At 36.6% G+C, this 71724-nt stretch overlaps 2 protein-coding genes across 2 annotated transcripts; both read right to left on the bottom strand.

Annotated features, from left to right (window-relative positions):
• Nucleotides 1-3143: 3143 nt before the first annotated feature.
• Nucleotides 3144-21635, bottom strand: LOC140241152 (traB domain-containing protein-like). The gene is made up of 8 exons (XM_072320914.1): nucleotides 21526-21635; nucleotides 17891-18621; nucleotides 16027-16167; nucleotides 13725-13835; nucleotides 12203-12342; nucleotides 11601-11767; nucleotides 4091-4205; nucleotides 3144-3511 (listed from the first exon to the last, which is right to left on the bottom strand). Exons 1-8 carry the CDS (start codon nucleotides 21569-21571, stop codon nucleotides 3391-3393), a joined length of 1572 nt encoding a protein of 523 aa, XP_072177015.1. The 5' UTR covers nucleotides 21572-21635; the 3' UTR covers nucleotides 3144-3390.
• A 10007-nt stretch (nucleotides 21636-31642) lies between these two features.
• LOC140241142 (ATP-binding cassette sub-family C member 9-like) lies at nucleotides 31643-63988 on the bottom strand. Its single transcript, XM_072320905.1, has 31 exons — nucleotides 63422-63988; nucleotides 60471-60713; nucleotides 59147-59338; nucleotides 57874-58029; nucleotides 52536-52691; nucleotides 52058-52192; nucleotides 50889-51051; nucleotides 50045-50085; nucleotides 49319-49547; nucleotides 48413-48564; nucleotides 47590-47668; nucleotides 46850-46952; nucleotides 46101-46199; nucleotides 45092-45257; nucleotides 44109-44246; nucleotides 43446-43686; nucleotides 42654-42862; nucleotides 41777-41946; nucleotides 40867-40936; nucleotides 40281-40438; nucleotides 39722-39814; nucleotides 38603-38705; nucleotides 37983-38096; nucleotides 37359-37470; nucleotides 36509-36636; nucleotides 36086-36164; nucleotides 35114-35222; nucleotides 34505-34608; nucleotides 32876-33009; nucleotides 32375-32437; nucleotides 31643-31780 (listed from the first exon to the last, which is right to left on the bottom strand). The coding sequence occupies exons 1-31, from the start codon at nucleotides 63986-63988 to the stop codon at nucleotides 31643-31645; spliced, it is 4644 nt and encodes a 1547-aa protein (XP_072177006.1).
• Nucleotides 63989-71724: the final 7736 nt, after the last annotated feature.

The raw sequence follows: 71724 nt of genomic DNA, 5'->3' as shown, positions 1-71724 counted from the left end.
CACAATGAGAAACCTATTTTGAAAAATGTGAAAGAACAGGTAATTCCAAGAGGAATTCACCATTTATTTGATGAAAATTGGTTTTGAAATGGCTGAGATATCCAAAATAGGGTAATCCTAATTAAAGGTGGGACCCACATTTTATTATGATCACTTTGTTTGCCTTTGCTTTTTTTTTTTTTTTTTTTTTTTTTTGGATATCTCAGCCATTCTAAAACCGATTTTCAACAAATAAACTTTGAATTCCTCTGAACATAGTATACTCAATACCATTTCTTGGTATCTCACAAAAAGTTAAAAGCCAAATCCTCATTTCCACCAATACTATATCATCCCATTACACTTGGAAGGAAGAAAAGACACACATATATTTCCACATCAGGTTATATGATTTGAAGTGATCTTTCTTGACATGCATTAGTGTCAACGTTCGAATCTAAATATGTGATGATGTGTGATAAAATGAATATAGGGTTTCTACATGCACTATGGCAAAATGCTATTCCCCCCCCCCCCCATGCCTTTAAACAGAGACCTGCCAACAATAATTATTACATGAAAAATGTATTTTTTTAAAAATGGCCCCTGATACATCATGTTGTGGACAATGACCAACAACACATACATTGTACACGTGCATTTGGATAAGTAACATAAAAGGACAAAAACAAAAATTCATAATCTTGTGTCACATCTCATTACAATTTCAATCATGGCATTGTTATAAATATTGCACATAATGACTGTGCAGCTTCATACACATTGCAGATTACAATTTAGCAGTTTAATATCATGTACAGAATGTTTAATCACCATGCCTTGGAGTTGCTCACTGCAGCTCAATGTAAAATATGTGCGGGCCAAATCTATTAATTTTCACTTCACCGTCAGGTTTCATGGAAAATCGAGATTCAAAAATGCTATCACCTAGCTCAGCTAGCTGCACATGCACACCAAAAACAGATTAAATGGACAAAGGGAGAGCTGCTTAATAGATGGATCTAAATCAAGCAAATCAAGTTAAAATTCATTCACAGAGCCTAAGTCTGTGCACATCACTCAAATGTTCATCTCTTCAATTACAAATTATGTTGCTAACTCTCGAGAGCCAATTGATAAGAGCTATATCGTCGCTGGGGCGACAAAACCTCGTATCTACAAAATGTCAAATGTTCAGGAGAGCCAAAAAACATGGCAGCCAAAGCACTAGAGCGAATGGGAAAGCTTTTCCTTTGACATGTTGTGGTGGCTTCATTTTTGGAGTAAGACAGTTGGGATTTGGACAGGACATCACTTAACCTATTATTTGACCATTAATCCAAAAAAAGTCATTTTCACCAAAAATGCAGATACAAGGTCTTGTCACGCCAGCGACAATATATTTATCTAACTCTATCTAACTACAAATAAATGCCATTTCTCTCAATATCACCCGAATCAAGTATAACTTTGAAAAAAAGAATCTGACATAGAAGCAAATATTCACCTGTTAATCGTGCTCCACAAATCGAGAAGCTGAAACTCTTTGAACTCTATGGAAAGTAGATTTTCTGTCTGTAAGCTTGTTGAAGTAAGACATATAACTGATGTTTAAATTGCATGTCAAAGCACCAGCATTTTTTTTTTTTTAATACTGCTGACTAAAATGATGGCACATCACAGTATAAAATATGACCACCCAGCACAAAACTCACAAAAAGTAGGCCAAAGTAAGTTTCTACTTTTCTACAAAGTTAAAAAGAGTAAGCTCTAAAATTTATAATTGGACCATCATAAGAACCATTCACAAAAAACAAAAACAAAAGAATGATGCAAATAAAAGAGAGTTAGGAGATGCAGTTTCACAGAAAAAGGAGTAAAGAGTGAAGATGGGTCACTCAGGTATATTGTGCAGAGATATCAATGAAAACATGGCATCTGACTGTAAAAAAAAAAAAAAAATGGTCCAGAAAATCGGTAATATCTCAATTTTGTTTATGTTCTAAGCCGCCATCTTTTTGTTAGTAGGCAGAAAAAAAAAAAAAAAAAACTCAAACTGGTGCAATTTGGATCAAAATTTTTCTTGAGAACTGGTGAGATTTGGATCACCTTTTTTTTTTTTTTTTTTAACCTGGGTAAATATGAACAAGAGCATTAAAAGAAAGTGCACTTTGCATCTTGGGTCAAATCATGATCTTTGCACAGTACAGTGCACTCCCGTTATAATGACCATGGTTATAACGAAATTCTCCTTGTAAGAAAGTAAACTTAAGGTTCCAAAATCATCAGCTATACCTGGTTTATCTTTATATGCTTTTACTGTTTGGCTGAAACAAAATTTCGAAATATCGAAAGAAAACAGCTAGTCTGGAGGACTTTGCCAGAACTGAGTGTCCTGCAGGGGGTGGGTACACACAGTCCCCAGGGATATAATTATTTGTTTGTTTCTGACAACAACAACATTCTATAACTTTTCACATTACGTTATCCAACGGCTTTGAACCGAGACAAACTTTGGACGGTGCTCTGATAAACTCATACGTGTTGCATGGTCTACAGGTAGGCTGGCCACACAAAATCCTCCGGGGAGTTTTAGAAATACTCTGAGCTGAGGTTTCCAGGTGTGGGAATAAAGAGATGGTCATGAAGAAAGTATGATGCTACTGCCATCCTCTGAGATGGAGGCAGGAACTGGGGCAGTACATGTCATGTGGCAAAATGTGCACAGAGGAGAAATATACCAACAGGGAAAAAAAAAACATACGAGTTATATCTTTTTAATACTTTAATACTACATTTTCTTGTGACATTTGTGACATTCACTACACCACATACCATTATAAAAATATTTATGATGCTTGTTCATTTTAATATGTTAGTTTCAAATACTTAATAATGCACATGTAAGAAAATAGAAACAATTTCATGTGTACCTTCTTGTGCAATACACAATTCAACATCAGTTTTCAGTTATCATTTATTCATCACTCACAACAGAGCCTACACAAAAGGACTATTTGAAATAACACTTAGGTTTTGCTTCTAGCAGGCACTAGAAATTTGTGACAAAATAGCTATTGGGAATATAATTATGATCACACTTTCTATGTGAATACAGCCGACACTGAGATAGTGTTTTGCAGACTGAGGCTACCTGTGCACTAGATGATATTGTCAATGGTTTCATAACCCTTGAGTCTCTACATAAAGTACCAAATTGTGATATCACAGCCATTCATCGCCATGGAAACTGGTTCTAAACAACCTTACCTGACCCAAGTGTTAATGCATGCACCTGGTTCCAACCCAAGCTATAACAAGAGACCTGTGACATCATCACTTTGATACTCCATTGTATTTGGTGTAGACAATAGTCACCCTACAAGACGACCCGACTCTGGATGCGGCTGGTTACCATAACGACAGGGAGGTCCACTTGGAGAAGCGGTAGCAACCCCAGGCAAGGAGGCTGAACAGAGAGGCCCGGAAACCCCACTTCAAGAGGCGCCCAGCAATCGATGGACCTGGAACACTAGAAGGAGGCACACACACACAGGAAATCATTAATACATGCAGGCATGAATCACAATGACCAAGACAAACTTTATGAATTGGACTATCACTTGCTGCAATGTCATAATCGAGCTATGGGCTGCAATTTCAAATGTCTTTTTCTTCAAAAGAGCCAATTATGTCTAAAGCGCACCACACGGAAGTAGGAAGGTGGCCCCTGTGAACAGGGGGTTTCTTGTAGACCAATGTGAGCTACCTCCTTATAAACCAAAACACAAAGCTTGGGCATGTTTTGTTTTGGTTGGCCTTTATATTTTCCTATTATTTCTTTGCTTGCATGTTTGTTTGTTTGTCATATACATACATATCGTGGAACACTACAACAACAACAACAACAAGAGAGAGAGAAAAAAAATAATGCAAAAACAAGTAAAGGCAACTCCCACAATAATGAAGTCCTCGGGAGTGGTAGTTTTCTTTCATTCAAAATTTTGTTGCAGTCGAACCCAGGGACCTGAATTTTGCTTCATGTATCCAAAATTTAATTATTACCTCATTCATTATAAGAGGAGTGCACTGTACATGAAACTGAACTTACGTGATGATTTCTTTGAGAGCCTCTGCAGTGACTGAAGTCTCCCAGCTATCTACAATGCCTTTGACGTGTCCCATACCAACCACACCCACTACCACTGGAGCTGGATACACAAAACCTGTAGAGACACCAGGTTGGAAGGAAAGGTATTCATATCAGCTAGGCTGTTTGACATGGATCAATGCCTGTATGCTGCACAACTTGTGACTTCTACTACATGACATTACAATCCATATCTATTGACTTAAAACACACACTGGCATACTCTGCTATTCATATTACACAAAAAGGGAAGAATAGTGCCCTCCCCCTTCAGTAATTTCATTCATTTGATTTTATCTTATTCAGTCTTATTTCAACAGTGTATCCCCATCAGTAGGCAGGTACTGTTCTTCCTGGGGGCCTGCACATACAATCATAACAGAAGCCGACAGGGCTGTGCATAGTCATGACAGTTTACAAACAATGACATTTACACAAAGTACAGCATACGTGGACAGGTATAGTTCTTCCACTAAACTTGAATACATACAATCACACAATAACTATACATGGGCAATTCCACGGTATGTAGGACACAGATGCCGAAAATTCAAAATGATATTTGTTTCAAACACCATACATTTTCAGACAATACTTGAGTTGAAGTTTTAAGAATCATTATGTTTTTCAATAAAAGCGGCCATTTTGATTTTCAAAATGGCTGCCAAAATAAGCCTATAACTCAATGGTAAGAAAGAGTGTATTGTCACATAACTTGCTCTCTGTATACCCACTTTACTAGTACTCTAAACAACAATCTTGTACATGTATGCAGTTACCAGACAAATCTCTTACCACATGATAGAAAGAAAAAGCTGGTTGCTTTAAATAATTTTATGAAAACTTTTGATTAATTTGACAATGATGGATGTAACGTCAGTTACCAAAAACAAGGAATTTTTAACTTTATTCATCAAAGAAAGTGAGCTGTATGATGTAACTTAGGATTTCTAATGTATGCCCATATGCCTTCCTTTCGATACCAGAAATAAGGTACTGGAGAGTCAAAATGAACACATCAAAATGTGTAACGTCAGTTACCGAAACGTCATATACCAGTATGTAACGTCAGTTACCATGACAGTAATTATAACTGAGGCAATTTTTTGACTTTAGGCCATTTCAATACATCTGGGAAGTCAAAGGTTATCAAAAAAAGAGCAGCAATCCCTTGATAGGGAATGATGTCATCACCATGATATGTCCATGGATACATTTTTTTTCGTTCATTTTATTTTATTTCATTTATTCATTTATTTATCATAATTATCTTTTTTTTGGGGGGGGGCCTTGAGCTTTTGATTTTCGGTTCAGCACAAGTTTAAGGTTAAATCATCTGGAAGTTTAGGTTTACCACATGCAATATATATGCACTCAAATTACCATACAGTACATTCACAGTCCTACGAGATGATAAAGCTACCAAAGTTTGTAGGCCTAATCAATGATGTGGTTGCATGTTAACCACCTTTTTCTATTAAAAAGCTTGTGTACAGCTGTATACGAACAGTTTTATAATCTTAGTAATGATTACTTTTGCTAGCATTTTTTCTTTTTTTTTTCTGGTAGCTTAGTGAAGTTCCACCTCAAGGCAAATGCGGGAACAGATATATTTCTTCGCTTGCACTTAAATGTGTGGTTTTATAGTTAATATGGCACATCTTGTGTTATGGTACATAAGCAGGCCTGACATAAGGCATGTACTGTCATTACTGTTTAACACTGATGTTGCTCAACGTTTAACACTGATGTTGCTCAAAGTGAGAGGTGATTCTAGGGTAAATTTAAAAAAAACTGTTGATATTTATTGATTACTTTATTTCATTCATGCAGGGACGGTTTTGTAATACATAATAATTATGAACAGGAAGATTCGTTTATAATTGATCTTAAAATTCTTCCGTTGCAAAGTCCTATTTCTTGGTATCTGGGATGTATTTGCAAGCCTTGATATACCGGTGAAAAGGAAAAGAAAGCAATCATATTACTTCAAGCAAGGAATAAATAAATAATGCCCTTTTGAATCAAAAGCATGTTTCTTCTTCACAGAAAAAATATCTAAAGTGTAACACTATTCATCTAAATCATTATGATGATGGAGATCATTTTTTTATTTGTGGCCCTAACAATGCCTTGAAGGAGAAGGAGTAAAATAAAGAAAAGAAGAAGATGTTTTAGATTTCACACATATTTATGAATATTTATATTTGTATGTGTTTTTTTCCCATGACCTGAAAGATATTTTTTTTTCACACACAAAAATATCTGTGTTTGTGTAGTACTGCAGGGCATTATGGGTGGGGCACTCTAGATATAGAACTTTCCTGTTCATTAAAAAAAAAAAACAACAACAACAAAATCCCTTCAGTTATGTCAATATAACTTGGAACTGCTGAATCTAAATGGCTCTGTGTAATCATAACTGTTGAATAAGCATTCAATCTTAAGACAAATATCAAGAAATATCCTCTGGTGCATTTACATATTTTGCTCAACTGTGTTATGGCATGGGGGGGGGGGGAGCTTGCCCTCTAAGGGCCCCACCCCATTTGTGTCTTTAGATTTTTGTTTAATTTGTTGCTAAGTAAATACCTGGGATTGTTACTGGTATACAGCAGCAGTATAATAACCTGTTAAATAAATTAGTTCTCTGTAAACCCATAGCAAAAGTATGTGTAACGTCAGTTACGTAACATCAGTTACTGACATGTTTACTTTAAGTTTCATAAAACACAAAGAAAATGGACTAATGTTTCATTTCATTTGGGTATTTGTAATTGATGAATCAAGGTATGATTCCATATCAAACAAATCACTCTGAAAGGTCAGAATTATAAAATATCACAAAACTATTCCCAATCATGATTTTCCATGTGTAAACCTATGGCAAATATAAGCGTAACGTCAGTTACCGTCATGCCTTCACTAAAATTGGCATGGTGCTAAAATGAAATATCTGAAGTGCACATTATTTTGCACACATGTTCCTAAGAACCTAGGTATATTACCATATTAAACACATAAAGTTTAGAAGTCAGGGACATGAGATATTTCCATTTAAATCTACACCATAATTTCCCATGTCCTTTTTCCGTAACGTCAGTTACCGACACATTTTCACTTGCTGTGTGATAAGAAATGCAGTTTGACAGAAAAGCTTTCCACCTATTTCTCATTCTCATGAACTCATTCATCAATGCTAATTACAGGCCCTGGATGCTTTCATTCACAAAACTACAACATAAACAATTTCATGAAAATCCTTATGCGTAACGTCAGTTACCGTGGAATTGCCCACATGTACAATTTGTGCAATTGACATTTATAAATATAGTTATCAGACAAAGGATAATATCATGGTGGGCCTACATAATTGTATGTATCTAACCAAAAACATTAAAAAAAAATCTTTTGAAAATAAACAATGTCACTCAATGTGATCAATACATACCCAAACTAAGAGAGCCAGCTCAATCGCAACATTTGTGGAAGTTTCATATTGAAAAAATGCCACCACTAATGGCAACGGGCTGCTCAACATTAACCAAAATGGCTCATGGCTCATAACTGGGGATGGAAAGCCATCACCCCCTTCACTTAACCCTAACTAGGCCGGGGGGGGGGGGGGGGGGGGGGGGGGGGGGCCTCCGAGGCCCCCCCTCGACGTTCCGCGCGATGTATCGCTAACGTGAAAAGCTATCGCCGCGACGTTTCATGACTTTTTTCTGTCGAGTCTCCCGCATCTTTTGACCCCAAATTTGCGATGTCCGGGCGCGCGGTTCGAAGTTTCGCATAAATATGTACATGCATGTCAGACCAAAAATTGCTCAAAAACGTGAATTCGTGTACAATTTCAATGGAAACTGTGCTTACAGTCAAGTTTCATAAAAGCATGATTATTTTGGGGTTTTATTGATTAAAATCAATTAATAACATATTTTCTTGTTCGGAACAATGTCGCGGACAAGTTTCACCGAAAAAACAATGAAAAACATAAAGTCGAAAAAACAAAGAAATACATAAGAAATTCAAAAAACAATAAAATACTTAAGAAATTTTTTCGGATAGTTCAATTTTTTTCTCTTATATTTGCTTAGGACACTAAAAAGAATATTTACACAAAAAAATGTGCCCATTTCGAGCTTTATTTAGTGATTTATACCAAATTGTCCGATTTCATGCATCATTATGCATAAATTAGCATAATTTAGCATAAATGACATTTTTTAAAAAATCTAACTTCGTAGTACTTTAGATTACACCATAGGCAATGTGTGTGCCAATTTTCGTCGCGATCGCGCGGTCGACGGCCGAGATCTGGAGGGGGGGCCTGGGAGGCCCCCCCCCCCCCCGGCTCTATGATCTACCTAAATAGCCCGGCCTAGTTAGGGTTAAGTGTACAAGAATCATTTAGAAAGTCAAGCCTTTCCAACTTTCATTGCCTGCATGGGATTGGGATATGCCTGAACATTAAGGTATAGTTAAGCTTTCCAACTTTCATAGCCTGCATGGGATTGGGATATGCCTGAACATTAAGGTATAGTGCACTCTATTTCATGTCACATGCAGACATGACAAGGTGCACAACTAGGTTTTGTCACCTGAATAAACACACATTCACCATTCACACACAAACAAACAACCTACACACATGTACACACAAAGTGGCCACAAAAACATCACAAAATCTGGTACTACATTACAGCAATCTGTAATATCTTATTTAATCTTTTATATCAGTATTACAAATTGAATCATGATTGAATTCTCTTTCACGGTGTCTTTCAGAATCTGTCACCATGCCTTATACACATCTCTCAAAAAGGAACACAATCAAACATACGAGAAAGAAAGCAAACTTGTATCAAGGCATCATATCAAACAAAGAAGTATGTGGTGCAGGTGAGAGGAATGGCATACTAGCACCATTAATCTCAGACTTTCCCAAACACTTTTTAGTGAAGTATAAAAGACAAACAATTTTTTATGCTTTCACGTTTTCTTGTAATCATTTTGTTAAGTCATAAAAAACCAATGTGAGCTGCATGAAATTCAGAATCCACTGCACTGATTGACAACAATTGCAAAGAAACTTTCCTGTGAATGGAAAGTCCCTTGTATTAGAAGGAAAAGTCTCATCCACCACACTAAGTAGCTTACTATATATATGTCCTCTGCGCCACAGAATAGTGCACTAGATCGATGGTGCATTACAAAAGCCGTACTTATTATTGTCATTATTATTATCATTATTATTATCATCATCATCATTAACTTTTTTATCATCATTATTATTATTATCATTACTAGTCAATGTACCCGTGGAGTGTCAGAAATCCTCAATGGGGATTCCTCCAGAAATGGTCAAGGTCACTGGGTCAACAGACGTCAAATGATATCTGTTTTGCGCTACTCCTTGGTCCGATCTTGGCCAAACTTGCTGGAAGCATAAGTAGGCGTACACCAAAGAGATTTTGAGGAGAAAAATCTCTTTGGCGTACAACCTGGGAATCCCATATAAGTAGGCCTACATAGCACCCTCTATCGGGTGTCTGATTATATTTCTGGGGGAATCCCAATATAAGTAGGCCTACATAGCGCCCTCTATTGGGTGTCTGAAGTTATTTGACCTTTGACCCCAGTGACCTTGACCTTTCCAAAAATGAACCCCTCAAGGGTAAATTTCGCGGTCAACCTGCATCCACCCACTAAGTTTGGTGGAGATCGGACCAAGGACCTGGGAGGAGTAGAGGAACAAACAGACAAACGTTGCTCGAATTATAGTATGATTACTCACCTCTACTTCTTACTGTCACTATAGGTTTGCACACCATTGCACATTTGACATAATGACATGAAACAACACAGCTCCAAAGAAGTCACTTGCATGTGCGAGGTTTCAAAGTAGTTGAGAAAAAAAAAAAAATAAGAGACCCGCAGGTCTAGCGCTCACCTGAGTATCGCAAGTTCACCTTTCACGCAGTCATTAATCTAAATTATTCACAGCTCTACTAAAATTTGATCAGGCATTCTAAAACAGAAGATGAAAATGTACAATAAGGGCCAACTTTTTAAGATTCCTTAATTTGGGGGGATGGGGGCCCCCTGGGGCCCTCTGGGTGGGGCATGGTGCCCATTTTTGATAAATTGAGATCCTGACCCCCTAGGGATAATACCTGCCAAGTTTGACGAAAATCCATCTTGAGGTTTTCAGGAAGAAGATGAAAATGTACAATTCAGCTCCCCCCCCCCCTCCGCCCCCAAGAGGGGCACCCCTGAATCTGCTATGAACAAACTTGAAACTACAGTCATTAACTCTTTATGTGCCATGGTGGAAACCCCCGGTGTGCCACGTTATTCCGAGACACGAAGGTTGTGGTCATGCTTTGAGTAAGAATTATGTTTTTCCAATTTGTATGACCTCTACAAATTTCTGTTAAGATGAGCATAATAGTAGGCAAAGTTAAAGAGGAATGCCAAACTTTGTTTCAATATGAATTGTATGACGAATCTATTTTTCAATTCTCTTTCGAATGACCAGTTGCTACATCACTGTAAAGGCATGACTTTTGCACATAAAACCGTGACAGAAACTTAGAATGTACGAGCAAATCTAGTGGGGAACACCACTTGATTGTCAATCACTACATAGAATGCAAGCCGTATATTATGAGAGGAACAAAAGCACGAAAAACGCTTTCATTGTGCCGCGGGATTAGCAGTGATTAGCGATTTATCGATCGGTTTTGGCGGCTTTGTTTGTTGAGCAGAATATGTGAAGTTGGCACGCCGTCGACTGAGCCGGACGTGCGAACGTGGCACATAAAGAGTTAATGTACTCACTCATAGTATTATCGTAGCTCTATAACTTCTGATTTTAGTGAAGATTTTTAAAGATTCCTTCATTTTGGGGGTTTTTAACAATTGAGATGCTAACCCCCTAGGGATGCTACCTGCCAAGTTTGGTGAAAATGGGTCATGAGGTTCTCAAGTATAAGATGAAAAATGTACAATTTAGGCCCCATTAGGACCCCTCCCCCCCCCCCCCCCCCCCCCCCTTGAAACTACAGTCATCAATGTACTAACTCATAGTATTAACTTAGCTCTATCACTTCTGGTTCTAGAGAAGAAGATTTTTACAGATTCCTTAATTTTGGGGGGTTTGGGCCCCCCCTGGGGGCCCCCTGGGTGGGGCATGGTGCCCATTTTTGCAAATTGAGTTCCTAATCCCCTAGGGATGCTACCTGCCAAGTTTGATGAAAATCGGTCTTGGGGTTTTCAAGAACAAGATGAAAATGTAAAAAATTTACGCACGAGGGACGACGCACGACGCACGCCGGACGCCGGACGAAGGGCGATCACAATAGCTCACTTGAGCCTTTGGCTCAGGTGAGCTAAAAAACTCACATAATTTTTTGAGCTACTGAACAAAACTTGCCATCAAAGGGCGCATCAGCTATTGCTTGCTTACCATCATTGCTGGGTGGCTGGGTCTGACTGCATGCCTTGAGAGACTGGGAAAGGTACATATCCCTCTCAAAGACAAAGACCTGGCTGAGGGCGGGGAAGTCCCCTGTCATCTCCCCTAACATCTCCTCCAGGAGGTCCTTCTGCTTAAACTTCTCCACCTCCTCTTTCCTGGATGACAGTTACAGAGAGAGAGAGTGAGGAAGGGTACAAGGATATAATATTTCACGAGTTCAGACGAGCATGTCTATAATTATGACGTTTCAATCACAATAAAGACGAACCAGGGCAATTATTCCCCCGAGGACACTAACCCCCCGTTTCTGTGAGAATATGCATCTTACAATGCTCATTACGTCTCTGTGGAGAAAGTCCAATTTACAGCTGTAGTTGCATTTTGGTAGCAATTTAACTGTGTTGTACAATACTGAACACTGCAAAATCTTCCGCACAACGGGGGAACCCCCAACCCCCCCCCCTCCCACCATACCCAACCCCCAGGGCGTATACCCACTGATAATTCATCTGTCTTTGGCCCACGACAAGCGTGAGTAAATTCCTGGTGAGAACGCTTGGTATCATAAGGTTTGACGCAAACTGGCTTACGTGATGGGCTCTTTGCTGGTGAGGAGGTACCAGGCCAGCCGCAGCTTCTGCCAGGGTGAGAGGGAGGCCATGGCTCTCTTCAGGGTTATCTGGATGGGCCGGTCCCCCAGGTGAATCTTGCAGCCAGGTACTGTGTGGGCCTGTAAGCCACAGAGAGGGGATTAATAGAGCACATACAATTTTCTTTTTTAATTTCAAATTTACAATCTTTTTTTTTTTTTTATTTCTAAATTTCCCATTTCTATTTACCAATTTTCATTTGCCAGATACTGTGTGGGCCTGTGAGCCACAGAGAGGAAAATGATAGACCACATACATATTTTTTTTTCAACATTTCCAAGTAATACATCCAATCTTTATTTACCAATTCTTATCTACCAGGTACTGTGTGGGCCGGTGAGCCACAGAGAGGAGATTAAGACACCATATAAAGAATTTTTTGTTTCAAATTTTCCAAGTAATATATCCAATTTCTATTGATAAAAAGAGAATTTGAAAGAGTGTACAATCAATTTCCACAATTGCCAACAGAAGAGATAATAAAAGACGGTGAATATGCTGACATGTAGTACTTGTAGCTTGTCAGCATACATGTACCTCTGCAACAAAAATCATAATATCAATGCATCTAGAGAATTTAATAATGAGATATATTTCCTTGAGCAAATAGCATTCCCTGACCACCACAAGTGAAAGACAGAAGTTACTCTATATGCTTATTCAAGAATTTAATAATGAGATATATTTCCCTGAGCAAATACAAAATTGTAGCATTCCCTGACTACCACAAGTGAAAGACAGAAGTTACTGTATATGCTTATCCTGTAATTCGGGATTATAACGTTTTAAAAAATTAGATTCAGGACCACAGCAATGAAATTGGAATATGAAATCATCCTGTTCAAATTAAAAATCAATGCCTTCCCACCTTGAAGACCATCTTCCTACACAAAGCATCTGTGTTTAAATAGGGAGACAATATTTTCTATACCATAAACAATATTTTTTTTTTTTTTTTTTTAATCTTGCACATTTCTTGTGAGACTCATAAAAATGAAAACAATGTGAAATATACTGCATGTTATGTACAGGTACTTTCAAAATACAGTATCGACATCATCATATTTATCATATTTCATAGAGATAGCAATGTGTCTACTCATAAAAGCTGAAAACAAAAATGTGATACTGGGAATAAAATCTGATTTGAATTGAAAATTGGATTGAAAAAAAAAAAAAAAAAAAAAAAAAACCTCACTTGAGACTGAAGCATACCAGCACATCTTGTAAGACATCATTAAATTCACATACAGTCAGACATAAGAGGAAAAAGAGTACTTTTTTCTCAGATATGAATCATTCTACAATACTTCTAAACTTACATCCACTGTGAATATACAGTACATGCATCAAGCACACAATACAACAGAATGTCATTACATGCGCAACAGTGCTGAATGCATGGGTGAGGAGGTTAAAGATCATGAAGGGGGGGGGGGGTGAGTTAGAAAACACTCTCTACCTCTCTGACAGCTCTCCTGAATTCTCCGCCAGGCGCCATGCCAAGCTCCTTAGTGAGATGCGCTGACAGGTTGAGCAGCAGGGCTTGCATTACACCACCAATCACTCCATTCTTACAAAGAAAAGTGTATAAATATGCTGTCATTAATACCAACTGAATTTTGGAATATATACAACCTAGAATAACCTATATAGCGAATGGAGCAGTCACTGAGATAGGGGAGGTAACATTTTACACCACCAATTACTACATTCTTACCAAGAATGACACATGAAGAAAGAATGAAAAGTACGAAACCCAAATGCTCATTAATACCAACTGAAACATGGAAGATACAATATAGTGAAGAGCAGTAATAGGGATAGGATATTTGCATTCTTTATTTTTTTCTTTGTAGGGGTCACTTACAATTTGAGACATTCAGGGCAGTTGCCTAAGTTTTTCTACAGTATCTCTATAGACATGTTCCCTTTGGCAATGGTTGAAGATGAATTTAATAATGATCACTTGTTCACGCTGATACAACAAACTGCATACACCATACATTTTGCAATGTTTTTAATTTGGAAAATTTCACAAATTGGGTGTTATTCGGGAATTAACAACATGCAAAATTATAAACTCTTACAGGTATCTCAACATCAATGCCATACGCACACACACATTTCTCTGTTCATTACTGTACTTAAAGATCGCAGATTTAACCAATCGCGAAATTGTCAAAAAGTCCTGATTTTGCAAAAAAAAAAATAGACTTGCTAAATATATGGCATATGCAGTAATATTACATGTATATGCTTGTGCATGGCTTTATAATTCATCTTCTTCTAGTGTTTGTCTTTGTTGTTGTTGTTGTTGTTGCAAAGAGGCTTTTACAATGTATTTCCCACTTAAACAGCAGGATGATGCGGCTTGAATCACTTCTACAGGATGCGAGATCCCATTTGATTTCCTGTCACCCACACAGAGCTACACCAGATTAAATGCTCCTCCGACTACTGTATCACTCCTTTACTGCAGTGTCATGCCATGTCATGTGTTTTCACAGACAGGTACTGAGACATGAAACAATGGTAATTCTAGAATGCTTTTTCTGCTGTGTTTAAGAACAATCAATTACATTACATACAAAAATGACTGATTTTCAAAATGTAGCAGCCATCTTTTGTAAACTTAGTTTTCTAGACTTTATGTTCAATAAAATAATGCCTGGCATCAAACTTTCATGAGGATAGCTGACAGAGTGGTTCCAGAATTCCGTATTTTTATCTGAGTGCTGCACATACTGTAACTGTTGGTCCCTTTTGCACCATACATAGTAAAGGCTCATCTGATCGGGTACAACGTAAATACTATATGTTGTACACCACAGTATGTGGAGTATTACAAATGTAAGTCAACCATAGGACTACAAACTGTGATTAAATGCTACATTACCACAAGTTTTGTTTGAAACTTTTCCACCATTCTAACAGAAAATTACAATGTGAATGCAGACACACAAAGACATTGCTCTGTTGCTCTAGTTGAAATGCATGACACATACTGGTACTACATTGGGTTGTAACTGTATTGTTATCCAGTGCATCTCTTTGTGTCATCAAAAGAATTCTAGAAAACTCCTGAGATAACCATTGATGGTCATGTTTGTTAGTGACATTATTGTCAAAGTTAACAATAATTCTGTGTAAAGGAGATTAATATAATGTGATACCTGTGTGATGCATGCAGCATCAAAAGGATCTCATCTCCATGAAATAATACTCCATTGTTAGAATGCACAGTTGAAATACTCAGAAATATTGAATTACAAAATTAATGTGCACTTACAAATCTCACATTTAAAGAATTGATATCATGAATTATCTTACAGATCCCATGAATCATAGTTCTTGATAACACTTTCTCACAATGACATACCCTTTTCTCAGTATGTGCCACAAGAAATGTGCTCTTAAAAGGAAAACTGTGGAACCATTTAATGATGTGAAATTTGAGTACACGGTAATGTTTGTTAAATGTCTATGAGATGAGGGATGAATGGAAACCACCAAACTCTTGGTGAAAGTGTATGAATTATTTTATGCCATTTAAGAACCTACAAGTTGTATGATCATCTAAAAAATCATTTACCTTGCTCTTATTCCCATATATATATTGTATCTTCAATTATCACAAAACTACAATAATAAGGTTTGAATTATCCATGCCTTTATTTTTCTCTCATGCTTATCTAAACTGAGTAAATAGCAACATAAGTGATGTCATAGACAAACAGAGAAAGCTGTGTCCACAAATTTACCTGTTTAATCGATTGCCTTAGTTTTGCCAGGTTGAAATTCTTGGCTTCGTCGAGCAACGTCTCCTCATCCAACTCAAGAATGCTGAGACGCCCTCTGCACAGTTCCAACATGACAATGTCGGGTTGTACTGCCTGTATTGTCTGATGAATGAAAGTAAAATAGGAGGGGAAATTATGCATTCTTGCATTCAGGTGAGTGTACAGAACATCAACCTGTCTTAGTGACCACCTGCAATAAGTGGCCAAACATGCAAACATCCCCCCAAAAATGTCACACGTAAAGTACATGTATTAATATCTTGCTTACAATGACAGCAGCCATATGTCTAATGGCAGCTAACCGCAATCTAATTTGCCTCCTGTGGGCAATTTTTCAGTGCATACACTAGCAGCTACAGACATCAGGGGCCCGTTTCATAAAACTTGATCAGTGAAAACTGCCACATTTTTGTGACAAATTGCTCTCAGCCAATCAGATGCAACACAGCAAGGATTTCAGTAGCTTGTCACAACTATAACAACTTGTCACTGATAACAAGTTTTATGAAATGGGGCCCTGATCAAGCCTGTTGGCCAGCATACGTAGCAACTAGGAACCACTACTCTTTCTGCTAGAATTTCTATGTCTCACACACAATAATAACCTTGTGTAAAAGCTTGTAGGGTCAACCAATTTTAACTTGCCTAACATTTGGTACAAACCATTATATATATGCATAAAGAGTCTATGTACACTGTACACATTTCAAACAGCAGTACTAGTATCATACAGTACCAGTATCATACACTTGAGGAATAAAATTTTAAAAATTGGCTACCAAACCTGTCAGTATACTGGCCTCAATTGACAGCCATATTTTAAGTGTACAATGTATAAATGTTGTGCTACAAGTCATCCAGATGCAGCTTACATTGTACGTGTACATAGTTTTGAGTTTTGTCCATACATGTATTTGTCAATGTCAAACACAAATCTTATCCAGCATATTTTCAAAATTGTATATGATCACTACTGATGGTCTAGTAGGTGTTGGGGAAGTTTTTCAAAGCTTATCTTATATCTGAATGTAATATTAGTTCTAAGAGATGCTACACTTGCTAGTCCCAAAGCTCCCTACATGTACAATGTAAATCCTAGTCTCAGCCAGTGACACACCTTCCTAACCCCTAAACTCTTTAAAAGACAAACATATTGTATATTAAGGCACCAAATTTTAGGGTAATGACCAGCTTTTGAGCTGTGGAATCAATTGCTTTCATATTTTTAAAATTCTACATTTACAGTAGTTGATGAATCATATAAAACAGTGATCACAAATTTGACCTAAGTCATGGTAGACTACAAATTACTAGCATACACAGTATAAGATTTTTTTTTCCTCCCCCCAAAATTGACTCATACATTGTATGTTTAAGAAGTCACCAGTATGAATCAAAGATCAATCACATACGTCAAAGTGTTCCCATCAACACGGTACTGTAAATTACAGGTTGATTGTAACCTCCCTGCAAAATAAATTCATAACATGAAAAAGTGTGCATATTTTCTTTGCTCTTCTTTCAAATAAAACATCATCATAGCTTGTTAGGCTATAATCCATAGCAAGACATTGTATATAGATTTAGAAAACAAAATCTAATTATTAAACAAATTATGCCACATTTCAGCTTTCAACGACAATTCTTTTTGTTTTTATTTTTTAAGGAATGGAAATACTACGCTGCATTATAGATGCTGATCAATTCAAAGAATGTACAAATGTGTACATGTACACATGTACATCATGCTTTAAATCTGGCTCACAGGCAATGGCATGTGTACCATCCACTACAGTTTGACCATTTATGCCTAGAGTGCACTGACCTTTGCTACATCATTCTGGCTGTTTTCACTGAAGTGCGCTGTGCCAACAATGTATATCTGGGCCCCTGACGGTGTGGTCAGCTTTGTGACTGTCTCTGGAAGATCCTCTGTTTCATGCTCCTGCCTGCACAATGTCCTCATTCTCAGGAGTTCCACTTCATCCATGCTCTCCTCTACATCTGACTCCTGGTTGCTACTGAGGTCGTACTCTCCGTCCGACAACCCTTCCTTGTCCCGGTATCGACCTGCATCTTCATCATCGTCCTCCCTGTCCGTGTTGATGTGGTAACTGCCAAGCTCGCTCTCACTATCGTCGCAGTGGTCCCTGCTCCCAATCTGCTCCAGCAGCTCATTTTGGGCATCATGGTCGCCGCCAGCAACAGGGTCCACATCCCTCGCCCCGTCTTCAGCAGGTCTGCTGTCGGCGTTGGCGATTTGGCGGTATGTGCCCTGCTCCAGCATGGCATTTTCATCCTCCAGGTCGGCAGTGTTTGGCGAGTAGCTGCCGGTATCACTGATGCTGTCTCCCTGGCTCTCCTTATCACTGTTCACCTGGTAACTGCCCTCGTGGGCACCACCTTCCCCATCACTGGCATCCAAATTGTTCACATTATAGTCTACACTCTCCTCTACGCTCTTGGTGGGCACTGTACCACTAGTGTCTGTATCATTTCTGACTGTTACTTCACGGTCGCCATTGATTGAAGGCACATGCACATCATTGATGTTGCCTGGTATGTAGAGATATGACAGTAAAGAAATGAATTAGTAGAAATATTTTAATATTCGACAGTGAGCTGCAACAGCTGATTTTGTCCACTTCAGATGAACACTGTGCTCCTTTGGACATACTGTACACTCTATCTGCCTCTAAATACATGCAATTTCTTACATGCGAACGCCAAAGTGAGCAGGGTTAGAAAGATGGAAAGGAGTACATCGTAATTATTTCAATTTCTTGTACTTAGTGCATTTCCATTGTAACGAACATGGTTATAATGACATTCCAGCTATAAGTAAAAATTCAGACCACAACATTACCCCCTCTGTTTTTTATTGTTTATTCTTCAATTATAATGAAATTGCAATATAACAAAAGAAAACTGCCAGTCCTGAGGGCTTCGTTATAACAGGAGTCCACTTGTATTTAAACAACTTTTTCATCAGGTGGATATGCATGATGACATAAACATGTATCTCTGGACCACAGAATGATTGCTACTCAGCCTTTCACATAGTGTATGTGCCAGTGCTCTTACTTATAACCCAACAAGCTACAATTTGTACTTTACTTGCATCCGATATCTACAATGTAGTCACTCCTCCGTAAACTTGACCTTCACCAAAAAATAGTTCCCAGACCCATTCAAATTCCACACCACTGTCTTAAACACAGTACAGACAAAACTGATGAGTAAATCATGACATAACACATTCAAATATCAAAAAGACAAATGTAAACAGGAGACAGAAGAGCATAAACTATAATCAATCTTCAGTACACCACATAAAAAGTTATAGATTGGGCTGCCTGGATTTTGCATTGAAAGAGTCGAGGAAAAATGATCCTGGATGCTACATATTCTCGCACAGAGATTTTTCCCTGCAAGTCAAAGTTAGTGATATAATCAACACAGCAGATAATACAAATAGATATGTAGGCATCGTCTACATTGTATGTACCCCATACACTGTAGATAAATCTACAGATGTAAAATAGAAACCTTAATTGAATGGATGGGTAGCAATGTCATACGATCATAATGTACATATTTTCTATATCAATGTGTATCGGGAAACTAGGTCAAAAAGTAACCGCAGCAGTCTGCAACAAGATCTTCAGACATTATCATTATGGTCATCCAAGTGGCTCATGAACTTCAACATCAAGAAGTGTGGAGTAATGTCAATCACTCGAAAACGCAACCCCAAAATCTACACATACCATCTTCAAAATGGTGTAATTCCAAGAGCTATGGAGTATAAATCCTTAGGTAACTGTAACACCTGACTAACACTGGAATACACACTGCTAAAACATCAGGTGCAAGGCCAGCAGAAAGCCAAATCAAAAAAGATAAAAACAAAACATGAATTACATGTTTTGTAAGCTGAAATGTAAAAATTTTCGGCTCGCTCGCTACGCTCGCTCGCCAAAGTTTATCAAATAAAAAAAAAAAAAAGAACAAAACGTAATGATGACGCGGAAATATACAAATTTCGGCTCACAAGCTTGTACTAATTTAGAATATTTTTTCAAGTCCTCAGTTTGTTGGTATAAATCGTTATATATAAGGCCGTCACTGTATCTTGATTAGAATTGTAAGATTTAAAAAATGACAAGAATTCCATGTTTTGTAAGCTGAAATACAACAATTTTCGGCTCGCTCGCTACGATCGCCAACCAAAATTCATCAAAATTTATTACATTTAAATACCCTCAAAAGACCCATTTTACAATGTAAGTGCTTGAAAAAGCATATCATGTGGACTTTTTTAAAATCCCTATACCGGGATGGGGTTGAACACTGTTGGTATAAATCGTTATCTAAAAGGCCGTCACTATATCTTCATTAGAACTGTAATTCGAAGATTTAATAGCCAAAAATGACATGAATTCAATGTTTTGTAAGCTGAAATACAAAAATTTTCGGCTCGCTCGCTGCGCTTGCTCACCAAAATTCATCAAAATTTATTACATTTAAATCACCCTCAACAAGGAACCCTATTAATGCTTGAAAAAGCATTTCATGTGGACTTTTTTTTTTAGTCCCTACTGGGACAGGATTGTGATTGAACACTCTTGGTATAATTCGTTATATATAAGGCCGTCACTATACATTGATTAGAATTGTAATTCGAAGATTTAATAACCAAAAATGACAAGAATTCAATGCTTTGTAAGCTGAAATATAAACATTTATTACATTTAAATCACCCTCAAAGGACCCCTTTTAAGTGCTTGAAAAATCTCGGGGTTGGGGTTGAACACTTTTTCAGAAATTAGGGGAGCAATTTTCGCGCTTACCCCGGGCGCCGTTTTGCCCTAGATACGCCACTGCGTGCAAGCACGTCACTAAATAACGTAACCAGGCCAGGTGCATAAAGCCCCGTAGTTACTTGGACCCAGATCTAAAAATTAATTGCCTGTATCAATCAAAACTTCCACAAAAGCTGTGCCTGTAGACACTAAGTTTAATAGTGTTTAGTTATCGGCCCTCCGAGTCATGTCATGTCATGACTCATGGCATGGATGGTTATAACCACACGGACGTAGGCCTACGGGCGGAACGGAGTGCATGAGATCTTATATCCAGCTACAAACCCCTACTACCCGGCCTTGCAAATCATTTGACCTTATCTCACAATACTACCAGACTGGTAGTGGCACCGGTACCATACCATATGGGTCCATAAACTTATTTTTACTGATCACTGCACGCACTGCTGCACTACGAGTGTGCTGCATGCTGTCAAGTATTCACACGTATGACTCCATGACCATGAGTACATCGAAACCTATGTGTGGGGCTTCACGCTGAGTTCCGCCGTAGAATAAAGGAGCAAAATAATATCATTCACTGATAAACGACCATATCTAAAATATTCTTGACAAAACTCAATCTCAGAATTACCCGATGTTTCCAATAAAACAGGTTTTCCACTCGCATCTTCCTCCATTTTCTCTAAATATCTGTAATACTCTCATTCAAGTATCACAGCTGGTCACAGAACACAAGATTTTCCACACGTTACACAGTACACAGGATGCGCCAATCCTTCGTGTGTCGTGCGTGTTGCGTGGTTCAAGTGTACCGGCCGGCGCGTTACGGTGTACTACACGTGTTACATCGGCGAAATTCAAAGATCCGGTTTTAAAGGGATCGTATAGTTTTGGTGGAGACCTAATTTCAGATTTCTAACATTTTTTGGTGAGATAATGAGAAACTTCTTATGAAATGTGAAAGAGCATGTAATTCTGTGAGGAATTCAATGTTTATTTGATGAAAATTGGTTTTGAAATGGCTGAGATATCCAAAAAAGAGTGATTCTAATAAAGTGTGGGACCCACACTTTATTACACTTGCTTTGTTTTACTTTCTTTTTGGATGTTTCAGTCATTCCAAACCCGATTTTCATCAAATAAACTTTGAATTCCTCTTTATATGGTATGCTCTGTACTATATCATAAGTGTTTTCTTGGTATCTCGCAAAAAGTTAAAAGCCCAATTCTCATCTCCACCAATACTGTACCATCCCTTTAAAACCGCAACCGGTTTCCCACTCCGAAGTACATGTACACCACTGACCTCTAGTAGAGGTCAGTGGAACATACTCCGTAATACTACTATGACGCATTTTGTTACTCAAGGTTTTACTACTGAGTCTACAGGTACTCAGTCGTGTAATTGCTCTACTCGTGTGGTCATGATACTAATACTGATACTAATACAAATAGTTATAACTACTACTAGGCCTAATGATGATAATAATCATACTACACTACTACTACTACTAATAAAGAAATATGGTTGCTTACGTAATTTAAAAGCACACACGTTTTCCATAGTCTTGAATTAATCGGTATAATTGTTCTATTTTCTCTTCAATGGACCTTTTTTTATCCCTGCGGATATCATTACTTTTCATCTCTTATCAAAAGTTGAACTTTTCAAAATAAGTTAGGCTACGAAAAATGTCTGAAAAGTTCCAAAGCAAAGCTAACCTTGTACAATCAAGATTCGTTTTGCGAAATTGGAGGCATTTTTGTTTTGATGGGTACATGCATATTCTTATGTAGGCCTCATGGTAGGCACTAATCTAGAGAGAGAGGGAGAGAGAAACATAGACCACATGTGCAGTTTTAGCAATATGAAGGAAATCAACAATTAATGTGAAGATATCAAATACGGTATTTCGCGTGCGTATCAACCTGCTTGAGAGAGGAAGAAAAGACGAAAGAAATTAAATATAGGCCTACATGTGTGTATCTACGCATGCTTATGTCACTATACTCTCGGTTTTTATTTCTTTTCTTCCCTTCCTTCCTCACCTCTCTCTTGTTTTAATTTCTCACCTCAGCCCTTTATTTATTTTGCAGTACTTTTTATCTTATCATTTCCACTCATCTGCATGTAATTTTTTGGGGGGGACCTTGTTTAACAAGATGTGCTTTTTTCAAGGTCCCACACAACATTCCATGTAAACATCAACCTGGCTCAATTTTTGTAATTATACAGAATGTACGTGTTCCCACAAGGGGTTTGTATAACATTTAAATGGTTTGTGAAAATAAATTGAAATTGAAATTGAAATTGAAATATAATGTATATTTTACATTAAAACGTGATTAACAATCTGCTAAATGCCTATTGTCCTTGGTGATCTTTATGGTGCCAATAACTTCCAAAGCTTCTATTATGCAAGAGAAAACAATCATCGCCTTTAGACTCAGACTTCACCCCCTCTATCTCCCTTCCCTCAGAGGTACCCACAATACAAGCTTAGTCTTTTCAGTGGGTACCTTCACTTTTTTTTCGTAGAGTATATAAATACGATTGTACGTCTCTCTTTGTTTTGGGTTTGTTTGTTTTTTGTACTGATCACATCGACATGAACATGATGTTATCTCTGGCTGGTTGTGTATATTTTCACTGGCACGCATGTCAAATTTCACATATTGCTTTGTATATTCTGTTGAAAAAAAAATAGTGAAAATAAGATTTGGATTCCCCATCCCCAAACTCGTCTTCACTTCTGCTCACGAGGCTCATCATGGCAACTGTGCAGAATTAAGTTCTTTCCCTCGGGGAAATGTATTTGATAGCGAATTCGACGACGAAATGCATAACCTTATGTCATCCTGCACCCTCGAAAGTGGAAACTCATCATGCGATTACGATAAGTCTTGTAAAAGGGCAATTCCACGATAAAGTGGACATGACCATCAAATTTTCAAAGTTTCACCATTAAAAGAGCCACACTCACTAGGATTTATGTGTATGAATGAGAATTTGCATTGTAATCATTTTTATGTACATGTTCATTTTCCAGTACATCTTTGAAAAAGAAGAATGATTATGGTACATTTTGTATCACACAAATTGCTTGAATGATTCTTTTTATTGCTACTGAAATTGCTAAGTGGGTTCACCTGGCTTTGTGACCAAAGTTATTAAAATCAAAGTTTCAAATTTGTATGTCATCTTTAAATATACAAATTGGACTTTTAAAGAGTAGTTGTAAACCCTAAAATTCACTCAGAAATATTTAACAAGCTTTCAATGATGATAGAGTGAATTATGTCTCAAAATATAAAGTATATTCTATTGAAAGAGCAGTGTTCCTGACTGTAACGTGTACAAACGTATATGACATGTCACGGCGTTACAGTGCAAAGTTTTTCTTTACTTTGTTGTTTTTGTTCATCTGTTATGATTTCAATAATTTTCTGTTTTATCTGGAAGTGTTATACTGTGATGTCAAACATTCATCATGAATCATCATTTCATTCTACCTAATGGAGAAACACTATGAGCTGAAAGTAAGACAACAGGATTCTCCATAGGTTTTCTACACACATTTCAGAGGTCACGGTGTTACAGTCACGGTGTTACGGTGCACTTATTCAAAAACTATGTCATAGTTTTCCTGTCAATTGATTCTTTAATAAAATTTACTTCATTATTATCATTGAGTCTCTAGTACATCCAATGAACACATCCACTTATCAAAATGTTAATTAACTTCACAGAGTTTTGTCAGTAAACAAAGTGCACAAAAACCCATGTCCATTTTGCGTCACGGTGTTACAGTGGTAATTAATCGCGCATAACTCATTTACCACAGCAGTTTTTCTTCCTTTCTTTTGTTTTCAAAATTGCTTATGACGATATGCATAGATACACAATGAAAAATTTTTCTCAAGTGTTACATTTTTATTATTATTTACATTTGATCAGTGAAATTATACTCAAAAGTGTCACGGTGTTATCGTGGAATTGCCCAAAATCATCATGCATATACATAATTGTTATGTTTATACGATAAGTCTTGCTGCGTAATTGGTTCTGCAATGCCCCGCCGATTCGATTTTTGTCTTGAGTGGAACTATTTGAGCGGGAAACTAGTTCAGAATATATTCCGATACTGACAAAATCCTATAGAACTGTCAGAACGAAACGTATCCCCACTTACTCTTGAAATCAATCCAGCAAATTAGGGAATGTGGACCAATGTGACATGTCGGTTTACCCCCTCATTTTCATGCAAATTATCAGTTTACCTATATTTCTAATTCTGAGAATTTTGAAATATGATTCATTTGTAGATAAAAATAATTGTTATGTCATTTTAGAAAGTGACCTATACCAGTAGCATAATATAGAAAAAAAAAAACACACCAATAGTTCATAAACCAATAGTTCAAAAAGAAGTAGTGTCACCCATGGCCAAAGGGCATTAAGGTTGTAACAGAAAAGCATATAAACAAAGAATTTAAACATTGTGCAATGTGTGTTGTGTGTGAAAAAAAAAAATGGAATCCCAAATTTTACCACAAATTAGAAGAGATGAGGATGTCATCTGCCTACAACTCTCCCGTTTATTTCTACACAATGATAAATTATGTGAGCATGAAAGTTTTGGACGGTAATTCAGCTACAGCAAGAAATTACTAATGACGATTCATTACCACACCATAAATAGATTTATTCGAAGGACACAGCTGACCTTCATCAATTCAATCAACAACTACAGATAAAAGAAAATTTGGTTAATATTGGTGTAGAGGTCAATTAATGGGAGACATGAGGTAATGCCCCATTGCCCATCAGCGCATCTGATTTTCATAGATAATTTATTTTACCAATACAATGTATCTCTTCTTCATGAAAATAAAGATAATTTTAGAATCTCAAAGAAAAGATTTCTTGTTCTATGCGCAATTATTTTACCATTTTGTTTATGATATCCTATTTAGTTTATCCTACCTTCATTCTGGAATGTAGCCTCTCTCATACAAAGTAGTTTTAAAGTGTTTAAAAGTTTGAAGAAAAAAATATAACCGTCTTTTTGTATTCAATGCAGAAATTTCCGAATAAATTCATCTGAATTTGAATTTGAAAAAAGCGACCAAAAGTCTAACTCTTTGTCCTCGCCATCGACCTTTTTGTTACTTTCACACCATGTTATCAACTTTTTTTTTTCTTCTCTTGTTCTTCTCCTTCTTTGCTTCTCATATATTTCTCTCTTCTTTTCTTCATTACTGCGAATTAGTGTTGACATTTTGGGCCAATTAGTTTCTTTCTTAAATGTTCTTAGTGAGATTGTGTAATTTGGTTGTGCAATTTCACTTTTTTACGTACTGAATAAGAAGTCAATTATGACATTGTAATTGTTTTATTATGTTTCGGGGGAGCACACAACACAAGTATTGCTTTTTTAGCATACATCCCATCTCCGACATTTTCATATACTCATAACTTTTTCTTTTCATTTTTCGCATTATCTTGTTAATCCCATGCTTATGAATTTCGTTAATAGTACATTGTAATTCACGTTTGCCAATACATGCACTTAGTTTATGTTAGAAATAATCATATTAACATATTTTTGTTAGGTATGAAAAATAAATGGATAAAAATCATATTATTCACTTTAAAACAATCTGTCTTGGAGTAAATAAAACGAAATATGACAAAGTGATATGATACCATTATGGAGCTGAACGCACTTTAAGCTAATATCTATTCCTTTCTGATGAAGGCTGTGACAAGCCGGATTTGAATAAAGGGAAATGTAGAGGGAGACTTCAGACTCAAACTTGATTTCTTACACACACACGCACACACACCCATACACACACATAATAATGATGATAATAATAATAATAAGCAAGATAACAATAATATTACTATTGATATTAATATTAATAATGATAATACATTACTAATATCATTGTTATCATTATTATTGTTATTATTATTATTATTATTATTATTATTACTATTATTATTATTATTATTATTATTATTATTATTTCCAGCATCATCTTTACTATTTACCATACATCTGTGGATGGCACCTTATAGAGAGACAACAAATGGCTACGATTACTACATTAAGGTTCGTTTCCAACTCTATTTTATCCAGTTCAATCCATCCTTTACCGCTGACAATGCTTACGTGGCTCAGTAGCGCCTACACATCTATCATCTAAAGCCATACTATTATTCAGAGTTTATAATGATGCATAATACACTACATCTTTCATGTCGATGATAGCCTGAGAAATGCCGAGTACCAGAAGAAATTTGACACTGAAGCACAGGATCGAAGGAAATATTTCAGTTTATTTTACAGTGATTGAACATCTTTGGATGTCACTAAAACCAGATATTGTAGTGGAGTGTATTCAGACTAATAGCATTTTCCTCTGACACCAAAGTGTCAGATGACAAACACAGTGACAATCACAGTGACATCATAAGATGCTTGCTACACGCTTACTGTATGTCACAGTTGTGCAGCACGTAAATGGCTGATGTCTATATTGCATTTTTCAATATACAGTGTATTAGCATGGAGCACTCGCAGTGCAAGTCTCCGTTAAGCAGGCCATGGGGTCACTTCATGCTATAGAATAGGACGCAGGCATCCTTTAAAGATATCCGTGATCTGGATCGTGATCCGGATCATGATCTGGATCTCAATAAAACATGTGAGACCTATACCGAAAATCCGTATACATTTCGAGTAAGAGTGTATGTTAACACACAGAAAAACAAACAAACGGCAGCAAAAACATAACCTTCTCGACAGATTGAGTTGAGTTGAGTTGAGTTGAGTTTATTAACAACATACATATGAATATGATAACATGATAACATGAAATTTCACAGTGTAAGATACAATAACATGAAATTTTTATGAGAATACAATGATTTTGTACAAGGTTCTTACAGCTTAGCAAGCATATATTTTACATAATTATATCTACCTTACATAAGAATACATGTGTTATAATACATTTAGTTTCGTTGTGATACACTTATCACTGAAAAGGCAAAGAGAATGAATAAGTATGTAATGTAGACATATATGCATAGACAGAGGTTCTGAAAAAATTAATCGAAAAAAAATAGAAAAAATAATCGAAAAAAAAATAGAAAAACAGAAGATAATGTTGTTAAAGGGGGAACCAAAAGTTAGCACAAGTGCTAGTCGAGAATGGTTCTCCCATCATAGCTACATTTATATTTAAGCTGCTTATTGCAATGTCTACTCTTTTAAAGTAACTGTACTATAGAAGTACATTAAACTGAACACTGAAATTTCTTTTCATCACTAAACTTCTTTTAACAGGTGATTTTTAGGTTTCTTCTAAATGAAGATCTTGTTCTTTCCTCTTGAACATTTTTGGGCAAACTATTCCAAAACTTTGATCCGACAAAAGATATAGAAAATGTACCATGTGTCGTTTTACATTTCGGGAGTCTAAGCATGGAATGATCTTTGCCTCTAGTCCTGTGTGCATGATTCATTGGCTCATAATATTGCGTTACAGAATGTGGTAAATGTCCCTTGTGTAGATCATATACAAAGGTTGACACTGCAAGCTTATGCAGGTCAAAAACATCTAACACTCCTAGACTGGTAAATAATGGCCTAGAACCTGTTCTTAAGGGGGAAAATGTAATTGCTCTCACGGCCATTTTTTGCGCTAAAAATATGCAATTTAAGTGGCTTCTGTAGGTACTTCCCCATACTTCAATTCCATAAAGTATATGTGATTGTACAAAAAATTTATATAAAAGCATGAGAACATGCCTTGGAACAAAGTATCTTAACTTGAAGAGTAAGCCAATTTTGCGCCTAATGCATTTGTTGATACATTTAATCTGATCCTTCCACATCAAGGTCTCATCAATTTGGATACCTACAAAAGATGCTACATTTACTCTTTCTATAACCGTTTCAGAGACTGTTAACACACCTTTAACTGCAATTGGTTGTCTTGGTCCTTTAATAATCATATAATTTGTTTTCTTCAAGTTAATAGTTAATCTATTCACAATACACCATTTCTGTACCTCATTCAATTTTCCATTTACATCATTCATATCAATTTCTTTTGTACCTTTAGGAAATGTATGAAAAATATTTGAATCGTCAGCGAATAGTCTGAACTGAAAATAGTTACATGAGCTAGGTAAGTCATTGATGTATAATAGAAACAGTGTGGGTCCTAGCACTGATCCTTGTGGTACTCCACATGTTATCGTTCTACTACTGGATACTTCATTCTTGTAGCACAATACCTGCGATCGGTTTGAGAGGTAATTTTGGAACCACTGCAACACAATGCCTCTTATGCCATAATATTCTAATTTCGCTGAAAGAATGCGATGATTGATTGTGTCAAACGCCTTTTTGAAATCTATAAATATACCAAGGGTTATTTCACCTTTATCATTTGAATGTATTAATGTATTAACCAAATTGATAACTTTGTACTGTATTTCTTACGAAATCCATACTGGTGTCTGTACAAAATTTTAGTGGACTCTAAAAAGTCCATTAGACGACCATTGACTAATTTCTCAAAAATTTTTGCAATTACTGGCAGAACCGAAATAGGTCTGTAATTACCTGGGTCATCCTTGGAACCTTTCTTGAACAAAGGCGTCACTTTTGCAATCTTAAGTGCATCTGGAAATTGGCCCATTTCCAATGACAAATTAAAGATATATGAACAAGGACGCAGCACCATATATTGTTTCCCCATTATTAATGGGGAAACAATATATGGTGCTGCGTCCTTGTTCAAGCAATCATGTGTACATGCCCTACCTGTGTAATTTGTCTGTGTACACCTGTGTATTGTATACTGTGGCAGGGAGGGCCAAGTGAATGTGTAGATCCCTAAACATGACAGCCGTTTAAACACGTGTTATTAAAAGTACAACCTCTTCAAGATCGACCCAAGGGCCATAAAATGCTTTTATAGGCGATTGTGACGGTGTCGTAGCTATAGCGGATTGTGCATCTCGTTTTCGCTCAAAAGGTCCAGGTTCCTGTTGCGGTACTGTCTTTTGTAATTGAGCTTAATCCATAAGCTTTTTCCACTTTATCCATAGCGTTTTCTGACTTCAAGGGTGTATCAGATGGCCACCCGGTAGGAAACTGAATGGTATAATTTACATTTGCATATATTTAATGGGTTAGTCACTGTGCCGGTTAGTGATTGGCTAAACACAGTCACGTCATGGAGGAACATTGGTTATGTTCGCGTGCCCATAGGAGAACATTTTTGTAATGTTATCCTATATGGGAAAACATTTTCACGTAACAAAATGACAGAAGGACCCGCGCTCAGTGAATTTGGTTCTGCGCGAGCGATCGAGTGCGCTGTGCTGGTGGCTGACGTTGAAGTATTTGACGTATTTGACTAACCCAAAAACACAACAGATGATGACTTTTGTTGTCGGGAACATGTATCAAACGTTCCACCCTCAGGGTTTGAAATGCTATTTCGGGAGGCTATATTAAAGTCCCTCGACTTCGTCTCGGGACTTATAACCTCCCTCAATAGCATTTCAAACCCTTCGGGTGGAACATTCGGTATGTTCCCTCCCCCGCCAGTCATCATCTATATAATGATGTGCACCGCAATGCGGTTAGCTGGGGGTGATGTAGTGTTCCCTATGAGAAGGGGGGGGGGGGTCCGTGCACTGCAAGTGCAGGTTTGATTCAATATAGTGACTGATGTAATCGTTAATATTGTACAAAAGCGCTTCGAGTACAGCTGTATCACGAGAGAACGCTACGTTTATACTTTGATTAAACAATTCTTATCAATATTATCAGCACCATGATATTTACAGAGAATCTATCATTGCAAGGAAGAACGAAGGATGTCGTGAAGAACTTACGAAGTGTAAGGAAGACATTAAAAAATGACTAAAACATATCTGAAGTCAATCTTATCACCAAAACGGCACAGTCTTTTGCTGTATACAGATGCACAAATTTGCAAAGGCAAATTTCTGTGTGCTTGAACTGAACGAATTGAATCAGAAGCGTATTTCTGCTTTCTCGATGAAATGTCAGTCTGATTCTAACTCTTACGAGTACTTGCCACACTAGCTCTAAAACGATCAGCCAACAAGAAGCAGACATTGCTTGTGATGTATAAAAGGTACGTGTATATTGTTAGATGAAAAGAGATGTATATTAATTCATATATTTCAGTATGGCAAGCAACTTTCTCTTTCCTTTCTTCACTTGAGCAAACATCTAGATCCACACAATAGGTTTCCTGTTTACGTCTACATTGGAAACTTACGAAAAAAATGAAATATGCACCATTTATATAGCGTCGAAACGTGGTGCAATTTCCACTGCCTATGGACGCATTACGCATAGCCATGTCTGGAAAATGCATTTACTATTATTGTCTACAGTACAGTACTGTAACTCGTCATTCTCGAGGTAGGCAGCCGGGCTCAGCTGATCATAATAATCATAACTGTAGATTCCACATCACTTCTGTATAATGTTACACTAATATCATTTCGACAAATTACAGGAGAAAGGTTAGCCAGTTAGAAGTAGAAAAAGCCTTCTGGGTATCAGGTAATCCTAATGCGCATGCGTGCCTGTGCATCATAGAAGACTCTATTATTGTAGGGTTGGAACAGCGTCTCGGGAAACAGAATGGTCAATCTTGCTTGCATTGGATGGCTTCATCTACTTTCCCGCCTTCACTAGCGAAGCAAACGTGCTGTCGTCGCGATCGAGAAGCACGGAAGGCGGGTCGAATTCTAGCACCTTTCCGTCACTGAGCGTCAGAATTGTGTCTGACCCCAAAATAGTTCCGACACGATGCTGTGACAAAGGAAAGAAAAATAATCCCAAAGAATGTATTATAAAACATCTATTCAACGTTGAATTACTTGTCAAATCTGTGACAATTATGTGTGTGTGTGTATGTGTGTATGTGTGTGTGCATTTTCCCACTTCATTCTCAGGTGTTAACGGGTATGGAGTCAGACTGAACAGCGAAATCATAATGTGCGTATATCTCATAGAAACACAATCTTAATCTGATTCTTTTCTTTTGGTTGAGATCATGCTAGTTATACTGATGAAGACTGAAACTACACTACTTTCAAAATTACAAGAAGTAATTGAACTTATTTTATTCATATACAAAATACAAATTTGATATGTTGCCTGTGATTAGACACGACTTAATGAAGATGATATTTAGAGTATCACAGCCAAAAGTCGAATTTTCGGGTTGGAATAATTCACAACGTCTATCCTCGACAGCGGGACTTTCTATGCTCTGATTCGATACGCGAGAACCTACAATCAAATTAAGCGTAATTTGAACTCCTCGGCATTAAAGTTAAAGATGATTATACGAAGAAAAGGTAAAGCCCACGTCAAGGTCATCTCTATAATGCAGAAACTTACCGCGATTGTAAGAACGGTTCTATCCGCAAAGACGTCTGACACGACATCTTGTATGATTCGATCCTGTGAAATGAAACATGAGACAATAAATGCACTGACAGCAGTATTATGAAGTATCTAACACAGTCTGATCTAAGTTTAATTGCGTTCACGACCTCAGCGATAGCTGTATGTAACTTTGAGAAGAGACGGAAGCCAGTAGACAGTTAGATACGTGTATGTATACTCATCAGGGAGAACAATAACTTCAAAATATCTCGACAAAAAAAAAGGAGTCTTGAGATGTGTTTAGTATAACAGATATGTATCTTTTCTTCTTCTTTTTTCGGTGAGAATGATTATTCATAGTTATTCATAGTTATTGTTAAAAGCCTCTAAGTTCAGGCTGACAAATTAGAAGCTGCCATCCCATCAAATGCAAGTACATAATCAATCTTTTGAATTGCATTTTTCCGTTCCCTTCCCCCTCTCCCCCCCCCCCCCCTCCTCCGCGACGCTCACCGTTTCGTGATCGATCGATGCCGTCGCTTCATCCATGATGACGATCCGTGAGTTTCGGAGAAAAGCTCGAGCCAGACAGAAAAGCTGCCTCTGACCCACACTGAAATTATCTCCTCCTTCCGTCACCTCATGATCTAAAGTAGGATAAAGCAACAATAACAATTCACGCATAAAAAAAAAAGTGTACTTAAGGTGCTGTGCAATCTGAAATAAGTGTGACAATATTTTTGTGTATACCTGCTCTGCTTTAACGAGTGTGCGCTAAAAGCAAGATGGGACATTCAAATTTGTTTATGATTAGGCCAAATAATTTGATTTGTAAGATTTGTAAGATTTTTGTAAGATTTTATTGACTCTATCGACCCCCTCTCGGGGTATGAGAGTACAAACATATTTACAATATATGAATACAAAAATATAAGTGATAATGTACATGTACGTGTGAAAATAACAGATATAAATAAATATGTTTACAAAAGGCGTAAAGGACGTTGAACTACTCTACCACTACGTGTACAAACATTCACATCTACTTTACTTTCTACAAAAATACTGTCTTTCTTTTGTGGTATTGAGAACTGAAACATAATAATTCTGACAAATTTGGCTAGTTTTTTCAAATGGCAAGCATTAGCTGAATTGAATAATTTGGCCATATGTAATGCACTTGGTCTACTGGCCGTCAAGCTACTTGGTAAATACAATAATCTCTCTTTGTTGAAAAAGGGACAAACAAAAACATAATGAAATTCATCCCCTATATCGTCGGATGAACAAATAGTACAATGCAATTCATCTGTCAGGCTTGCATCAAACCTGCCCTTATTAACGGGTAATCCATTAGATCTACATCTGAATTTACGATACCATAATAACAGGTATACAGATTCAAGGGATTGCCTGACAGATTAGTGAAACTGAAGGGAAATGCTGACGAAATACATCCGAAGTCCTCTTATTCATAGAGTTCTCCCTTCTTATTTCTACTATCTTCCCTTATTTTCCCCTTCAACGTCTTCTTCTTCTTTTTATTATCATTATTGTTATTTTATCATTATTATTATCATCATCATCATCATCATTACTATTATTATGATGATGATGATGATGATGATTACAATTATGATTATGATTTTTTCAAGGACACGATGTGCTTAGTATACTAGCTACTACCAGCACTTGACCAGTGAGTCTGAGGAATACATGGGTCGGCATCTTTCATTCGTATCCGCGGGTGAGAGCGCAATATGAAACATCCTGCTGATTTCACCCATTTCTCCTAAATTTCTCCAATATCGAGAGACATTGGACGTACACAACATGTGGAATATGATTCTATTACTGCCCTCTCCTCTACCTGAGGGGCAAAATATTATGCTTTTAAAATTAATAGATATGTAACGCACAACATGTGCTACAACTGGTCTAATTCGTACTGGAACCGATAATAAGATCTGCGGCAGCACACTGGTGGTAACATTCTACCTTGACCTCGATGTTACCATGGATGTTACACAGAAATCAAAATACAGTAGAAGTGCAACATGTACATGCTGATGCCCTTTCTGTTTTGTCTAATGTAATTGTCATGGGGATTGGATTAATGCTACTTCGGCACTTGATGCTTGCCTAAACCTTCATCCAATTCTGCCACGACATCTTTCAGTTGGGCAATTTCCAGAGCCTTCCACAGTTCGTCATCCCTCTTACTCTTGGTTGGATCCAGATTGAGCCTGCATGGGCAATAAACGATAGGAAAAAAATGGATAAATCTTAAAAGTAATCAAGCAATGAAAGAGAAATTACGTTGTCAGAACAATGGCATGAATGAGGCAAGCAATGTTTGAACCATTATAGTTGCGAGAGTTGATGATGATTATGCAGCTGATAATGAGCGCAGCAAAGGCGACTGCTATTATATACAATTTATTTATTTCTTATAATTCGATAATCGAATTTCGTTCAATTTCATATCTCAAAATTCACGTTCACAGAAACAAAACATACAAAGACAAACTGCATGTTGACTAGCATTAGTCACACACACATGCACACACACACACACACACACACACACACACACACACACACACACACAAACTCGCAGCAGAAGTAGATTTATTTTGAGGATTTCAATCAAGACTTCAGTAAGCTGTAAAAATCTATCCAGGGCAAGTACTGAGCAGGTTTTGCTCGGTGGGTTGGGAATCATATCGAGGCGGCAAGGTAATTTTGAACCTGATTGTGCCCGTAAACATGAAGGCATCCTGGGGTATGATCGACAGGCGCTGACGAAGTGTGATGAGCGGTACGGTGGCGATGTCCAATCCGTCGATGACGATCCGACCTATGCATGGAAATGAGAAAAAAAAACAAAAAAAAAACGAACAGACTATAGTAGAAGATAATGTTTCAGACAACCTGAGGGAGAAAGCAGAAACTAACTTGACAACAACAAAGATGTGAGCTTGTTGCAGCGAACACTTCTGAAGAAGAAAATTGAATGTAGGCCCTAATTCATCATCTCAATCCGACACGTAACCATATTAAAGCCTGTGTGATGGCAATTCTCCAGTGTATATCAGGCCCCTATTAAATAGATCTTTGCCGCTTGTAGAGATCATGAGAAATTACTCGATAAACTTCGATGACAAAGTGAAGATACAAAGGTGGCCTGGTCGATCGCTTTCGTTTCTCAGACGTTAAAGGCGGGAAGAATGTCATTTTATACACTATGAACGGACAAGTTGTTTGACGTCGTTACGAATGCAAGTCCCAGTGAAAAACGAATTAAAGATAGTATCAAAACTTAGATTAAAAACAAACGAAAGTGAGTGATTACACCACGCGTCATAACAGCGTAATGCAATTTGAGCACAGGGGAGCTTGTATGTAGACACTTCTGTTGATCTTTTAAGACACAAAAAGTTTTCCTCCTACCAACCTGACATGTACATGATTGAAGAAAAAAAAATCACCAAGTTTGCTGTCTCACGTCTAAAAACGTTTAAGAGATAGAAGGAAAACTTTGACATTTTTGTATTACGTACGTAATATCAGTATTAACTGACAAGGTTTATATTAAGATACAGAATACTACTTGATATAACATGTCGTAGAAATGGAAGAGCTGGGAAATGAACCCCATTATTGTTGAAATAATATCAAAATGTGTAGGAGAATGAATGAATCAATAGTTGAGAATTATACCTTGAAACGTGTCAATAATCCTGAAAAGGGCAAGAGTGAGGGAAGATTTGCCGCTTCCTGTTCTTCCACAGATACCGAGCTGTTGATGAATACAGATCAAGAACAAATAAGGAAACAACAGCAACAACAGAAAAGACACATTTCATCTTCATGATCTTCAAGACAGCATGCCAGATGATTATGCTTCATGGAGCAAAGTCATTCATTTCAAAACAAAAACAGGGATATAAACACTTACGAAGATCTCGGCGTGCAAACCAATCACTCTACAGCAAACGTGACTTGCGATAAATGCATGCAGTTACCATGACAGCAGCCATGCAACGACCAATCAGCTGTAAGCATTTCGGCTGTCGTTTTTGTATGGTCACTGTAAGCATGCAACTTCCTTTTCCCGGGTAAACGGAGGCTTTTGTCTCGTACCTTCTCCTTTTCTGGGATGTGCAGAGTGACTTCCTGCAGAACGGGATCCAGATCTTTGGCGTAGCGCACGCTGATGTTTTCTAGATTTATGTCTCCTTTATCTGGCCACGATCTGGGAGGCTCGATACCTGATGTGCGATGAAAGAATAAAAGGTAGATTATTAAGTGAAAAAAAAAATGACAAGTGGAATAAATCGATAAACTAATAAAGGAAAAAAGAAATGGAGGATGGATAAAGAAAAACATCTTACATTGTCTTAAGGTTAATCACGCTTATAAGTAGAGAAAGATGGATAATCTAAATAGAGATAAGGAGAGAGAGCGAGATAGACATAGATAAATAGATATAGGCAGACAGTTTTACTGGCTATTCTCTTCAAGTTTGTATCTTCTTTTTATACCTTTATACCCTGACTAATCGATATGTTTGCTCTATAATTATGGTGATGATATTAAGTTTGTGACTTTGCTAATGTACGTCGACATTCGTCATGTCCTACCGCCTGTAAGTCATTTCTATATGATACTGTATATCTAAAGATACGACGTACATCATTAATAGGCCTATGTTTTTTGAGTGTGCTAGTTTGAGAAATGGTGACAACACATTGTTTACCTTAAATAATTCTTTGCATTTACATAGATTGATCGGATTCACGTATGTGAAAGTTTGTAAAGATGTCATAAAATATCAACGGAACCCTGATAGGAAGAGACACGAGAGAGAGAAGGGGGATAGAGTTAGGAAGAACGACGGAGAGACAGAGACATCTGGGAGAAGGGAAAGGAGAGGAGAGGAGAGGAGAAGAGAAGAGAGAGAGGGAGAGAAGAGAGAGAAATGTCCTCTTACCATCGTAGTCTTCAGTAGGTACCTCTGTGTAATACTGCACTCTCTCGACAGCATTCATTTGAAGTTCTAAATCTGCCGCTGCTCGAACGACAAGATTCATATAAAGTGAGATCTGCGAACAGAAACACCAATGGTTAGTTTAGAGCAGAATGGCATAATATTTCAATAAAAAGACCAAACGAAAAAGTACAGATTGGATTTATCAGACCACAACATACCTGAATCACAGATACGTTTTCTTAATGAGAGAGCAAACATCATGAAACCAGCAGCACGTTCAAGATTACCCATTCTTGCGATTTTTTTTTTGATTTTTTTTTAAACCAACGCAAAACATAACAAATCTTTCTCGTTGAATTGCAGATACATTTGTACCTGTATGAGAGCATGAAAAGTATCGGATAATTGAAAGTCATCAAAAAAGGAAAGGCACAATAAACCATAAGGAACGAGACATAATTGGTACATCGACAAACTTGGTGTTGTAGTCTAGATCATAGCACCATAGGCAAGAAATCTGAGCAACGAAGTTATTCACGATGTATACGTGTGTATCATAATTGATGTGGTCCTTATGACAGAGGATAATCTTATGTCAGTGCACATTGTGGCAAATAAGCTTACCTCGAGCGAATAGGAAATGACTAGACCCACATAGCTTGAATCCAGGCCACCGTTGAGGGCAGCAAGCACTGACGCGAGACTCGACAAAAGTACAGCCAGAGCACCCAGGTAATCCTGTCGTTACACAGATTGAGGAGAGTTAGCAAAGCTTTGCTCTATTTTCCTTCTTCTTTTTAATTTTGTGCATTTGACTGATTCAAATATATGATTACAAAATATTCTTTGTTTAATATCTCGCTGTCAGCACATGCCAGTGAATGGAACATGTGCGTCACTGTTCTATCTTGATTTTTGTTTATCATAAATGATTACAAATAAGTGTCCATTGATTCAAAGGATATCGTTATTATTATCCTTATTATCATTATTATTATTATTTTCATTACTACTATTTATTATTTATTTATTTACTTGTTACAATCATTATTATTAACATAAGGATAAGAAGAAAAAGAAGAGGACGAACAGCTGATAAACACACAAAAAAAAAAGACTACAAGGAGAACAAGCTAGAGAGCAAAAGGGTGTTAATACATTATTCATAACTGGAAATAGTTAAGAATTCAAGCTTTTGTGCCAGATATCGTTCTAAACTCTTGTGGCGTGTAAAGACAACTTACCAAGCGTATGGCCACCCATCGCTGGGCAGTAACGAGATAGAGGAAAACTGCGTTATTTTTGAGAATTCGCTCTAGGGCTATGTTGAAGAATCTCTTTTCGTCTCTGCAAATATAAGAAGAAAGAGTTTCAAAGAAATTAATAATGGTGATAATAGCTGAAATGAAATTAAGGATGTAATATTGGAGAAAGCTTGCTTCTCTGTAGCCTGTTGATTTGAATTATTGTGCCAAGGCCCTTTTCTGATAGTTGGGCTTGTTTAGTTTGTCCACGTGCGATACAAGAAATACTTTATTCATCCATATGAACTATTAAGTACCGAAGTGATAATGTCAGAGTCTTTGTTACTTAGTACAGCATAGGTGAGGAACCAAGTGAGCGCGTAAACACTCGGGGGTCATGGCGATGTCATGGCGACATGTTACTTTGGTACTCTACACGGTCGTCACAGTAGAAACTTTAAAATGGCATGGTATGAATTGAGAAGATACTACGTTTTTTTTTTTTATTTATTGTATTAAACCATCAAGTTCTTATTCTGAAATTTCAATTTAATATGTTGATATCACTTTTAACATATGATCATCATATTATTATCATATTATATAATTGTATTGATAATGATAAAATATTACACATTATATCATTATAATACTATTACATCATGAAATAGTTATCGTCTTGTCCTCATTATATTGACAATTCCGAATTTCAATACATTCATTGTAATGAATAAGGATTAGTTGGAACTGGTAAAGATAATTAATTCTGCGCAAAATAGCTTAAAGCTTATGTCATTTTGAGAGAGGAATATAAACTTTGTTCTTGTAAATTTAAGGCTTACTTATAGATTCCAATTCATTGGTTTTTGAAAATTCTGCAACTACAACAAACAATACACTATATGAACAAGAACGAGATCAAGACCGTTAAGTGAGACTGAATTTTGTACTTTGCCCTATGAAAAACTGTAATAAAAGTAGCACAACTCATGCTTAAAAAACAAAAAAACACACAAAAAAACACATCACCAAAATACTGATAAGAAGTCTCTTAGACCATTTGAGTTAAAGTTGATACTAATATTGATTAATGGACAAGAGTAGATTGATTGAACTTACTGAAAAGCCCTGATGGTCGGCAGCCCGCCCAGGGTTTCAGAAAAGTGTGCGAAAATCGGCGATCGAGTCACGCTCTCGTTGCGCTGCAGCTCCCTGCACGTGTAAAGAGGTAAAATGTGTCGTGTATTGATGCGTAGGAACAATTTATGCAAATTGTGGCCTTTTGTTATTTTTTTATATACTGTATTGAAAGCGGAACACAGAAATTGATTGAACTGAACTGAACATGCGTGAATGATTATATACACACATACATACACATGCACACAACATGTGACTGTAAGCAGATGATAATTAAATGTATGCATATAAACCTACATAAAGATTTAATACATTATGTGATTATGTAATTACATATTATTACATACAGTAGATTCATGTGTGACTACTTACATCACGTCTTTAATTATTTGAACAACTGTTTCCTTACGATTTGTGGATTTGTGTATGTATATAAAAGGGAATGCCAAGTCTCAACTCGTTACACTGACGTTATAGAATAGTAAATGGGAATACTGTTTCTGTTACCTTGAAGTAATGATGTAATACACGAGCTTACCTTGAAGTAATGATGTAATACACGAGCAGTAAGGCGAATGCCACGAGGATCGGGACCATGAAACTAACGAACAGGTAGTTGGCGGCGATGATGACCACGAAAGATGACAGGACTTGGGAAGCCAGATTTATAATGGTCCGAATGGTTTGCAGTAACCGCTGTTTCAAATCAATATGACCCATATGGATATCGGTATGAACTGCCTAGTAAATCTGCCACATGTTCTATGCTACTAAGTTTAAAAACATGAACGCTCCAAAATGTTAACACAATATCTGTGTTTCAACAGTTATGGTCGTATGCAGTCCACTTAACACTTACGTCACATTAATCTGGAAATGGAACTGCATTTCTTAGGGGGTGTTGCAAGAAAGTTGCAATTAATATTGCATCTTGCAGTTAATTGCAAGCTCCCTTCTTGCAACTGCAACTTGCGATTGATTGCAAGTTGCAATAGATCTATCTATTGCAAAGTTTGCAATAGATATTTGCAATAGATTGCAACTCGACTTTCTTGCAACACCCCTTAGATTGGTAATTACATGAATTACTTTATTGGTAACTGTGAGCTCTTATTTCTGCTTACTTGATCGATGTACTGTGTGTCTGTTGACAGCCTGTTGAGAATTCGTCCCGTTGGTGTCGTGTCAAAGAAACTGGAGAGAAAAAATACCCAATAGTTTGCAATATTCCCGACAACTATCATGATACTCAGTGATGGCTGGCCGTTAACGCGTCTCATCTCATTTGTACGTACAGTAGGTATTCTATGATTCACGGCGATAATAAAGCATTAAGAGGAGCATGAAGAATACATCCAATGTGAAGTTTAACGTAACCGAATTTATTTCCAAACGATCCATATTTTGTTGATATTCTTCATGACATCACCTGCTAGTTAACATGATTAAGACAGTTTCGCCATCACTCACATTCATTCATAGGAGCATGAACTGATGAACAATACATCAAATCTAAAACTTAGCTTAACCGAAGTTATCTCCAAACAATCCATATTTTCTTGATATTTTTATCTCCCATCGCACCTGCTCATTGAGACGATTAAATTTTTGACATACAATCGTTTTCTTATATAATATATATATATATATTGATCAAAGAAAAAGATAAATATCTGCATACATTCATTCAGACATTACTCAGAGTTTCATGATGTGTCTAACAATCTCGAAAAAGCTATGCAAGACATTTTGTGGGGGGGGGGGGGCATAATCTACAAGCTGTGCTTTTCAGTGGGTCCCCATCTCTATCCTCTGGTTGATTTATCATTACAATGCCTGTTTGTATGAACCCATTCAAAAGTTTAATGTACCCCCTTTTTATTGACTCTTATGTTGAAATACTTTACTTTCACCACTGTACATAATATTATATGTTACTGATTATGTTGCGATAGAGAAAATGCAACGAATTGACAACCGAAAAAAAAATGAATGAATGAAGACAGTAACGTCATTTTGACCCCGTTTCCTCACCGCATAGGTATTGAAATGATGTTGTCCAGCATGCTGATATGCATGTGTTTAGCCGCAAAGAACACGCCACACGTGATGGCCATGACTGAAAACACTCGCATTATAATGTTACCCACTGACAGCGCAGCGTAGATTGAGATGTAGTAATCGGTGTCCTCCAGAGCCTCTTCCTCCTGAATGGAAGAATAAACAAAATGATGTTTTCCCCAAAAATTATGGATTATATTTCAAGTTATTTGATAAAAAAAAAATCACGATAATAATTATCATGGTAAGGTTTGATAAGGATAATTACAATGATTCTTCGTCATTTACATTTGAAGAGTCGTATATTTCATTTCATTTCATTTCATTTATTTCATTCTTTCTTTCTTTTCGGCAAACATAACACCAAATGAATCCGAAGATATAAATGGGCATGTATTCGACTTTACATGGTAGATAATGGTTAACAAATACAAAATTATACAATTATACATGCATATGATATAAAAGAAAAGCATGACACGTGCATGTCTAATTTCGCAGCAGATCTAACATAGATCGGTTTTCGGGGGGGGGGGGTAAGGGTCACTGTCACCCCACTCCAGCATAGATGGGAAGAATCTAGGAAGTATGTAGGCCCTATTATGATCATCTGTAGGTGACCCTATAAATAATTAAGGTGATAGTTTTCGAATCGAACAAAAACGACATCAAATTCGGATGTCAATAACATTCGTTGCATTTGCTTTAATTCAAGAAAAAATGTTCAGGCATGGACAACTAAAAAAAAAAAAGAAGGAATAATCTTGTAAGTGACAAAATACCAGGAATAAAGCGTGGTGAGGCAAATTCAGTATATCGCCTTCACCGTACTGAATGAGGTTACACAAACCTGCGTTTCATTTAAACCCACGCCAACTTCAGACCACTCAGCCAGCCAGAAATTGGTGCCAACTTGCAATGCCGCCCTCATGAGCACGGTGAGAATCATGAGGATGGCGACGCAGTAATTCATAGCTTTGCAGTAGGCTAGGTAGACCTTGTACGAGACTGATCCCCTCTCTCGATCTTCCGTCACGATCAGTCGACCTTTCTCCGTTTCTTTACAGGAGGGAAAAATTGAACAATGTCAGATGTGATACGAAGTAATTCCCATCTCTGTACAGATGACAAGTGCAAATGCAATATGCTTAGGGCCTAATTGTACAACCTTTGTTAATCCTGTCACAGTTAGAAAAGGCAAAGGACAAATAATGATCGTCGTGTGCGATCTTATTTCAGAAAAAAAAAATGTGAAAAAACGGTTGATTCCACAAGATTGGATTAGTATAGTGCAACAGTTCTCGCCTCCTCTTAAAAAAAAAAATACGAATTCTTAACAACTTCATTTCGATTGCCCTATCACACATTCTGTTAATGCTATACATAACATCAATTCTACTATGATAGGAATGATATTGATAATAATGATAACAGTAATAACAATAAATAAAGATAATAATAATAATTATAATAATGATTATTATCATTATTATTATTATTACAATAATAATTACAATAACAGTAGAAATAATAAATAAATGAATAAAGATAGACTGATAAATGGATTGATGAATCAATCAATCAATCAATCAATCGATAAGTAAACCCTCCACCGGCTGTGTTTATGTCACAGGATAGATACCCGAATCGTTAGGTGTTGCCTTCGATGACTTGGACATGGATAACTCGAGGCGAGATATCTGCTTCTTCAGAGATCGTCTCTCCTCCAGCACAGCCTCCGATTCGGCCCCCGACAACTCAGCCTCTGATTCAGTCATGACCTTTATCGCCTTCTGCCAATCGGCGCAGAGCGAGGGATCGGCAGTGGCTATATCATCTGGATCACCCTGGAGCAGTATTTTCCCATCTTTCATCACGATGATCTGGCTTACAACAGATGAATTATCAATGTTTAGTTGATTCGTAGTGATTCGAATTTGTTAATTTGTAAAATGATGTTATATAATATGACACTACATTACAGCGCATCATGTTGTTTATCAGTGTATTACATCGTTTCGTATCATTCATATCGAATCATATCGTATGATTCTATATTTCGTTTCGTATCATATCATATCATATATAATACTATACCATACCATATCATATCATATCATATCATATCATATATCACATCATATCATATCATATCATATCATATCATATCATATCATATCACATCATATCATATCATATCACATCTAAATTATCATGATAATATATCCAGCGATTGATTTCGATATTCCCACAGGCATACAAATGAAATTACAAATAATATTATTAAAGAAATGCATCAACTAGCCTTGTCAGCTTCCGGTAGATATTGTAGCTGGTGAGTGACAAGAATGATCGTCCTCTTCTGCTTCTTGAGGATTTTCAGAATACCATTCTCAAAGAGATGCGCACCTACATGCATATCAAGTGCCGACAGAGGGTCGTCCTAGTACAGCAATAAAAGAAAAGTCTTTAAATTAGTGTCAATTAAGATAAGCGCTTAAAGGCAAGAGTAACGATTTTACTGACCTATACATGATACATGCTGAAGTATCCAAGTTTTCTATAACATTGGTAGTTTGGGCATTATTTTGCATTCCATCCGGTTCATCTTCCTTATTTTGATATTGTACGTTGCTACTTTTCATTTTAATTGCTTCATTCTTCAAATTCATGAAATTCTTCCGTCGAGATGTTTTCATTGCAACTGATTGACAAATTGCCCTACATCGACGTTACGTCGATGTAGGGCAATAATATTTGTCAATCAGTTGCAATGCTTCATTCTTGTGGATAACAAGAACGGTTTTGATTTACAGGGCAGCACCTATTTCTTTCCAACAGGTGCTCATTTTGTTAAGACTCTGCAAATAAAGTCACTAAATGAAATCAAACAAAGAGAACAAACATTTGTAAAGGAGTTTCATCATCATCTGATATGAAAAAAAAAAACTTTGAATGTTAAATGAAACTGTCAGATGTTTTCATAAATGAATGAAATTGTTGGCAACCACAAGTGCAAATCAGATGAGATGGTTATTTCATTTCCGCACAGGAATTCTATAGCTCACTACAAAAGTAAGCAATAGTGAAATAATGTGTTCTAGTTGATGAATATTGTTTGATGAATTATCTCTAAGACTTAATTGAGCATGGACATCGTGCTCCTATTCGGTCGTAGGTTTAAATTGCCTGTATATTGTGACTTATGTGCTCTCGCATCACAAAAACCTATAAATCCAAACAGGGGGTGGGGTGTAAGGAACAACTTTCATTTCTATTTTTACGTACCAGAATGACAATGTCACTCTTTGAATACATGGTCCTAGCCACGCTGACACGCTGCTTCTGTCCTCCGCTCAGGTTAATGCCTTTCTCGCCTATCTCTGTGTGATCTCCTCCGGGGAGCATCGCAATATCAGGTGCAAGTGCGCATGCGTTAATGACCTTGCCGTACCTGTGTTCACGAACGGAGAAAGTCAAATTCAAATTTGAATTATTGTTTCAATAACAATATATCGATGATTTTTCTTATCTATAAATTCAAGTGCATTTTGTGAGGCATAGGCAGGTATAAACAAGACACAAAGATGAATAAAGACCAAACGAAAGAATGAGAATAAAGACTATATTGCATGTATACGTTAGAATGGGAAATTAAAATCTGATTTTAAAAAAAAAAACACGCCACACGATTTTCTTTCAGTTATTCATTTCCATTATGTAGTTCGTAAAAGGGTAAGTGTCCTGTCTAGAAACTGCAAAGACGCTGTATAAAGAAATGGTGGTTAAACATCACCCGTTTTATAAAGTTGTACAAAGCTAGACTACACGTTAGGGTAAACTCATTTCTTTAAACCTCCAATCTATTACAAACTTTTATTTCGCTACAGGAGTAGATACGAATTGTCTTACATTCTGGTTTAAGCAACTAAGGAATTGAATGTGTTCTAACTGAACCTGGGATCGAAAGAAAACGTCATGTCAATTGAACGTGCTTGACAATAACAGATGAATGAATAAATCGTATCGGGGCAATTACGACCCGAGGGCAATTACCCACAGTGATAAGGTTAGAGTAAAGATTAGGGTTAGAGTTAGGTTTCGGGTTTGGAGTTTGGGTTAGGGTTAGGATTAGGTTCAAGATTAGGGTTAGGGTCAGGGGAAGGGTCCGGGGTAATTGCCCTAGACCAGAATAAATATGTAAATAACTAAATAAATATATAAACAAATAAATAAATGATAAAGTGAAGTCATATAGTAGTAAATCAAAATATTTGTTAGTGGTATTTTCAAATACTTTGTTGCGTCAAAGTCCGTCCCAAAAATGATGTTGTCTTTCAACGACGCATTCATGAGCCAAGCCTTTTGCGGCCCATAGGCAACCGCAGCACCCTTCCTGAAAAGGAGAGACAACACAAAGTTGAACAAATTTAACAAATTTCAAGTCAAACTCAACCAAACCCCGTCTCAGACAAAAAAAAAAACCCGACATTAAATTAGTTGAATGTTATCTTTGCAAAGCGTAATTTTAGCTATTCTCTACATCCAGAAAACAAGTCCTTCATGGAACCATCCATGCAAAACAGACGGTAAATTGGAATCGAGTCGAAATGGGTTCGCGCGGTCTACAATGACTTTATGAGGTAATCGCGAAATAGACGTCTACTTCTCATACTTATTAGATAATGACAATGAAAATATTGATATGTCATGTTTCACGGACAGGCTGCTTCCCATGGTCCGACTTGGAATCGGGTCAAACTTGAATCAATATATCATATTATTTTCATAAAGTGTACTAGCGAAACACACCTAGGTAAGAATATATTCGTTCTATGAGAGTTAAAGGCATTATTTACCATTTGCAGATGAAACAAAAGCCCAGCTTTAGTACTTCAAAATAGTTTTAAAATGTGAGTTAGGAATAGAAACAACCGATGTAAGAATTTGAATCAGTAACCTGTTATTGTTGAATATACAAAATAAGAACAACAGTTGTAATAAAACAAAAAAAAATCTAGACTAGAAGTGTTAAAACACGCTCACCTGAGGACAACGCGTCCTCGGATGGTCGTCATTTCACCCATGATGGCCTGAAGAAGGGACGACTTGCCACTCCCCACTGTCCCAACCACAACAGTGAGCTTGCCTGCACGCAAAGTGCACACAGGACGAGTCCCAAGTAATAACAGTTTATATCATAAAATGATATTGGGGACAGTAAGAATGATCATGAGGAAGAGGAAAAAGTCAATACTGGTAATCATGGTTGTTATAATGATAACAGTAATAATGTCATAATGATAGTGATATTGACAATACTGAAAAGAACGAGAAATTAAATGAAGATATTTCTACACGATGACTCCCACAACGGTAATACCCAAGGTAATATTTCCTTCACTTGATGAATGGCGTCGCCTCTCCCTTATCAATGTTTACAGTTTCGATCGAGATCGAGAATAAGAGACAAGATGATATGCATCTTATGTGTTTACAGAAGCGTGTGAAAGCAAGACTTCGAAGAGTTACTCATATCATCAACAAACAATTTTGAATGATAGCCAAGAGAAAAAATACGCAGTGAAAATTTTCATGAATTGTTCCAGTTCATAACGTTAAAGTCCCTTGATCTTCTGAATAGGTATCATGATAAAGTAAAAACAGCCTAATTTCGTCATTAAAAAAGATAGATGTAACCCAAAAGGCTCCGCCATATATGGATTAGCCACATTCACCCACACCATATTCTAGAGGTATATCATTGTATATTGCACTGGTCTTACCAGATGGAATGTCTACGTTGATATCACTGAGGACTGGTGAGGAAGATTTCGGATCCCAAGTAAAATTACCGTCTTGAACCTAACAGGTTCAGATATACAAGAGTCAATGTAACGAATGCAAATATTAGTGAGTTCCTTTTCTTGTTTGATGTATGCTCTATTGAGACAATCATTCATAAACAATATGAGTCCATTATGAATACAAGAATAAAGGAATGTATATCCAGTATTACATGAGTATTCATGCATACATAGGCCCACCCATATGCACTTATACGTGTATACACACATATTCATATACTGTCACAGAATCATCCGAAATGCTTTAAATACACAATATAGTAATGAAGAAAAATATTTTCATTTAGGTTAGGCTCGTAAGTGTATTGCGATCGAAATAGAGCGTTTGATGTCTTCCATAAAACTAGGGTATATGATTCATACTGTAAAAATACAAATAATAAAGTTTATTTCGTTTTTTTATTATTTCGATTATAACTGTTAATACTGAGATTCGGTGTTCAAAAAAGTGTTGGTATTTTTCCCATTTTCTCGGCAATGTATACACATACAAATTCTTGGTAATTGCAATAATTTTCGTCGACTAATTTGGTAAAGTAAGAGTATTTTGATATATTGAATAAGGATTGAACGAAATCATGAGCAAGGACGTTATTGAACTGTCAAAACGTTTTGTCCATCTCAGGGCGATAATAAGCTCACATGGGATATCAGGGTTAACGCTAAAGAGGCAGCATATACAGGGCGCTGCCATTATTCCCATGTACGCCTGTATGTTGGTCATGCAAACATTTTCACTTACTCGTATGGCGACGTTGCGTGGAATGAAGTCAGCGGCTCGATGTTTCGATGTCGACCCGTACGAGCCCCCCTCTTCGTAGCTGCGAACGAGTGGCGATTTGCTCATTGGAATCTCATCATCCGTGTTTCGAGGCGAACGACTCTTAGTGAACTCTTTTCGTCGTCTAAGAACATCATCCTACGAAAATAGTGGGAAATAGAGAACATGTAGCTTTATAGAATGTACGATGAACATACAGAAAACGTTTACAGGAGTGTTTCTCTCACACACACACACACACACACGCACACGAACACACAAACACACGAACAATACACATTATTGCTGTTAAACACTCTAAAAACGCAAATGTTGAATCAACATTTAAAAGGGCCGAGGAGTGACAGCATTTTTGAAGTGTTGCATCCAACTTTTAAGATAACATTTTAAATGTTGAATCTAGCAGGAAAACCAACACTTTGAAAATGTTGTCACTCCTCGGCCCTTTTAAATGCTAATTCAACATTTGTGTTTTTAGAGTGAACATTGTGGACTCCACTGAAGAAATATTGCATTTGTGTGCTCCTTTAACATTATTTCTCAATCTCTCAATAAGTGTGGTTCTTTCGTGTTATAAGGTCATGCAGTAAGTCGAGCTATCGTATACAGAATGCATGTATATATTTTTATATATATTAAGAAACAAACTGGTAATGCATTTTGGCCAATAAAGCATGACTTTATTGGACTCGAATAAACTCATGCTTTATTGGCCAAAATGCATTACCAGTTTGTTTCTTCATTTCTTCGTGGAGCCAATACGTGAAATCTCTACATGTTTGTATATGTATATATAGTTGTTTCATTTACTTTGTATGCCTGCTGTTCCCATCAGTCAACCATATTTCCACCATACCTGATCAACACCATTGACGCCGTTAGACACATTCTCCTCGTCGCCGTCTTTGCTCTCAATCTCCGGACCGCTGAGGAAGAAGCTCAGCCTTTTGGTGCTGACGTGGGCGTTGACGAAGAGGTTGATGACGAAAGGGAGAATGAACATGGGGTCGGTGAGGGCGTTGAGGAGCGAGAGCGCGGAGAAGGCGACGTCGGGGGAGAGAACTTCGCCGGTGATCGCAGTGTAAGTCGAGAAGGCCTGTATTTTAGGTGACAATCAACGAAATTGTTGGAATTTTCTCCAACTCCGCATAATCGAACAAGCAGTTCGTGTTTCAATTGTGATAGTCTGTGAAATAGTTTAACCAGATAATGCTCAAAGGCAGGACTATTGGGTACAATATGACAGGAGCGTTAAGCAAAGTTCCCTGGGAGCTTACAGTAGTATCAAACTTATACTATATATACTGTATATTATTACTAACATTATATGGGTAATCGCTGAACTTGCGAAGTGGTATACATTGCAATGACGAACAGTTTCTCGCCCGCAAGTAGCAGCCAGAGAGATTGACCAAATTGTTTTACTATTGATAAAGACGAAACACGATCTGAAAAGGCTGACTTTACCGTACAACATAAGCCTATGAGACAGTCACCAAGCACATAGATAGGTAATTAAGTAGATGGTTAATTCACAAACCTACGTCTACTTCATTTTCGCTTGTGATCCTTCTTTTGTTGGGTTTTACTTACCAGCAAGTTGGCAACGATTGGGGTTCCTGAATTCACGACGACTGTGTAGTGAGAAAAAACAGAAAATTGCTGACATAATATGAATAGATGAGGTTATAGGTTCTTGATCTATGTATATATCTAAAGGAGATACGAAGGCCAGGGCTCCGGATCTCACTCCTTATGAAGAAAATCCTCTATTCTAATACCGAAATATTAAAGAAAGATTTCTACATTCTGCCTGCCTGGTAAGGACGCAATACAGATGTTGCCCGTTTATGACTGTGTGGACAGAGCTTCGTGACCTTTGAATTTTGAAAAGTAATCTGACGATTATATCACAGTACGTCCAAAAAAAAAATACGATCGGATTTTCGCACTAATAACTTCCAATATGATTAAACTGTCTAAATGCTACTTCAGGGTCATAACAATTTGCAGAAAACCGTATTCGTTTGGGTTAAGTGGTTACAGAGAAATGTGGATCGTTGTAATGCATGTCACGGGTCTGATTTTTACTAAGTTTAGAACTTGGATGCCCTTGTAACTGCATATTATTAATGTGTAAAAACAGTGGACAGAATTTGGAGGAAAGGGATTCCTGGCATGCTCTACAAAACTCCTCATTTCTCTTTCACCACTGAAGCAAATCGGATGGGGCTTGACGTAAGATGTGGGTAATAAGTTCAAGTGTTATACCCTGAAATTGTATTTTGATTGATTTGATATTTTCAAAGTTATCGATGCGGAGGGTCCCGTTGTATTTTTTTTTTTTGGGGGGGGGGGGGTTGGGGCATACGGTATCCTGTTCCTCTAATTCTCCTCTGGCTTTCACTCTAATTATACAAACTCTTCACTCGCTCACAGTTAACGGCAGAGACGAAGTAGACCCAGGTCAGATGGCTAAGCTCCTTGACTCGAATGGTCTTGATGAAGTCGCTGAAGATTCTTTCCCATCCGTACAATTTCAGGACCTTCATTCCTTGCAGCATTTCATTAGACGTCTTCAACCGCTGGTCAGCATTCATCTTCAGGGGAGAGAGAGATTGGAACGAGTCGTAACAAACCTAAACGTTGTTTGTTTTGTTTGTCATACGTCGCTGTACTTGGACTTTGGTTGGGAAATAATAGTAACAATAATAATAATAATAATAATAATAATAATAATAATAATAATGATAACAATAATAATAATAATAATAATAATAATAATAATAATAATAATAATAATAATAATAATAATGATAACAATAATAACAATAATAATAATAATAATAATAATAATAATAATAATAATAATAAGGTCTTATTTACCAAGGGTAGCCTTTTCAGTATTGCCACTGCTCTACCAGAGGGCCCTGCCATTATCATTATCGTAGCGTTCCCAGGTACCCATTTATACACCTGGGTCGACTCGGTAGAGAGGGACATGGTGGGTAAGACATCTTGTCCAAGGACGTAAGCACTGTGCGGGAGTCCAACTTCGGATCCTCCGATCGGGAGTCGGGAGTCATATCCACTTAGAAGTTACCCTTGCTTTGGTTTGTACATCAGAAAGTGACAAATTCACTGTTAGGGTAGATGGTTTAGCCCAATTTTGCTTGGGTATCTATCAGGGTAAGTATATAATAAAATCACTTGTCGTTGAGGATGTGAATGAAAATGAAGATGTAACTCTATGTGCTTCCTTTTGCAAACGGAACATCTGTATAATCACGTCCTTAAAAATGAAACAAATGATAGATGGTACGCATAAATTACGTTATGTAGATGTGTCCGCAGGGCAAACTAAATTTTTGCAAAGTGTAATGTATACATGTCATAAAAGATGCAATACCAGGATGACCGCACAACTTAAATTTTTAACGAGCTGTCGCAGATGTTTTCCATTCTTTCGTTTAAAACATTTCATATTCATACTTAGTTTTTTATTCATTTGGTAATAGCTGTTAAGTGGCTACAAAGTCAATGTGTCTGGGTTCTTTTTTTTTTCTTCTGATATCAAGGTTCACCCTTATAGTTGCATATACCTACCATGACAGACTTCATGTACTTGTTGTAAGTCTTGGCGATGATTATTTGACTTGGAATCACAAAAATGAATATCGAAGCTCCAACGAATGCCGCCTCCCTGAGTTGAATGTACAGCAGCACAAGCGTCAAAGCTATCTGTGTATGGATACAGTCAAACAAAAGGATTTTGGCTGGTCGGTGAGGCACCAGTGTCTCGTAAAATATATATATATATATATATATATATATATATATATACATTATAATATATATATATATATAATATATATGTATGTATATGTATACATATATATATATATATATATATATATATATATATATATACAAATGAAATCAAAAATGAATAAATACTTACAATTTCACATTGTGTTTCTGAATATACTAGGTGTATTATATACTGTATTCAATATGAATCAAACAATACTTTGAAATGCATTGGGATACACTTGAACGAAAATACCAAAACCAAAATACAAACCCTGATGGGAACTGTCCAGAGCTCATTGGCGCGATCAAAGAAAAACTGGACGTTGGCGGCGTCAACCGACATGTGATTGGTCACCTGACCCATGGTCATCATGCCACCTGACATGGCGAACGTGGACAGACGGAGGGACTTTTCGTAAACCATACTCTGTGATAGAAGAAATAGAGTCGAAAAAGCAAAAACAATGCAAAATGAGTACAAGTTTGAAATGCAAACTTTATAAACTGAAAACGCTGAAGATTAAGAACGGGTTAAGAATAATAAAACAGGATAGTTTGGAAAGTCGGTAAGCAAAACACAAACACAAAAAGCACTTTTATAGACTTTATCGTTTACGCTCCAATCATACTAGAAATGTTAAGATTTGGCATGAACTGCTTTAGCTAATAACAATTATGCAAAATTAACTTCGTAGACGACGTCCTTTGGATAGCTCATGACCAGTGCGTTGGTGTCGCCTTGTTTCGAGAAAGGGCTATATGTTTCCCGACATGTTCATAACAGCATGATACGCAGCTCAATACACCATCCTAATATTATGATTAAAGTCTGCTTATCGCCAGTGCCTTATCCTTCTAAATTCCATCTCACTCTGTACGATATAAGAAAATAATGTCTCCAATAAAATACAGTATGGCCTATCTTTACATTCTTGTACTAAATTTGTGAAATCAACATTCACATCCACAGTCTAATGATCAGAAGCATGTCTTGAGGCATCATAAATCAGACAAGTACACGGGTACTCAACATGACAAAAATGAAAGAATCAGTTCATACATGTTGATACACATAATGGCAGAATTCAAGAAGATAACTGTCTATTTATTGTCATTACTTCGTCCTTCTCAATTCTGTACCATTCTTTAAATACATGTATGCCAAAAAATAATACACCAAGTTTTATCAAAAATATTTAAAAATAATACAATAAGCTTTACGAATATTGAAAATAATACAAGTCATTAAAAATAATACAATAAGCTATTTGTACCTTCCTGCACTACATTTGTGAATACGACATTCAACATCACAGCCAAATCAAAATCATTTCTGGACACATGCAAATCAGGACAATCGCTAAAGAACCCCAAAATCAGCGCATTATATGCAAACATAATGACAGAATTCAATGTTATAGCCGTCTGCTTTTCGTCCACGCCTCATCCGTCCCAACTCTGCACCATTCTTTAGAATTTCATTACAATATGTCACAAAAATATACAATAAGCAATCTGCACCTTCCCTGTGCTAAATTTGTAAGATCTACATTCAACACCCCAGTCAAATGATCAAGATTCTTTCGAGCTGCATAAATCAGACAATCGCTCAGCATAACTACGATGAAAGAATCAACGCATATACGCATAATGGCAGAAATCAAAATGATCCTGGTATGAACAGTCGCCGCCTGCGTGACAGGCGAAGATTTCATGAGTTCCTCTTTGTTGGGAGGCCTACAACTCATTAAAATGGGATACACGTAGCATAAAGATTAAAATCCTGCGAATTCATAGTCCAATGTCCTTGTTTACAGAAGTTACATTAATGATCTATCGTAAGTTTTTCTTAAGTCACTGAACTGTAAATACACTAAGCAATTGACTTCCAATAAAAAAGAGGTCATTAATGATTATAATAATAATAATGATAATAATAATAATAATAATAATGATAATAATGATAATAATAACAATAACAATAATGATAGCAACATATGTGACTAACATTGAGCCAAATAAACTCTGTAGAGTGCTCAAATCGCATAAATACTATTATCGCCCCGGTCACTGAATAGTCTTACATTATTTAAAGGACAAGTTCACCTTCATTAACATAAGGATTGAGAGAATGTAGCAATATTAGTAGAACACATCATTGAAAGTTTGAGGAAAATCGGACAATCCGTTCAAAAGTTATGAATTTTTGAAGTTTTTGTGCAGTAACCGCTGGATGACAAGACTGCTGCAGTGTACGATGCCACATGTGTACAACAATATAAGGAAAATATGAAGAGAATTTCACAAAATTTCATCTTTTGAAAAAAGTACACATTCCCTTGACTCGTTACTGACATATGTTATGGGTAATATTATTCCCATTGCCTTTAGAAAGAGGCAAGTCAAGTGCTCTTTTATTACGCGAAAAAATGAAAATATGTTTAATTTTCTTTACATTTTCTTTATACTGTTGTACTCATATGACATCACGAGCCTTAATAGTAGTCTCCTCATCCAGCGGTTCGAACACAGAAGTTTTAAAAATTCATAACTTTTGCATCAATTGTCCAATTTTCCTTGATGTGTTCTACTAATATTGCTGCATTCTCTTAATCCTTATGTTAATGAAGGTGAACTTGTCCTTTAAGATCAGCACTAACAGTGCTCACTTCATATTGCAACTCTTCATCACAGGGCCTGGTATGCAATTATAACGGAAAGTGAAATGAGATAAGTCGCTCCAGTGAAATTCTGCGTGCGTGCGTGTTTGGGTGAGGTGCCTTTTCAGACTCGACTGTCTTAATAAACACAGATGATTGGGAGCAGCAAACCTCAAAACATGACAAATTTTGTGTCACAAAATTATTAACTACCGAAGTGGACGCTTGTGTAGCGTTGCTTAATAATGGTAAGACATACATTATCGTCCACTGTGGTCACTGTCCGTGTTTACTCTGAAACAATGTGCGAAAAATGGGAAAAGATATGGATTACACATCACAATCAACCTGCCAAAATATTTAATTTCTCTCGGAAAGTACGTGCATTTCTTAAATGAAATTTAAGTACGCTTTAAAACCAATCTCAGAATTGCCTCATGTCAGCAATAGCAAGCATAATTTATAATGAGACAGGAATAGTGAGTTTTTAAAGGAATAAGCTATATCATACGAAAGCATGTCACTAGATGCGACGTGAAAACATTAAAGGTATTTGACAAATAAACAAATTGAATGAATCTATACATGTATTCGTTGATGAAGCTATCATCACAATCACATTCGCTACAGTAATGTGCATGCAATGTTCCTTCAGATTTATCGTAGGAATTAAACCAAGATACGATGCTGTAACAAACACATTAATGTTTTTCAAACTTCACGACAATGAATATTCAATAAAATTAACTTGTCATGAAGCAAAGCAAAGAATAAAATATCCTCATGATGATGACGGCCTACATGACGAAAACAAGCATGTTTAACTGCAGAGCACCGCAATATTCTGTATTTTCAGTGGGCTTTTAGACTTTTTCTGTGCTTCAACCTATTTTCCTATTGACGTTCTTTTCCAGAGGGGCCCACATTCTACAAGCGTTTCCTTTTCAATGGTCCTTCCATTTTTTGCACTTTATGTATTGCTTACTTCACTATGATCATTTTCGTTCTCATGAAAATTACTCTAAGATTTCACAATTATTTTATACTCTTTTCGTTTCACATAGTTTTGCTGACCTGTATATTCTCTGTTACCAAAGAAAGTGATGTGTACATGTCTTTGTCAAAAATGACATAAAATTGAATTTGAATTGAATATTAACGATCCCGTAAGAATACTGAGAATGGAAAGATAGATATTGACCGAACAAAATACACGATAAAGGAGGCAGCGTGAATAACAATACTGATTTCAGGACGTACCACTCTATCTGTTTTCCTTAAACCCTTGAAATCTCTGTACATGAATAATTATTTTATGAATTGTTCTTTGTATCAAATCAAAGTAGTTAAGCAGGGAAATAATGCCACGTCATTTGGAGAATCGGCTACTTCTTGCTCCTTTTGTTGTGCATAACACATATGCAGGTACACTTTGGGCTACTGTGATTTAAGCTTTTTTATTGTTTACAACAATGAAAAAGCAGTTTTCCTCCGAGAGCAAGGTTAGCACAGTTATTGGCTTACATCGCTGGTACCAGCCGTTCCTATTAAGTGTTGGAGATAATAATAAATAATGTACTTGTCACACATTGTCATATTGAGTGTGGATATATAACAGACTAGATAAACTCGTTCATAAATAATTTATATGGGCTTCTGATGTCGTATAAAAGTTGTTGAATATCCAGTCACGAATATTTATGCACAGGTTTTAATAGCTATACTGTATACTATGGAACTACGCTATCATAAAATACTGTGTAAAGTCGAGTATTCGAAATCAAACTCAGGACGTGCATAAGTGAAGTCTAAGAAACATAGCCCCAACGCTAAAACAAAAGCCAGCGAAGTAAAATCTGTGCGAAACGAAGTTCAGTGAGAGACTGGTAAGATTTGTGTAAACTCTTGAAAAGTGAAAGGCCCACTGGAAAGAAAACTGAACTAGATGTATACTCGAAAAAAAAATTGCTTGTTTTAATGGCATGTCACTAAACTTTACACCAAAAGAGAGGAACCACTGCCACCATCACGGAAAATACCATATTTTAATATACGCGTACAACAATACGTGTTATTGTACGTATTATGAATGTTGATGTGGCCGTACACGTCGCTTTGCCAAAATATTAACCTTCGAACAATTGAGCTTTATCATGTTTGAGTGTGATGATGGGTTTTTGTGTATGTCTGTGTAAGGTCATTTCCCGAAGACCTCTTTGATTTCCTCTCATAAAGCAATAAACAGATGTAAACAGATGTCTTTTTTTTTTTTCGGCTGGGTAATTGACTTTTGCCTCAAGATCGTGGTGAAATATAATCTGGCTTAGCCAACATGATTGTGCTGAGTAATGCTACATGATAAAAATTTTCTTTTTTTTCAGTCTAACTCTACGACCGCGCTATATTTCGAATTCGTTTATTCCACTTTTCTGAGCAGTGGTATGGATTTTTTTTTTTTCTCCTGGAGGCGCACACAGTTATCAATTATTGTACCATTGTATCACATGTATTTGTCTTTTCTTTCTTCTTCTTTTGTTACTGTTAACGCTGACTTTGTTGATATTATTGTGTTTTCTAATCTATTTGTATGAGTAGCAAATTGCGCTTAGAAACGTCAGTATGAAGCGCCATATAAATGCAATTATTATTATTATTATTATTATTATTTGATGTACTAGTATGCGAAGAGGACTTTTCAATCCCTAGATCGCCATCAATGAGGATGATAATATCTACATATTCTTGTTTGTATATAGTTTTCTGTTTCGCCCCCTCCCCTCTCTCTGCACACACACACACACACACACACACACACACACACACACACATATATATATATATATATATATATATATATATATATATGAGTGTGTGTGTGTGCACGTGCGTGTGTATTTATCTCCTTACCTCTCTCACACGCCAAGAATTACGATTTTCTCGAACTTTTACCTGAAGGGCGGATTTTACATGGACGCCTTCGACGGCACCAACATAGAAATAGGTTTGGTCGAAAGTATGACGCGTGATGGCGGCAATATAGATACATCCCACCAGTACAAGCCCGTTTTGGAAAAATTCTTCAATGGTCACGTGATGTGGTGGTGTCTGTAAGGTAGCAAAAAAAAAAAACAAAGCAAACAACAAATACATAAGGTATGAAAAATATAAAGTTGGATTTCTGTATGAAATAATCCTGTTAACACATGGAGATATAACCTATGATAAAATTAAGGATTTACATATAGTCTATTAAATACAGATTCTGATAACATGGTAGGCCTATTATGTCTTACACTCATCACTATTTATCTTTATAATATTATAAATAGCAAAATATAATGATTTCAAACAGGAATATTTTCTCATAAATGCATTTCTTCATGTCAAAAATTTTCAAAAATCTTGATTGGACACAGGGAGCACCACAAAGTTACTGATATATCACTATTAACGCAGTTTCCCCAAATCATGCTAATATACATGTTTATTCTATTAAACGAGTCTATTCAAATATATTATATCACAAGCAATCTTTAGGAATGTAAGTTCTTGTTGTTGTTTTTTTAAGAAACTCTTGATTTTACAGAGCATTTAGCCCTTTCTGTGCCATTGAATCAAATAATGTGCACAAATCCCACACATAAACATATGGACATGAAATAAACGTACATGTATCACTCAAAGAGTCAAGGGCTGAACACAATAATGAGCTTTAAACAGACATAGTGTCGCTGTTTTTGTCCTTTTCCTTTGCCTTTTTCCCCAGTCCTTCTGAGTCTCTTCCTGTTATTGTTTATCTCTTCTATAAAAGTAAGCTGCCTCGTGTTTGTGTATGTGTGCATAATCTTTTTTTCTTTTTTTTTTAGTCTTTCATTTTCTTTCTTCCATTTTAGGTCATATGCCCACTACTTTTTTGGGGTTCAGTAATTAGTTATTTCTTACGATGGAACTGCAAATTATTAGCTCTGCTTTTCAGCAGTCCTCTCCATTTCCAATAACCTTGGTGTGGTACTGTAATAAAAGTCACATTAAGTAATTATCGTATTTCCGTTCACACATGTTTTCCTTTATTATGATGTTGCATCGACTTTGTGTAACTACAGCGCATGTATGCATGAATTCTATACTGTAATTTCATTCTGTTGGAAATTGATTTTAAAATGAAATTAATGAAAAGAAATGAAATGTTATTGGTTCTTTTGTTGTTGTTATCAGGCTTTACCGTGGGTGCAGCATCACTGCCTTGCATCTTGGTCTCGACGTACAGGACGATACCACTTATGCACAGGGGACCGACAAGACTCAGGCAGTCAGCGCAGAATTTCAGGAAGCCTCCCATCAGTAATCTCCTCCAGTACGTTTTCCAGTAGACGCGATAGAGGTTAATGTCCACGCCTTTAAGTCGGGCTCTCTCCTGTGCGTTGTAGATGGATCATACAGGGGATCATTTCAGTAAACAATATAGGGTCTTGTTGAGTGATGCTTCTACTGTTCGTTTCAGTTTAAATTTTAAGGATTTTGTTTTGAAGTTCTGTTTGTTTTACTTCTCCACGTTACGACAAAATCAACAATTTTCACATCAAAATATAAATAAGAGTCCTTAAAAGAAATTTATATAATTACAATTATATAACATATAATTGAATATATATATATAATTATATCTATATAATTATGTATATATTATGTAATTATATAATATAATTATAATAATATAAAATACATACATCTATAAAGGAGGAGGAGACCTTTATCGATAAGTAATTTGCTTGACTGGGATAACAGCCTCTGGGCGACATAGTATATTATCATTCTCCCATATCTTTCATTTAAAGGCATATATGATTTACCATTTGCAGATGAAGCAAAAACCCAGCAATAGTGCTTTAAAATAGTTCCAAAATGTGAGTTTCGGATGGAAACAGTAGTGGCTGTAAAAATTTGAGTCTTTTAAGTATTGTTAAATAGACAAAAATAATGTGAGCAATAGTTATAATAAAAGTATTGCCAGACTAAATAATCTACAGTTACGGTTTATTGAGAAAAATAGTGATATCTTCTTATATTTAAGGGTTTAGTGCGAAAATTTTATGTAGTAGGATTTTTGTGTGATACAACAGACCCACATATATGCATTAAATGTGATATCTTGAACGTTTTTTAAATCACTGTTCACAAAGGTAAACAGGACCTTTAAGGAACAAAACGCATACACACACGTAGGCCCACATAACTTAAACAACTTGAACTTTTAATTTTTCAATATCACTTTGCCGAGGAAGACAATTCAGAAGGGAAATAATTATTATAACCAGTCAGAAATGAATTTAAGGGACAAAGAAAGGGAGACCTGCATGGGGAAAATTGAGAGAAGGGAAGGGAAAGTAACAGTGTTTTATAGCTGTGATATACAGAAAAAACACTAACTTTACCTAAGAACATTGAAGAATTTGCTTTAAAAAACAATGAGAATTTTACAGTAAACCAATAATTATGAGTGTTTCCATTAGTTCTTCACGTTATGATACTGTCTTTTTGCAGCTCACCTTTTCCTGCACGAAGTTCTTTTTGAATATTTCGTGGTTATACTTCGACGTGTGTATTTCCGGTATGCTCCCAAGGTCGGAAGGGACGACGGTTTTCTTGTAGCCGAGGGCAAACAGCCAGTTCATCCACCAGAACGTCAAGGCCGAGAGAAGGTTGGAATAATCATTAAGATATCTCATGTCCGGTTTCTTCGTGTCCTCAAAATTCTCCACATTATCCGGATCTCCCAAGCAGTGACAAATCTGCTCGAAGAAAAGGGAAGAGTTTTCAGTTTAACATTGTATATTTTTCTTCTGTTCTAGGCGTCGATTTGCATCATTATCATTATTGGCATTACTATCATGAAACTGTAGTATTATCGACATATAATCACATGATTTTCAAAGTAATGGTTACCATTATCACTTAAAATTTCATTAAATTCTACAATATGTTAGGCTCTCTGATAAAGATTAATGCTGTTATAACAGCATTAATCTTTATAGAGTACTTACGCTCATGTAGATACAAGTAGGCCTACATCAAACTAATTCGGAATAATGAACCAATGGGAAAGGACCAAATATAATTACATGTACAACTGAACTTTGTATATTCTATCCTCCTCTGTCACTGGGATAATTGGTAAAAACCCAGGGCCCCATTTTATTGAAAAAAAAAAATACGATTGCAACTCTTGTTGGAATATCAAGTGTCGTGGTATTAAATGACAAGAATCGTGCTTCCTGATTGGCTGCTGCTCCGGCAAGAACATAATATTATCAACAGTATATTATGAAATTGGGCCCAGATATCAGTCCGAATGGTGATAGTCATAGTAATAACTAACAAAAAAAAAAACAATATACTGAAAGTGCAAATCCTCTTTGTGCTCATGTTGGCACGAATACAAGATCCTACAAACTCGAAAAAAAGAAGCAATAATGAGGTTCACAAGCCTTGAAATTGTCATATCCGGAACATTAAAAAAAAAAATGCAGAGTGCAATGTTCAAAACAGAAGTTTAGATTAAAAACATTACGGTAATGTTATACGTTTTATCAAAGTTGAACCTGAATGAACACATATATGGAATTGTAGAGTTTTACATAACATGTTTTCACAAATCATCGATAATACTTGCAACTCCATGAAATCAATTTTGTATGAGAAGACGTCATGGACTTGCAACTCGCCCATTGGCCAGCACACAACTTCTGATTTTTTCTTTCTTTTTTTTTTTTAGATAAAAACCAAAAAAAAAAAATCAATGAGAAAATTGTTCGCATCCTTCTCATCGTTTTGTTGTGCTTTGATAATTTAGAGGTGTAGGATTGCAGTATTTCATGTTTCCCCAGAAAAGCCACCACCAACAACAACAACACCGAAACGGAGTTTTATATTTTTGTGTCCATACGAATAATGGGGTTTCCTTTATTGATTACATCTCTTCATCCAAATTATGTGTGTAATTGCTTCTGATATAACTGTTTGATTAAAAAAAAAAAATAAACAGTCCATTTCTCTGCATTTCGATGTTTATGACAAAACAGAAAATGATTCAATTTAGTCATGGGTTTTTCATTCATTTGTTGCAGTCACCATGACTTCCTTCTTTATTTGATAGCTGACCATTTCTCTTTGATCTGATGAAACTTGTACAGCTTTGCTTGCTGTATTTCCCTCTGTCTTATCACAATCAACATGAACATTGATTGCATTGCATTGCATTTCAAAGGTGTTTCCGGACGGAACATTTTCATGTATGCCGTACAAGTTTAACAATCTCACGGTTCCTGAGTTATGGTAACTTCATCATTTTCCACGCGGGGATTTTGATGCAATCATGTGAACTTGACAACCAGGAAATATGTGTCTAAAATCTAAAAGTGTTTATTTCTAACAGCTTGCTTATGAATGACTGTGGTTCATGGGGCCTCTGTTGTTCGGATATACTGCGTAAATCTTCACAATAACACAACATAACATATTGAATGGATTTACTTATGGAGTATCACGGTGTACTATATTTCTTGCCGTCACCCAGACCTCAACTATACCTGACATGATATCTGTTTTCATACATGATTTTAGATGACGTGGGAATGGATTGAAATGTTTAAAGGTCCTGTTTACCTTTGGAGCAGTGATTTTTAAACTGTTCAGGATATCACATTTGTTGCATATGCGTAGGTCGGTTGTATCACAAAACATCCTACCATAATCAAAGGCTCGTATTAAAGCCTAAAATATAAAGGAATATCAGTATTTTTTTCTCAATAAACCATAACCGTAGACGGTTTAGTTTGGAAGCATTCTTATTTCAACTATTGTTCACATTTTGTATATTTAACAATACTTAACATCGATCATACTGAGTCAAATTTCTACATTGGTTGTTTCTATCCCTAACTCACATTTCAGAGCTATGGAAGCACTGATGCTGGGTTTTTGTTTCATCTGCAAATGGTAAATTATGCCTTTAAAGGAATCTGAACTGCGTCATACGTTATTGGGTTGAAGATCAAGTTACAACTCGATTACCTGTATCTTCAAAAAACAGTACGATGACAATACTCACAATATGATCTTTATGAAACATCACTTCGCACATACTCTACAATCATTATAATCAATTAACAAAGCGCATGGTGGAAACATTATTTGAAGTGTTTCATTGCAAAAACGGGTTAAGATTAATTTCTAAACATTTAAGTCCATTATCAGATAGAGCACAATTAAAGCTTTCCTGTGAATCCTTACTTATTACATGATAAGGACAAAGGACTATTAAGACGGTTGATATTCATAGATGTCCCATTTTTTCTATTATTTTCTGTGATTTGATAGCAAAATTCCCAAATTCTTAAGAATGAAGTAAATAGTTTTTTTTTTTTTTTTTTTTTTTTTTTTGCAATGAAACTCTTCATTTGTGATAACGAGAGAAGTCAGTGCTCACCCAGTAGAGGACGACAATGAACTCTATGATACACATCAAGGTGACGACGAAAAGAAGAGCCAGAGTGACATCAAAAATGAATATATTCCAGTCTGCATCACCTCGTTGGGCAAGATGAGCTATTCCAAGAGCCAGGGACGCCAGTGAAAGCAACCAATAGACGAGGAGGAGCCACACCATGCTGCGAGATCTCCACCTTTCCATCATGTGGTAGTAAAGAATGGAGAGAAGGGCAGCTACCACCATCACCACGCCCGGCACAAAGAGGTGCGGCTGGAGGGGGAACGAGCTAGCTCGGTAGATTTCGTCCGTCAGAATCCCCTCCGCCATGTAGGCCAGTGCGAGGATTATATAGACATAGGAGAGAAGCCATCTCGGGGTGTGACCCGGTAGACGAAGAAGATAGATGGAATCGTTTCGCTGGCAGCAGCATCGCACGAGGATGAGAACTACAGGGGCGAGCAGGCAGAATCCCAGCTGGGGCGCCGCGATGATGCCATTTATGAGACACGTACTATTGCGAGCATCGCCCTGCGTCGTGTAATTTACCCCGCAAAACCAATTTCCTTTCTCGGACATGATTTTCGTCCACCAAGAGTGAGCCTATGTATAACAAAAGGGATGCACCTTAATTTTTCTCTTTTTCCTTTTCTTATCGATAACTAGCGATAATTTTGAGCTCTTCAATTGTCGATAACATATACCAATAGGTTTAAGAAACGCAACTTAGTGTCTCTTCATGCACCTGAACGGAAAAGCTCAAACCACAGTTGTAAAACAAGTTAAAGAAATCCCTATGTGGAATGACATAACGTTGTTCAATGCTTCATCTTCCCAAACTTGTGCGAATCAAAGCACACAATTCCAAAACTCGTATTTAGTCTTGCATGTTTTAATCGAGTATAACACTATCGGTCGCAACTATAGACAAATATGATAAGGTGTTGATAACATATTATCACCTCACAACGCTGAGTATTGCTCTGTACACAAATATATGAACACCATGACTTTGATCCATGATTTAGCAACCCCCCCCCCCCCCGTTCTTACAGCTGAAATATTTTAATATAACAATTAAATGGAACTGATAAAAGTTCTTTTTTATTTTATTTCATTGAAAAAAATAACATTCGGTTAAATCCATTATCCCACCTAACTTTTAAAATATGTGGGTGCCACTATTGTCACTGATTCTTGTACAGATATAAAAAAAATAAATCTCATAATATTTTGGGGGGAGGGCAGTGGAGGGGTAATACTAGGTCATATTTGGGTGAATAATCCGCGCCTTTCTGTTTTTATTTCACTTTATCAAATTTCACTGCAATTGTCTTTAACATGTCTTGCAATTACACATAACTAATTAGAAATAATACAAAAAGTTCTATTAAACTATATTTAACAATAACAGCTGGCAACTTACAGAACGTCGAGTAATTCCTGTCGCGATCGGCAATACACAAGTCGAACAGGGCAAAATGAGGTATGTGTCCGTTCAAGCATGCAGGGAGGCAGAGAAATTGCCTGTTCGACACAATTCTTGAGGATTCGGTTAAGTGTTGACTCTGTCGTCCGGCGCTTACACACCAATCACAGGACCTCACTCCGGCGAATCATTCTACCAGTGTGGCGGATCTCTTGGAGGAGTCGAATCATAGTTGAACTTTTGCAAGAAAGGGGGACGGATTTATTGATCTCTAGACTCTTATGCCCTTGGCCTACGTCATAGAGCTGGGTATATAGGAACTGTAACAAAGGCTCGCTATGTCTCTCTGGACTTTATGATAAGTATGTATATGGAGCTACGTTGTTGCATTCGGATTTGTAAACAAACAAAGCCAACGAAATGACGCGATCGTTAAATATCGTATAGTGTAATTACGTTGGGATGCATTCGTGTATATATCGTCATGCAGTGTGAATGGTCTATCGACCAGACATTGTAAGGATAACAACTTATGATTTTTATTGACTGAAAAAAAAAAACATTTCATAGACGAGATATGCTGCCTCACCAAGTGGTATAAGCACGTTCTCCCCCCCCCCCCCCCCATTCTTTCTCTCGCTCTCTCTCTCACTCTTTATATATATAAATATATATATATATATATATATATATATATATATATATATATCTAGAGGACTCTAAAAAACAGGTGACACGGATAACAAATTCGCATTTCTGCGGCGCTGTTTTACTTTTCGTCTTCTCTCTAAACCACAAGATGGTCCAAAGAGGTACAGGTGTATCACATACTTTTCCTTCCTTATTGGATGGTCTGAAGTAGTAAAAGACATACTGGTTTGCGAACTGCTCATAGATTTTTCATGAAAAAAAATGGAGGATGAATGATCGGGACGACAACATTAAGATGATAAGTCCCCAAAAGGAGTATACCTAGAAATTCACGAATAGAGAAAGAAGAGGTCGGCGGAGAGATGGGATACCTACGAGGATGTAAGGAACTCTGTGAAAATTAATACGTATTCCATATGAGGCAGTTAACAGTACACTCTCCCTAAAAACAACGCGTTCCAGTTATGACTGTCGTGTACCATTATTTTTGTTGTTGTTGTATTCACGAAATGTCTCTATTTGAATTTTTTTAACCAAAAAAAAAAAAAAATCCATGACTGTGATCAATGAAATGTCTAGGACATCATGTTGTAACGTTTCACGTCCAAGACAGAAATACCATTCGTACCGATCGGATTTGTTTAACACGCAAGTAACTTCAAAGTCATCGCTAATAATTTCTCCATTGGAGATCAAATCTTCACTGATTGTTCACCATGTGCACTTTGTATTCATTTCACAATGTATGTCTTGGAAACAACGTATGTTGCGACACGCATTGTCGCCCCTACACGGATTGTCGCTCCCGTCACGGATTGTCGTCTGGCGACAATCCGTGACGCTTGTGCAGTTCCCAGTTTTTGACCTCGATGGCGACAATCCATGATGGCAAAATATTTGTTGCGACACGGATTGTCGCCCCGGGCTCGGGGTGGTTATGGACCGTATGCAGAAAAGCAGCATGCGCCCGCACGCAAGCACCACTCCGAATTCATAAACAAATCCGCCAAACAAACTCATCAAAGTCAAAGCTGCTGATAAAATCAATATCAACGTTTATGCCAGCAACAGCTTACTAGGTATCCCTACCCACGCGCAGCTAAAAAACACATACGCAAAAAGCTGACATAATAAACACATTCTTCCATTATACACACACACACACACACACACACACGCACAAACGGACACTAAATTATCATGTGCGCGCGCACATCAAACTCTTTTGGATAAATTACTTCTGCTACAAAAGAAGTCACTGCGTATTATATGTCACACTGCATATTTGTCTTATACTGATCCGTTATTTTTTGAAAATGAAATATTTAAAATTAAAGATTTGTATTTGTTTAATTTAGGACAATTTATGTATAATTACAATAAAAATAATCTTCCATATATATTTGAATCAATGTTTTCAAAAAATCAATCTGTTCATAATCATCCTACAAGGCAATTCAACGAATTTCATTTGCCATTTATTAGGACTTTGCTGGCTCAGCAAACCTTCATCTACGAGGGGCCAAAGTATTGGAACTCACTTCCCAACGACATAATAACAACACAAACTTTGAATTCTTTTAAGAACAAATTAAAATTCTTTCTGTTGAAATCTTATGATATACAACCAAATTAGGTTCGGTTTCATTCTCTCAATCAAGTCGTTTGTTTGTTTGTTTGTTTGTTTGTTTGTTTGTTTGTTTGTTTGTTTGTTTTTACAAGTATCAAGATATCACACAGAAATCATTTTTTTATGGAAAACAATCTGTCTAACATAAGTTTACCTCAGATATTTCTTTTATTGTACCAGTAACAGTGAGTCTATTTTCTTTCTTTTTTTTTTATATCCGTTCCTATGCATTCATACCGGCATATGCACCCAATCAATCGCAATTTCAAACCAGGGAGCGTTGTATTGTTTTGTTATTGCATTTTCATCATGAAGTACAGTATGCTTGTGCCCACGATGGCGTGTGTTGTACCATAGTCTCATTTCCCCCTTTTTTGTTCTTTTTCTCTTTTTTTTTTCCTTTTCTTTTTCTCCTTTTTCCCCCTTCCTAAGTTAATTTCATGTCAGTTGACATTGGTTTCTTTGACTTTGTGTACGTATTTTTTGAGAGTCCCATACCCTACAAGCTTTGCTTTTTAAGTGGGACCCTCCATTTCCATTCTAATCTTTGTATTAGGTATATACCTCAGAAACGAAATTCTGTTGTTACTCGTGACCACTTGTACGTTTTCCTTGAAATTGTTATAAATTTGTTCTGTAAATGTATTGTATATATATTTTTTTTTCTGTTTATTCAATGGAAATGGAAAAAAAAAATAGAAATAGAAAAATACACACTTCTTTGAAACCTCACCATGACTTTTTACATGGCATGTTTGCATGGATGTAGCCATGTAAGTTATGTGTTAGTATTTCAATGACTACGTCCAGAACGATATTACCCAGCAAAATGTGCTTCGAGGGCGGGCGACAATCCGTGCCGCCAGCCCTCGTCACGGATTGTCGCCAGACGACAATCCGTGACGGGGGCGACAATCCGTGCCGCCAACCGCCAACAACAAGGATTGTCGCCCCCGAGCCGGGGGCGACAATCCGTGTAGGGGCGACAATCCGTGTCGCAACAAACGTACGACGTGTTCCATATACAAAGATGCTTACTAACTCTATAAGCATAAATCTTGACCCCCATGTTATCTGTTGTGTCCTCGCCCTGGACAGTTCGTTCCAGGGTTGAATTTTGATGTGGTTGCCGATAAGACCAAGTCACTAACCGGTCAAGTCCACGAGAGAGAAAACATTTCAGTTCGACAAATGACTCATAAGATAATGCGACAGCATTTTTTTTTTTTTTTCATACAGGGTAGTCATTCAACGTTTGAATGTCCGCTTCTTGGTGGCCTAGAAGTAGGTCACCGATTCAAGTTTATCGATGACGTGTGAGTATCTCTGTTTGTATAAGTGACCATTGAACGAAGTACCTTCGATAAGGCGTATTAAGTGTGAAAAATATTGTTTACTTTTTTATTCATGTATTCATGGCGGTCTTGGTATCATTTTCTAAAAGGGACTTATAGATATGCAACCATTTTATGATTTATTAAAGGTTACTTATCAAAATGTATTTTTCCCTCACACAGAATTTCACTCATGTTTATGTTGCTCGGTTGCGAGTATTTTTGTCCGTTTTATGAGTTGCCTTTGTACCTGTGTGTGTGTTGTGCGTGTGCGTGTGCGTATTTGTTTGTGTGTGTTTGTGTATCATTTTTTGGGTGGTGGAAACAAAGTGCTTAAAATGTTTATGTGTAAAACTCATTTGTCATTAGTTGATGACTAGTTATTTGTTAAAACTCAAAGAACAAGTTGCTTAAGACATTTGTAATGTGGCAACAAGAATATGGGATGGATAAGTTTGTTTTTTTCAATATTGCTGTATATCAATGAGTTAAACTTAAAAATTCATTATTCTGTGTAATTAATAAGTTCTGTAAATCGAAGTTGAAAGTCTCATAATTTTAATTGGAAAAATTCTGCAAACTTTGGAAGATGTTCTAGAATGTAGGAATACAGAGGGCAAATTTATAAACCCAATCATATTCGATAACAGAAATATATGTTTATGAAAGTGAGGAAATAATTGTTGATAGCAGTTTATTTAAAAGGAGATCAATTTATAGCACTTAGTAAACGAGGGTCTTGTACAGCATGTGGAAACAGTATAGATTTGCATCGTATGCAATTCACATTCATGATTTGATACCATATCGTAGGAGATTAAATGTGAGACGTTGCCTGCTACATTTCAGCATGATAAGTTTATGGATATGGCAACCTATATTATGTAATTCATTTTTCGAAGACAGAGTGTTCATTAGAGACATGTTCACTCAAGACATGTTCACTCTTCACATTTCATATCTTTGTAAGCCTTCAAATAAGATCCATTTTACCATAATCGTTTATCGTTTATTACAACTTCTCTTTACACTCCTTTATTTTTGGAGAGCTTATATCTCATACCTCACGTGCCCTGGTTTTGGCCCATCATCACCCTGTTCGTTCTCCCTTTTCTCTGTCCACTGTGAAGGTAGTCTCTTCCTGTCATCCGTCTCACGCTTACTTACCTTTCCTCTTTCCCTCATTACAAGAGAGTTGTCTCGTGTTTCTTAACGTGTTTGTATGTGTGTACTTCGTCTCTGTCTTACTTTATTTTTTGCCTCGTTTTATTAGTTTTGTAACTTCATTTTTATGAGGGGACCACAGACTACAAGCTCTGGGTGTTATAGCAGTCCCCTCCACTTCCAACCATTTTTTTTTTCTTTACTTGTCTTGAAATTCACAAAATTGTATCATTGTTCAAATTTTGTTTTTCATTGCATTGCTGTATCATTAGTTTATGCGCATTCAAAATCTAATGTTGTAATCATGTGTGTTGGAAATGAAATAAAACGAGACGAAAAAAAAACATTAACTCATTCTAGTGTTGGTTAGCTATCTGCAAAACGACAATTTGCAGATAAAGATAATCAAAACGGTTTTAATTATAAAGTGATACGGAATTTAGAGAAATATGTTTAAGACCCAGATGTACAATTCTCCTAAATGAACAGAGGAAATTTCAATATAAGCTATATTACACGATGTCATTTACCGCAAGAGTTCAACTTTCAGAATTTGGTTTTGTCGAAAATAACTTGTGTCACTTTTGACAACTAGAAATACAGTCCTCTAAGTATTCGTTTGTATTGTTATTATCATCGTAACAGAGACGAAGATACAAAAACCTCTCATTACATGATCATGTATTAGAAATTAGATACAAGGATTGGACAATTTTATATGTCTATGACTATTCGGAAATTAAGGTCGATTTAAGTTTAATTCCTTAATAGCGATGCTCAATAAATATATAACATAAAAGCCGCGACATTATGCCTTCTTTTTATGAAATGTATAGTGTAAACAAAATCGTAATGGAGTATGTGGAGAAGGAAAGAAAATTAGCCGATAGTAAGGAGGAAAATAATAGGTGCACATCTATTGAAATGGGAATATTTTAAAGGACCTATGCAATACAAATGAATGTTGACTTAATATGCTGCTATGGTTTATAGTAACATCATCACCGATGATACAAAAAGAATCTCAGTATAGATATCTGCCATATCTAATGCAAAATATCTGCTATTTTTCCTCAGATAACTGGACTTTGACTCCCACAAAAAAGAAGTTTGCAAGCAAGGATTCTGATATCATGCTATAACATCATCTGTCGATTACTGTTAAGTCACTGTGATCATATCAAAAGACACCGGAATGGTGTCTTTTAATATGAAACATTTTCTCTCTCTCTCTCTCCCTTCGTTCTTTAAAACAACAACAACAATATGAAAATTGTTATCATTTATTCATATCTTTGAACATGAATAAATGTAATGTGTGTGTAATAAAAGGTGGGACCCACCTTATATTGGGACCGTTTTGTTTTACTAAGTTTTTGTGATATCTCGGCCATTTCGAAACCAATTTTTATCAAATAAACGTTGAATTCTTTTAAGAATAGTATGCTCTGTCATATTTCATTAATGGTTTCTAATTACCTGGCAAAATGTTGAAATCTAAATCCCCATCTTCACCAAAGCTACGCCATTCCTTTAACATTTGTAGAGTTCGATTTTGTTTGTTTGATAGATACTTTATTTTCTGCAAATCAATATATACATAAATTGCATAATCATGAACATGGGAAACATACAAAGTATATTTGAAACAGAGTCGTTTGACTTGCATAAACAACGATATAAAAGGAAATTAATGATATGATATTACAGTATGCATGTCTATGCAGCAGGGATTACAATAACAATATTACATTTAAGAAGCGATAATGCAGAGGGCCGCCATTGTAAGCATTGCTTGAAAAGATGGCCGGCCCGAGGAAAAGGTAGGGACATATTAAATTCGTAACAATACAAATTCTGCTGCGAAGATAGCAGGGGAAAATAAACTCTGATGTGTGATGGTGGTGAATGTGCGTGCAGATGCTTGAAAGTGCACAGGGGCAGATAGGCTGGAATTTAGAATAATAAGATTGGTTTGCTGGAAGAGTGAACGACATATGATGTTGCTATCGGGAGACCAACATGAGTCATATAAATTATTCGTGCTTAACTCGTATTTGAAGTATACTGCAGTAAAATATGCTTCTTTAAGTTTGCTTTGAATGAA

This window comes from Diadema setosum, chromosome 2, assembly GCF_964275005.1.
Source record: "Diadema setosum chromosome 2, eeDiaSeto1, whole genome shotgun sequence".
Taxonomy (NCBI): Eukaryota; Metazoa; Echinodermata; class Echinoidea; order Diadematoida; family Diadematidae; genus Diadema; species Diadema setosum.
This window is presented reverse-complemented; position numbering and strand designations above follow the sequence as displayed.

Bases quoted from the DNA above. Each gene is read 5' to 3' on its own strand.
- LOC140241152 (XM_072320914.1), bottom strand. From the start codon at position 21,571: ATGGAGGAAGATGCGAGTGGAAAACCTGTTTTATTGGAAACATCGG. The intron at 16,168-17,890 runs GTCAGTGCACTC...TTCATTCATCAG, and splicing joins GCCAGAATGATGTAGCAAAG to ACAATACAGGCAGTACAACC. The intron at 4,206-11,600 runs GTAAGCAAGCAA...GTGTCTCTACAG, and splicing joins CCAGCCACCCAGCAATGATG to GTTTTGTGTATCCAGCTCCA.
- LOC140241142 (XM_072320905.1), bottom strand. From the start codon at position 63,988: ATGTCCGAGAAAGGAAATTGGTTTTGCGGGGTAAATTACACGACGCAG. The intron at 60,714-63,421 runs GTCCTCTACTGG...TTCTTCGAGCAG, and splicing joins GTATCATAGAGTTCATTGTC to ATTTGTCACTGCTTGGGAGA. The intron at 52,193-52,535 runs GTTTGTATTTTG...ATCCATACACAG, and splicing joins TCTGGACAGTTCCCATCAGG to ATAGCTTTGACGCTTGTGCT.